Genomic DNA, 60,948 nt, shown 5'->3' on the forward strand with positions numbered 1-60,948 from the left:
GCGGGGAAGCGGGGCTGGGGAGGGTCGCGGCCGGGCAGGCGGGGGGCCGTGGCCGGGTGGCCAGGGAGAGTCGGGGCCGGGTGGCTGGGGGGTGCCGCAGCCAGGGCCGGTGCGGGACGCGGGGCCGGGGAGGGCTGGGAACGCGGGGGGGGGATGCGTGGCCAGGGGGGGTACTGCGGCCGGGGCCGGGGAGGGTTGGGGACGCGAGGCCGGGGGAGGCTGCGGCCGAATGGCTGGGGAGGGCCGGGGCCGGGAACGCGGGGCCGGGTAGGGTCGTGGCCGGGAATGCGGGGAGGGGGGGATGCGAGGCCGGGCAGGGTCGCGGCCGGGAGGGGGCGGGGGGGCGCTGCCGGGGAGGGTCGGGGACGCAGGGCCGGGCAGGTTCGCGTCCGGGAACGAGCAGCCGGGGACGGGGGGGGGGGGGGGACGCAGGGCCGGGGGGGTGCCACGGCCGGGGCCGGGTGGCTGGGGACGCGGAGCTGGGGAGGGTCGGAGCCGGGCCGCGGCTGGAGACCGGCCGGGGCACACGGCCCCTCCTAGTTTCCTACCTCAGCGTCGTCTTCCTGGGCCGGGGAAGCCTGCTTGCTTCTCAGCCCTCCCAGGCTTCCCGCGCGAACAGCTGATTCGCGGGAAGCAGGGAGGGAGGAGAAGCAAGGAGGAGCATTCATGGCAGGAGGTGGAGGCAGAGCTGAGGTGAGCTGGGGCCGGGCAGCAGGGAGCGCTTGTTAAATTTAAATACCCTTTTAGAACCAGTTTGTCCCACGGGGAACAACCGGTTCTAAAAGGGCTTCTAAATTTAGCAACCGGTTCGCGCGAACCGGTGTGAACCGGGTGCAGCTCACCAATGTGGGTAGCTATTCCACTGTGCAACTGGCTGCAGGGTGCTTTGGGAAGGGTTTGCAATGCCTCATGGGCTGGTACAGCATCACATGATGCAGGTTTCTCTATCCCATTGTTCCATTGCCAGCTGCTTTTCAACTGCAATGTGCGTGGTGGGGTAGAGAGCATGTGTGTGTGTGGGGAAGAGACAGTGTGTGCGTTGCGGAAGAGTGAGTGTGTCACACACTGTCTCTAAGTTCAGACAGCTGCTGGAAGCAACCAGTCCTGAGGCAGGGGACAGCCCCGACATCAGCCCCCCTTTTCTCACTGGCTCAGCTCAGCACAGCACTCTCTGTCACACACACACACACACACACACACACACACACACACACACACACACACACACACTCTGCTGCCTGCTTAGCTCTGTGTCAGGGGTGCTGGAACAGGGGGTTTAGAGGGCCATGGCCCCACCACTCTTTACTGGCTGTTAGGACAAATGATGGGGGGGGGAAGGGTGCAGTCTTGGGGAAGAGGCGTTCTGTGGGTGTGGCCTTGGGGGGAGAGGTGGTGTGAGTGGGGGTCCTTAGGGAAGGGGTGTCATGGGGGTGCCACAGTTCGGACAACGGTGCCCCTCCCCCACTGTAAGGAAGCTTCTGCCACCCTGCTCTGTGTTGGCAGAGTGGGAGAGAGCAGCATCCACGGCAGTGATTTGCTCCCCGGGGCTCCGGAGGCGATTTAAAGGGCCCGGGGCTCAGGCCGTTCCAGGGAGCCCTGAGCCCTTTAAATCACCAGCCTGGGGAAGCCGGGCTGGGCTGGCACAGCGTACCGGCTCTTGCCGGTACCCCATACCGGAACATACCGGCTTACTTTCACCTCCGGAAGGTCCTCACGTGGATCAATAACTGGTTAAAAGATAGGAAACAAAGGGTAGGACTAAATGGCCAGTTTTCAGGATGGAAGCACGTAACTAGTGGTGTCTGTACTGGGACCAGTATTAGTCAACATAGTCATAAATGATCTGCTAAACAGTGAGCTGACAAAATTTGCAAATGATCCAAAACTACCAGCTTGCTTCCTAGAACGAACGCTCCTTGAGTGGGGTGATCCACAGGGAGTAGCTCAAACCTCCAAAACATTAGCACAGCAAGGGAGGGGTGTGGCAGTGACATCACAAAGGCCTTTTGCAGGACCTCAGACTATTGGTCAAAGGTGGTGGGGAGGTGGTGACCTCACAGAGAGATGCTGACATCAGCCAGGCAGGACAGGAGTGAGGGGCCAGGGAAACCTCAGAGACCCCTGTGGCTTTGCTTCAGCAAGTCTCCTTCTCGAGGTCTCTCTTAGAGGACTGAGAGTATTCGGGTTCACGGACGTGAGCACCAGGAGGAACCTCTTTTGAGTTTTCTCCTTCCCTTTTAGTGATTTTACTAGAAAATAGCCGTCCCTGTTTAGAAGGTAAGAGCCTCCTCGAGGTTTGAAACCTGTTCGGTCTGATCCATCAGGTGACAGTTGAATTCTAAGCATGGAAAACATGAGCTTAAGGAGGCAGAATTTTATTTCACACTTGGGATTTTGTCCCATAGAATCACTGGGGACATTAGGGTTTGTCCTTTTTGTTTCACCTTTTCCTCCATCCTTCCCTTCCCTCCTTTCTCTTCATCTCTTGCTTCTTTTGTCCTTTCACCTGTTCCCCTCCCAACAGCAGGAGCGGTGTGTGTGTGTGTGTTGCAGGGGAGTGCTCTGCAGCTCCCACTGTGGGAGGTCCACCCAAAAATGTGGGGCTGAAATAGTGCTTGGGCAGTGATCCCCACCAGTGACCTGGGCCATCCTTTGGGCTCTCTGGTGAGAACCCTCAGCCTCCCTTCCTCAGTCTCTACCCTGATTGGCTGAGCAGGGGGTGATTGACAGGGAGGAGACTCAGGTCCTTGTTGTTCTCTTTTAAGACCAAGTAAATAAGTCAGAACCAGTTCTATGTTTGATGAATTTTGCTGCTTCTCTGCATTAATTGTCTCTGAGCAGTTCATGATTCTCTCTAACCTTGCAGTTCTCCTCAAATACTTGCTGAATAATTACTGTGCATTGTTGTTGGTCTGGAACTCATGTGAGAGCACTTTATTCAGGTCATTCAATGTTTGAAATTCAAGATCTGATGGTTAGTTTGAAAATCAGGGTTCTTGGGTCCTACTCCCAACTCTGCCACTGGCTGGCTGTGTGACCTAAGACAAGTCAATTCTCAGCCTTAGCTTCTCCCTCTTTCAAGTAGGGATAATAATGATCTGCTCCTACCTACCTCACAGTGGGTGGAGGACGGGGATCCATTGGAGAGTGTCACTAGGAGTAATGCATAATATGAGGTGTCCTATCATGTTTACTCCGATCAGATTATGACATAATAGAATAGCTGAAATAGTCTATTTTATTTGTATTTTTTATTTTGAAATTGTTATGAGCAGCAACTACTTAGCTCAGACTGAAGCATCTCATATAATGTTTGTGATCTAAGTGTCTCCTCTTTGTGTGTGACGAGACAATTTAACACACTGTGACAAACAGAAGATGCTTTTGTTTGGCAACAAAATATTTTTGCAAAGAACTTTCATCCCACTTGTTTTGATTTCGAGAAACAAACTGGTTTAGTCTGAAGAGGATTTTTCCGACATTGAGCAGGCGCAGTGTGTCCCGTGACACCCGCCTGCTATACGGCGGCCCCTGCTGAGGGCGTCCTTGCTGCAGCTGCAGCTGGTTCTGCTGGTGCCCTGTGGTTGCCCTCGTTCATCCAGGAACAAGCCTCAGGTGAGCTGAAAAGAATCCTGTCCAGCCGAGTCTGGCAGCCGCCATCATGTAGCCAGAAGTCCCCACACCTGTCGGGGAAACAAACCAGCCACCAGAAAGTGGTCCATTGTCTCACGCGGTGCCAGAGCCTGACACAGCGCCTGTGGGCAACCTTTGCTCTGCACACGCCGACCGGTTCCCATGAAAGATGTGTCACTGCACGTCTCGGTACTTAAAAGGTACCTGTGCCACTAGCAGATACTTTAAGGTTCCCGGCAGTGAGTTCTGGGGACAGTTGCTCACTTTCAGTGAATGTAACTGTACGTAACTGTATGTGCAGCTCTGTGCAGTCACATTTGATAGAAGTTTGGTAATTAAATTATACAAGAGGGTCAGGTAAAGTGGCTACTACCACCACTATGTTTTGTCCCAAGAAGCCTTTACAGCCATTCTGAGGGGAAATGGGCCCTTTGCCCACAGAAATGGTCTATAGGGGACGGCTACAGGCAGCAGGCGGGGAGATAATCTCATCAAAATGATTTGACTCCTGGGTAATGTAAGCAAAATCACTAAAGGAATGTCCGGGGTTTCTATTGGCACTTAACTTGCCTGCCCCTGGCTGGCTCTGGTTGTACAAGATGGACGTGTAATCGGGGGTCAGTTGTGTAAAAAAGAGTAATCGCAGTGTAAGGGATGTTAGGCAAAAGAGAACTTTGTGTGTGATGATGTAAGGTTTTAAGGACCTAAACTGACACTCGTGGTTTGTAAAACTCTTGTTTTGTAGGTTTAAGATGAATTGGTTTGGTTCTGCTTTGCTGGGTTTTTTTAATAATGCCACTGAAAATCCATTTGAATCATTCAAAGTGGCAAAACTGCCAGACACCTTTTGCCAGACACAGGTAACTAGTGTGGTTTGGGTTTGGTATTTAGCATGTAACTCTTAAGGTACCTCACTACTCTATAAAATTCAAGACCAAAGTTATGGCTGTAGTAAGGGGCAGCCAGAACCAGAAGGATGGAGAAAGAAACATTGGTTGGACAGACGGACGGATGGACAAACCGAATAATTAAGCATTTGTTTTTAAAAAAAGTCTTAAAAACATTAAAAGGAAAAAAGGGGCAAAATGTTTTCCAGTTTACCAAAAAACCTCAGCCTAGCTCTGCCCTTGGGGTTTGGGGGTGACAATTGCGGGCTTTGCCTGGGGCGCCAGGTGCTGGCAGCTAGTCCAGGGCTGCCCCTGCCCAGAGGCCTTTATTCCTCCAGCCTGCGAGGACAGAGTGGGTGTCAGGAAGTTGCCCCTTCAATCCCACACACAAAAGGCCCTTCTGAGGAAAGGCAAAATCCTGAAGAGAAAAAGTAACATCAAGGAGGACTCCAGAGACAGAGATTTTGAAGACCTTGGGGAATAGTTAAGAGCTTGACCAAAGACTTGAACCCTGGACCATCAGATTAAAAGTCTGACGCTTGGCCCACTGAGCTAGCCAGTCTCCTACAGAGAAAGTGAGCAAGTTCATGCAGAGGAGAAATTACTGAAGAAAAAGAGCCCAGCAAACACTAGAAGAAACCTGCTGGTCTCTCTCTCTCTCTCTTCCCAGCCCTAGCCCTGGCCTGCTCCTCCCGCCAGCGCCCTGAGGCATTTTGCCAGCACCATGGCCCAGTCAGCTCCACCCTCCCCAAACGCTGGAAGACCCAGCTCAGGAACCTGGCCGCTCTTACAGCCGCCTCTTCTGCTCTGACCAAGAGGGAGGGGGATTGAGTCTCCCTCCCTCAGGCCTGTGCTTCAGCATTTCTGGGGAAAGACCAGTGCCGCCAAAGTGAATTTGGGCCAGTAGGTCAACCAAGAGGGCGGCCTCCCATGCCTGGCTGCAGAACTCAGAGTAAAGCCAGCTCCCATCCTTCCCTATAGGGCTCCAGACAAGGCCAGCCTGCTGGATCCGGCGTCCCCTCTGGTGCGCAAGTCACAACAGCCAGCAGGAAAAAGACCGGCTCCCGCATCATTTGAAAGAGCAAGACAAAGCCTTGAAACTCCACCTATGTTTAGGTATGAAGCAACAGGTCCCAAATTTCCACTGAGATCTGAGCCCAGCTTGCACTAGTCAGTGTTCTGACAGCTGAACTGGCCTGCACAGCAGCTTAAAAGCCAGCTGCTAAAACTAGGACTCAAACTCTGGACCCCCCAGTTAAAAGCCTCATGTTCTTCTCACCAGCAGCTTCCTCTTGCAGGACTCTCTTTCCTCCTCCATCAGCTATAATACTGATCTACCACATCTGTGGGGCCTGCGCTGAGTCCCCACATCCCCCTACTTTGTCTTTGTTCCCTGCAGGCTGCAAAAATGTCAGGGGAGGCCACCCCCTCCCTTCACTCGGTGCTCCCACTCATATCGGCGAGCTGGAGCCTCATCTCCTGGAACTCAGCCAGCTGTCACTTGATCCAGTCGTACAGTGACATGCTGACTGGCTCCCCTCCCTGGATGCTCTTGTGGAAATCCCACAGGCGATGCTGCAGGACTTGGCACCATTGGTTTCTTTAATGTTGTGGTGTTTGCCTGATCACTGAAACAAAGCCGCCAACTCCTCCCTCACTGACTCCCACCAATCCCCCTGGTTGCCATAGAACCCTCTGATGCTTTCCCATTCTGCCAACACTGACAGGCCTCACCCCCCTGCTCCTTTATCTTGCAAGCTCTGGATGTTCAGCTTCCAATATCCTCTGCCATGGGTCAGGGAATTGCCCACATTGAGCACATGGTGAGAGCTGCGTGATCCGAACAGTCCATTGGCACCACCCTGCACTGGGCTGTCGACGTGCTCTCCTTCACGGAAATCAGGTCAGTGCGACTCCTGGCCTGTCCCTGCAGAAAGGTGTATCCCCTCTGCGGCTGCTGTGAGCTCGGGTCAGAGGAATAGGAGGTTACTGCCCACCCTCCACTGGTTCCATTACGGAGAAACACGTCCTCTAAGCTGACCTCACTACAGACCTGCGCCAGGTAGTGCTCATTGTAAAAACGTTTCCTCTGACGGTAGAGAAAACGGGACCAGCGGTTCTCAGGCTGGCTGACACAATTAAAATCCGCCCCAACACCAAACACTGTGTGGTCCAGAGGAAGGAAGCCAGTTCCTACCATAGATCTTTCCTTTCACACCTTAACATTAAGTGCCTCCTCTTGGGCCCCTGAATCCCTGCCACATTCCAGGTGCCAGATGCCACTTCTCCAGCACTGTCGTCACTCAGCTTTGCAGAGGAGCTTTCCTCCCAAGTCCCTGCCCCCTCTGGCACCATCTCTGAGGGCCGTCCTGCCTCACTCTGTTCCCGCCATTTTGGGTCAACGAATAAGTCATGTGGGAAAGACAGCTCCCATCTCTTGTGCTGTACAATACAGCACCATGGTGCTTAACAGCACAGGTCAGGTGGACAAACTAGGGGAAGAAGCCCATGCTCTCTTTTGTCCTGCTGGGGAGCTCAAAATCAGGTACTTGCCTCAGATAAAGGTGCTGCTGCCTTCCTAGAAAACAAGCCACCCCTGCACAAAAAAGGGATGAAAGGGCCTGCCAAAGCCTGGGATTGAAGCAGGGAATCAGCACCACAAAAGTCAGGAATCAGCTCAGGGTACGGTATAGCATACACACGCAGTGGTTAGACAAGCAACAGCAAGGAACTGGACTGGTATGGAGTGAAAGTTCTGTGGAAAGGAACCAAAAAGAGCACCGGGGCTGTGGTACAGCACTTGCATACACTTTCTTTGGCCTGTTTTGCTGGAAGAGTTAGCAGGGCAATATGGTTAGTCACAGGTCAGTGGGTGGGTTGATGCAAATTCTGGACTCTGGGACCAGAGCTGGGCTGGGGGAAAAAGGGTCACGACTTTGGCAGCACATGCACCACCACCACCCTTTGCTACCTCACTCCATAAGCCCACACACAGAGCAACCTTTTACCTCTCAGAACCAAAATAGACAGTGAAAGAGATGGAATAGCATAAGCTTAGAACAAACAACTGCATCACCAACAACAACTCTAAGAGATTCAAAAATACCTTTATCTTTACACACCAGGGAGAGCAGAAAGAATAGCCACAAACACACTAACATCCATTTTTGCCTGCCCCCAGGTTTTGGTGTTTGGAACCCATACCCCTTAATGGTGAGGACTTTTCAGGCCAGGGTGAAGCTTTCAGGCCTCAAATGCCAGGTATAGTTACTCTGTCCTTGATCCAAAATAAATGGGAAAATACACTGGATTACTCCTGCCCCAATAACAAAGAGACTGGGGATCTCACAGCAGCTGAAGTGACTGTTTGGACAAGCTCTCCCATCATGCAATCCGGGGTGGGTGTGACCATGCAAATGACATCACCCCAAAAGGCCTTGACAACACATCACCAACAGATGGCAGGGGAGAGTTCATACTGACCCTGCTTCAATTAGTTTGTGGCAAAGATTAAAAAACACTGAACGTTAAAACTCACCAAACGCCCGTCAATTCATCCTCATCGTCGTATCCGCTCGTTATACTCCACACCTGAACGTAGCCCTCACATGGACAACATACCCTCCTAACTCAGTGTCTGTACGTTAACCTTTTGCCCCCCAGTCGGGGCCATTGCAGATTATGTATTCCTTACGCCACCCGATCTTAAACCGAACTTCTCACCCCTTGAGTAATCTGTACGTTGTTCACTGATCACCAGAAACTTCTACGCCTAAATGCTGTACCGTACACTTTTTTTTTCTTTGAACATCATCTTAATAAAATGTTGACATTTGTTTGAGATCCCGGCTCCTGTTCCTTTGCAAGGCGTGTGCGTTTGCTCTGTATTTCAGTCTGCTAATACTGCGGGGTGGGGGTGGGGGTGGGGGGCGATTGAGCCAGAGGCGCTTGCCTGCTGCAGACACGGATCCAAGGCTGAACCTCGTCCCCCACAAACTTGAAAGCTTAACTGAAAACTGTTTAAGAAGTGCTCCCGTCTCCCGCACTCAGCTACCCAGCTCCCAATGGTGTCCAAACCCCAAATAGATCCCTTTTACCCTGTAGAAGCTAGCTGTAAAATCCTGTGACCAGGGCAGCTGCCTAGCAGCCTGCGCATCTGCCTGCCAGCACGAGAGCGCGTAAGGCACTAATCCGGATAGTGGCGGCTAGGTGGCAGGGGGAGGGTGCAAAGAAACAGCAGAGTGGCGCAGCGGGAGCGTGCTGGGCCCATAACCCAAAGGTCGATGGATCGAAACCATCCTCTGCTACGCGTGCGCTTGTTTCTTTTCCCTCTGGGCCTTCAAGCGAGCCGGTGACCAGCAGAGCACCAAGAGCCTAGGCCATGAGGCAAGAGGTGGCTGAGGCGAAGCGGCGGCCTGCCAGGGAGCTCCCCGGCACCTCTGGCTGCCTGGGCTGAAGGCAAGAGGCAGGCCTGGGCATGGCGAGGGCCTCCTGTCCTGGAATGAGGTTGCAGTGCTTCCTGGTCCCCTTTTCCCACCACCCCGGCAGGCGGTTGCTGCGGGAGAACACGAGGGAGGCTCTGGGGGCGCTAGGCAGCACTGTGTGTGTGGCTGTCAGGGGAAAGAGCCGAGGATCCCGACTCGACCTGCCATTGACTCTCGTGGCTCTGCGCGGCCGTTAGCCGGGGCGGGCCAGGCTGCGGACGTGACTCAGGCTTGGGCAGCATGGCCGCGCTTTCCTGACGAGGCATGAGGCGGGCCAAGAGCTTTGCACAGCGTACAGGGAAGTGGGAGGGAGGCGTCTTTGAGCCGGCCTGTCTCCTCCGCTTCTCCCTTGCCGCTTGGGCGGAAGCGGGAAGGGAGCGAAATGTTCCCGGCTGAAAGTTTTTGTGCTCGGCCTTGAGGATTAAGCCGGAGCCTCCGGCACGGCTGCTGGCAGATGGGTTTCTGAATGGCATCCAGCCCGCTCTTTGGACCACCAGCTGAAAGCACTGAGGCCAAGAGGCAGCAAAATGGGCCCTATGAGGCTCCCCCACAGGCCTCGGGGAAGCAGCACAGGGTTAGCATGGACCCTGGGTGGGCTCAAACCACCATCCTTTCGGTTAACAGCAGAACGCGCTGACCCATTGCGCCACAGAGACACAGAGGGACCAGGGTGTATTGAGCACAAAAGCCGGGAATCAGCTCAGGGTACGGTATAGCACATGTATGCAGTGGTTAGACAAGCAACAGCAAGAAACTGGACTGGTATGGAGCGAAAGTTCTGTGGGAAGGAACCGAAAAGAGCAACGGGGCTGTGGTACAGCGCTCGCATACACGTTCTTTGACCTGTTTTGCTGGAAGAGTTAGCAGAGCGAGATTGTTAATCACAGGACAGTGGGTGGGTTTATGCAAATTCTGGACTCTGGGACAGGGGGGGGGCAGATGCACCACCTCTGCAACTGACGTTTGTTACCTCACTCCATAACAACACACCTTTTACCTCTCAGGACTAAAATACACCGTGAAAGAAATCTAACGGCATAAGCTTAGGGTAAGCAACTGCAGCACTAAACAACAATTTTAAGAGATTCGAAACCACCTCTGTCTTTCCACACCAGGAACAGCAGAAAGAACATCAACACCACCTGCAAAGCACCAACAAACATCCATTCCTACCTCCCACCATGAGTGGCCGTTAGGAACCCATACCCCTTAATGGTGAGTACTTTTAAGGAGAGGGTGATGCTCTCAGGCCTCAAATGCCAGGTACAGTTACTCTGTCCTTGATCCAAAATCAACAGGAAAATACACTGGATTACTCCTGACCCAATAACAAAGAGACTGGGGATATCGCAGCAGCTGAAATGACCGTTTGGACAAGCACTCCCATCATGCAATCCGGGGTGGGTGTAACCATGCAAATGACATCAGCCCCAAAAGGCCTTGACACGGGCTGGGAGAGTAGTCACCCTGACTTTTGGGAGCGTAGGCGGTTGCCCCGGCAGCGCCTCTGCCGCGTGTTCTACATACTCTGCTTTCTTTTCAATTCGTATAAATCTTTCGCCTTTTACTAAAGATTGCCGTGGAGAGGCATGTTTATGAGTTTGTACCCAATTTTTTAAGGCTTTGCTTTGGCAAGGCTGTTGCCTGCTGTGAGAAAAACAGAAGAGTGCTCCCTGAGCTGGTGTCACTGGCTGAAGCTTTTCTATAGTATGAAAAAAGTATAGTATGGGGCACCTGGCATTGGCCGCTGTCAGCAGACAGGATACTGGGCTAGGTCTTTAACTTGGACGGGTAGCTGAGAAGACGGTAAATCAGACAGAACCCGTTCAACAAACCTCTTCATTTCCTTGTTATTGCCTGACTCCTTTAATTCTTTTCCTTTTCCTTATTTCCCAGCAGACCGACTAGCCACCAGATTTGGGTGCTAGCAGAGGGACCTGATGAGCTCCTTCTTTTCGGCAGCGTTGAACATGCCAGGGCACAGTCAGATTCTGGATGCTCATCTGAATGTAATGCCTAGCGCTCACCTTTATTTCTGTTTCTTAGCTCTTTTGGGCCATCCATCTTTGGTCTGACCCGTAGGATCCCTGCATTAGGAGAGATGGCTAATTAATGAGCCCATAAACCTTGGAAATCAAATGAAACCTGAAGTCCGTAGAAGACCTCGAAAGGCCCTTGGGGAGTGGAGTGCGAGCTGAGGAAGAGTTCCCTGCACAGCTTACCTCTCCATTCTCGTTTTCCTGCCCTGAGCGCAAAAGCCAGGAAGCAGCTCCGGGTAGGGAGGGGATACCATATGTGTGCAGTGGTTAGACAGGAAACAGCGAGGAACTGGACTCGTATGGAGTGAAACTGTAAGCATCTTCTGTATGCCTGATGACTGCAGGTTTGAGAGAGTTATGTGGGAAGTGGAGGCTTTCGGTGGGCTTTCAGAGGAAATGTAATGGAAAGGCAGCCAAAAGTGGAATCCCAGGTTTTTAAACAATCCTCCACTAACAAACCAAACAGCTCAAGTCTAGTTACTCATTGAAAATTAGAATAAAGTTACAGCAAGATTTCATCATAAATGAAGTCAAACCCTAAAGATTTCAGAACACAACTGCTATAAGGAGCCACGAGGGAAGCAATACAAAGTCAACCTTGCCTCAGAGAAAGGCAGTTAAACAATTTCTCTTTTTTAAAGCAGCATAATCTCCCCAAACGGAAGGGCACTGTTCCCGGAGAAGGGTCCTGGAGAGGGTTTTCCTCGTTGGTGCCGGCCATCCACCTCCCCGAAAGGCGGGAGCTAGGTCGACGGAAGAATTCTTCCGACCAAGGCGCGGACTGATGTAGCCGCGCCGATTTACGTTCCCCGTGCAGCCCAGGCCCGAGGGTCGGTGCGTGCTGAACAGTTAAGTCAAAACAGCTCCGTCCGTCAGAGGTGTGCAAAAGGGAAAACCCGCTCCTGGGCGACGCGGCCACGCCGCCCTAACCCCCAGCGTAGCTAAAGGGCATTCGGGCAGGCGGTGGGTGGGCCTCAAGCGACGGAAAGCCCTCCTCCAGCACGGGGTTGTGACAGCCTAGTCTCCGTAGCACAGAGACAGGAACAGACAGCGAAAGCCAAAGCGGCCCCAGGGCAGGGGGCGAGGCTGCCTGTTGGACGAGGAGACCAGGTGGGACAGGCGTTTTGGACAGGCTGTCCTCCCGTCAAAGGAGGAAGAGTCCAAGAAGAAGGGCCGGGCAAGAAGCTACAAGCAGGGAAAGAAGCAGAGCAGGCAGGCAGCTCCCCTTAGAGCCAAGGAAGGCACCGGTCTAAGCCCCCCGAAAGCAGACTAGAGAGCAGATCAGCTGCAAAAGACCAGGGAAAGCCAAGAACACAGAGAGAGCCTTATGAGACCCAAGTAAAGTTTCAGAGCTGAGCTTTGCTTACAAAGAGGAACGGGTGACAAAGATACTTACAAGTACAGGGCCTGTGGAAAAGAGCACTCCCAAAGGCCCAGACTGACAACTGCTTTCCTAAGAATCTGTTTTGCAGCACACTAAGCCTAAACAGCCCACTGTCTGTTTTTTGTTGTTCAAACCAATCACCAGGGGAGAGTGCGAACGCAGTCCCCCACTATCAAAAATTATGCAGTTGAGTTTCCCACATTTGGGGAAATCGCAGGGGTCAGCACACCCACAGTGCAATGGATGAGCCTCACTCCGGGAAAACCACCTTCATGATCATGGTATCTCCCCTGCCAGGTAAGTATGAATTCCTGCTGCCCGGCCGCCGCCCACCCTCGCTCGCCCTGCACTTATAACACACGGGGCGGACCGCCGCGCCCCCACCGCCGGCCTCGCCCACACCGGCCCCCACTGCCGACAGCTGCCCCGATGCGGCCCCCGGAGACCGTCCCTTCCCCACCCCGAGTTCCCGGTGCCAAAGTCGGGCCCTGCCTGGCAGCCTGCGTCCGCTCCCACGATGCTCTGCTCGCACACAGATCTGCATACCTGCTCACGCAGCTCCGCCCCTCCGCTCACGCCCCTCCCCCTGCCCGCCCGGGCCGCCGCTCTTGCGTGCTCAGCTCTTTGAGCTCAGATGGGGTGTAGTGCTCAGATCGAGTGCGACAGACCTTAACTTTGCCATGTGAGGGTCATTCTATCCCCATTACCTGGCTTGCTTATTTATACCTATGACTGTCTTTAACTGTTGTATGCGTGATGTACCCTCACTGCTTGCTGACTGTATCTTGAACTCACCCACAGTATACCCCACATTGGGGACACTGCACACTGTATAAGTTATGTGCTGTCCAATACCAAAGTACTAGCATCCCCCTATACTCTGTATGTCACCCCTGATGACCAGTAACTGATGTTACAAACTCTCTGTAAGTTGTATCTATTCTTAAACATTTTCTAATAAACATTTAAAACTAAAATCGCCCTATACTCTGTATGTCACCCCCGATGACCAATATCTGATGTTTCAACTCTCTGTATCGTTCATTTTCAAATATTTTCTAATAAACTTTTAAATCTTGGTCTATCCAAGGCCGTGATCAAGTGTCTTGATGTTTTTGGTCTTTTGGCCTCGAGATGAAAACCTTGTCTGTGTCTTGGGAACCTTGAGGTAAAAAATTGTCTAAGTTGTAGCGGGTCCCGTCCCGGGAAGCCAGGCCATCAGAGAGACGACGTGGCCCACCTGCTGCTGGAGAAAGAGTGCAGCTTGCATTTCGCTTCTCTCTCGCTCTCTCTCCCCACCGGAAGTTGGTCCAATACAAGAATGACCTCCCCTGCCTTGTCTCACGTCAGTTTCTCCTCGGGGCAGAAGGTCGGGCGTTGTCAGCCACTCTCCAGAAACTGGACTGCCACTCGATCCCTTTTGTTACTTGCCAAGTGAGGCTGAGTGCACTGGCAACTGGCAGGCAGCTCCACATGGAGCTTCCCACCTAGACATCCCTGGACGAGGTGAGGTGGTGCATTGGCAAAGGGGGCGGTTTGAGCAGGGTGGGGTGTGTGTGTGTGTGTGTGTGTGTGTGTGTGTGTGTGTGTGATTTTGGGAAGTGATGTCACAAACTGCTGGGGCTGGTTTCCTATTGGTGTGACCGATTTTTGCAAAGCTTCCCCCCCCCCCAATCTTCTTTTGGCACTAGGGCTTTCTGCGCTGCTGTTGACAAGGGCAGTGGCACAAGGGGCTCAGGGTGGAGAATCAGGGAGCCGGCGGGGTGGCGGAGAAAGGGTGCACGGGGGTGTGTGTGTCACAAGGATAAGAATCACATTTAGCCCTTGCACGGCAATGGTGGTGCACTCATGCACTGCCACAGCTTCTAGTACCATGATTATTTATCTGTACAACAGCAGCACCTACAGACACCGGGGCAGAATCAAGGCCCCCTTTGGGCCAGGCGCTGCCCAGACACAGCGAGAGACAGGCCATGCCCCAGAGAGTTTACAGGCTCCACACCCAAAAAGTGGGAGGAGAAACAGAGGCCCAGTGTCACACAGCAGCAGTGAGAGTAAAACCCAGGACTCCTGGCTCCTCCTGCTCTAACCACTAGACCCCACTCTGCTCCCAGAGTTGGGGACAGAACCCAGGAGTCCTGGCTTCCCAAAAGGGCAGGAGTGGGGTCTAGTGGTTAGAGAAAAGGAAGATGGGTGTCAGGACTCCTAGGTTCCAGTCCCAGCGCTGGGGCTAGAGTGGAGTCTCGTACGTTAGCACAGGTGGGGCTGGGAGCCAGGACTCCTGGGTTCTTCCCATCCCCCCCCCCCCCCCCGAACCACCTTGCACAGCAGGAGGGGGCTGGGCAGGAAGCGATGATGGGGTGAAAACTACCAAGAAATGCAAATCCTGGAAGGAGCCTGTGTCAGGAACTGGGTGGTACAGAAACCACGGCCCCCATCCCATCTCTAACCCCCCCTTGGCTGGCACTGAATCATGCCCCCTGTGCCCCCCCAAACCACCCCCTGTGAGCCCTGGGGGGAAGGGAATAGCCATGGTGCTGGGCCCCCCATCCAATTGACGTATTCATTGTCGCAGTGACTCAAGGTGTGTGCACAGAATAGGGATGGAGTGTGTGTGTGTGAGTGTATGGATGGATTTCTGCATGTGTTTGTGTGGTTTTCTGTGAGGCGTTGGGTGGGGGGGTGTTATTACAGCTGTGGGGGTTTTGTTTGTGTCTGTGCAAGAGTGTGTGTTCATGTGGCTGGATTTGTGATGTGTTTGCATCTGTTAGCAGTTGTGTTGATGTTGGCTGGATTTGTGTGGGTGTTTGTGTATATTAGCAAGTGTGTGTGCCTGCATTCATGCATGTGTTTGTGTATGTTTGCAATTGTGTGTGTGTGTGTGTGTGCTCTGCTGCCCTCTTTCGGCACAACAACTGTTTCTCTGTATGTCACAGCCCCCATACCGTCGACCCCGGTGGTGATTTCCCCATGTTACAAGGGCTGGCTGGCCTGACCCTTCTCCCCTCTGCAGAGTGTGGCGGGGGCTGCAGTTCACTCCCTGTGGGGCAGGAGTGCCAAGGTGCGGGGCACTGGGCTGCGATGCACCTGGAGAGCAGCTCAGGTGAGGTGGGGCAGGGCGTGTGGTGTCCGTTCTGTGTTGCCTGGTGCTGGGCCATTGCACAATCCCCAGCCACACCGCACAGTGCACCCCGAGAGGGGGCAGGGGGCCAAGCAGACGATCCAGCACGAGGGGGAGAGGATGTGTGGTTGTGGGGAGGAAAAGCCTTGGGCTGCTCTGGGGGAATGCAGAGCAGGGGTGACACCCCAGAAACATGCAGCAAAGGGATGGACAGGTGGGGTGGGTGGATAGAAGAGGCTGCGAGCCTAAAAACTAAAAGGGGAGTGTGGGGTCTAGTGGTCAGAACGGGGGAGGGGGGCTGGTGGTCAGAATTCCTGGGTTCTATCTCCAGCCCTGGGAGGGGAGTGGGAGCCAGTGGTTAGGGTGTGTGTCAGGGGAAGAGCCAGGACTCCTGGGTTCTCTCCCTGGCTCTGACTCTCTCTCGTGCAATCCCTCGGCAGTAACCCAACTCACCAGCGTGTGGGAGCGAGGGGCTGGGGCCGGGTTGTGACACAGCCCAGAGTCCGTACTGCCCCTTTGTTACCCAACCAGGGCAGGGTGGGGGATGGCCTGGGAGACCCGCTAAGAAAGGGGCTTCTGGTGGGTTTGTGTGTGGGTCACGCTGCCCCCTGCTGGATAGACCCCTCTAAGTAAGAACCAGTCTCAGCCCGGGTCAGACCCTGGGAGCCCAGCCCCCTCTGTCGCCATGGCCATGTCTATTGGTCTCCTGGAAAGGTCCATTCTCATGGGTAGCTGTCCAGTGGCAGTGAGTTCCACAGGCCTCGGCACACGCTGTGTGGGGCAGGAGGTCCTTGTGTTGGGAGCAGTGGGAGTGAACTGTGTGCGGTTGTGTCTCTGAGCACAATTGCGAATATTCTGGTGTGTGTGTGTGATTGTGAGTGTGGCTCGGGGTGTGATTGTTTCTCTCTTTCGGGGTTGGGCTAGCATGCCCCTCTGGGTGTGTTGTGTGTGAGTGTTCTTGGGATTGTGTGAGTCCCTTTCTGCGTCAATGTGTGTGTGTCACTTGCTGCAGGATACAAAATTATGCAAAGCCACCACACACACACACACACACACACACACACACACACACACACACACACACACACACACACAGAGTGTGGCTCAGCCCCACCAGCAGGGGGCAGCAGGGACACACACGTCTCTCCTGGGCCAGCTTGGACAATTTCCCATCACGACCCGGCACAGTGCTGGTGCCCCCACACGGGGGTGAGCAGTGACCGGGCGGGGCGGGGGGCAGATGCGCTGGATTCAGAAGGAAGCACTTGGGAAAATCAGTCAAGGCCCTTAGCAGAGCTGAGACACCGACCCAGTGACCCCTGCACCACCCTGGGAGGGGAGTGGGGTCTAGTGGTCAGAGCAGGAGGGGGCTGGGCACCAGGACCCCTGGGTTCTACCCCTGGTCCTGGGAGTGGAGGGGGTCTAGAGCAGGGGGACTGGGAGCTAGGACTCCTGGGTTCCATAGGGGAGACTGTTTTTTCTTGTGCTTCCCTCCCTAGAAATCCAAGCACAGCCCCCTAGTGGAGAGTGAGTGAGAGCGGGGGAAGTTGCTTTCCCACTTCAGAAACATGATTCAACCTCCCCTCCACCATGGGCTGTGACATCATGGACCTCCCCCTCCCCAAGGCAGACAGTAGAAGCCCCACCCCACCAGAGAAGGGGGGCGGGGGTCTAGTTGCACCCACAACAATCCCACTCATGGTTGCAAAGAAACCCCCACATCCCCACAAAGCACTGCTAGGACAGGATCTGCTGCTTTCTTTTCACCAGGAGCTGCTCCCCGCCAGGCACCACACCCCATTCACACGCCTTTGGTCAATATGTAGCTCAGTGGCAATCACTGCCCCGAAGTGACTCCGGTTCAGGCACCCACAGCACGAACTCCCCACACCGGATTCTGTCCACACGCAGAGAATTCTCTCCGCCGGGCTCCTTCGGTTCCTGTCGCTGCTCTCCGTCCTACCGCCAGACACTGCTCATCTGCATAGCCCCGCCCATGGACACGTGACACCTTCTGTCGTTTTGGTCTCCAGTGAATGAGTTACCTGTGGGGACTGATTACGTCACCGCACGTCACAGCCGCCGGGCGGGGATTGTCTGTGAGCCCCGCGCTGGGGGCGGGGCTTCAGGGAGAGACCCAGCCCCATAGACAGCCTGGGGCAGGGAGATATTGGGGGAAGGGATGAGGGGATGGGGGGAGAAGGGGGAAGGGAGAGACCCAGCCCCATAGACCTGCAGGGGCAGGGGATCTTGGGGTCAGGAGGGGAGAAGGGGGATTGGCAGAGACCCAGCCCAGGGTGCAGGAGAAATGGGGTGGGGTGGAGGGAGACATGTCGGGTGGGGGTGGGGTGTGTGAAATGTTGGTCCAGCGAATCTGAGTCACTCCCAGGACATGCTGTGCAGGGGGGAGCACAGGGGCAGGGAGAGAGCCCCAGCCCCAGCCCCACAGAGCCCCAGAGGGATATTGGGGGCAGCGGAGGGGATGGAGGGGGGAGACACCCAGCCCCATAGAGGCAGTGGGATATGGGGGGGGCAGGAGAGGGGATGGCAGAGAAGACACCCATCTCCATAGACCCCCCAGAGGCAGGAAATGAGGGGAGAAGGGGGGTGGGAGGGATCCAGCCCCATAGACCTGTAAGGGCAGGGAGATATTGGCGGCAGGAGGGGAGAAGGGGGGTTGGCAGAGACCCAGCCCAGGGTGCAGTGGAAATGGGGTGGTTTGGAGGGAACTGGGGAAGAGAAGGGACACAGGGCAGGACACATGTTGGGACAGGGAAACTGACTCACTCCGAATACATGCAGGGCGGGGGCAGATCATGCTGGTCCCAAGGTAATTTCGGGGGGTTCTGCTGCCCCACTCAGCCGGGGGGCTCCCCTCTGGGCTGAGGAGCCCTGGGGTGGGGCGGGTGCAGGGGCTGGGTGTGTGTGTCAGGCTGGGGGAGCTGCCTGGGCAGAGGGGCTGGAACTGGGGGGGCTGCAGGCACCAGCACACCCAGCGCGTGGTTGGAGTGTCTGCTGGTCGCCGCGAGGGCAGCAGGAACCCAAACCCCTCCCCCACTCCCCTCCCAGAGCTGGGGGGAGAACCCAGGAGTCCTGGCTCCCAGCCCCGCCCCCGAGTGGGGAAAGACGAGGCCAAGGGAGAAGCAGGCGGGGCCGGGGCTCTCTGGGGGGCGGGGCGGGGATGAGGAGTTGCGTTGGGGGGGAGGTGTCAGGTTGACCCAGGGACCCGCGGTCACCTGGGCTGGAGAGGACGGAGGAGCCCCGGGGCAGGCTGGGAGTTGTAGTTCCTGGCTCGACCCAGAGCAGAAGTGACGGAAAATTTGCTCAGACAACGCCCCCTCCCGGTGCACACTGGGAAGCGTAGTTCTCTCTCTCTCTCTCTCTCGCTCGCTCTCGCTCTCTCTCTCACACGCGGCCTCTATTGGAGGAGGGGCCGTAACTCGTCACTTCGCCGCGTCCTTCCCCGCTCCCTGATTGGTGGAGAGAGCGCGGGACCGGGACTCAGTGCGTGGGGGGAGGCCCCGGTTCCCTCGCCCAGAGGCTTCGCTGCTCCCCCCCCGGGCGCGCGCTGCGGCCGTTGGGATTCGAATGCCGCGTGGGAGCTGGGCCGGGGGGGGCACAGGGCAGAGGCAGCGCGGAGTGAAAGGGCTTCACCCGCCCCCCAGCCTGGCAGCCCCACAAGCCTTCAGCCCTCCCCCAACCTGCCCCCGCAGTGTCCCCCCCCCCGCTGTGACCCTCCCGCCAGCCCCGCCCCTGGCGTCCCCTCCCCAACCCTGTCTGCTCTGCCCGGCCTTTCCCTTCGCACCCCCCGTCCTCATCGCCCCACCCCCGACCTCCTCCTCCCCCTCATCGCCCCGCCCCTAATTGATTCCAGCCCATTTCCCCATGGCTGGGCCCCAATTTCCCATCCCCCCCACTCCCGCAGTCCATCCCCAGGGTGTGAGGTTCCTCATCTCCAATCTCTGCTACCCCCAAACCTGCCGGGTTCCCCTTTTCAGCCACTGTGGGGTCCTCCAACCCGCCCCCACCCATCCACTCTGGGCTCTCTAAATCCCACATTCCCACAATGCACCTTGGTATCCCCACCTTCCTCTATCCCTAATCCCCCTAGTCCCTTCCCGTGGGTCCCCCTGGACACCCCAACCCACAGTCCGGCCCCCACATACATCCCAGTCACTCATTCACACGCTGAGCTAGTTCTTCAGGGGCCCCCACAGCCCACCAAACTCTTCCATCCATGAGCCCCGTGGACCTGTGGCCGGGAAGTGGGGGAAGCTCCCACTCTGGCTGGGCTGGGTGTGGGTGTTAATCTTTTCCTGGCTTGTGGGTGCTGAGCTCACAAAGGTTTTTCCTCCCTCGGGGTGGGGTGGGGTTTTGGCCAAAGATGACGAGGTTTGGTAGCCCGGTGAATGCTGCGTGGTGTCTGGAATGGGGTGTGTGTGTTCCCATCATGCCCCTTCCCCTCTGCCTGCAGAGCTGAGGACAGACAGGTCTGAGGAGCAAAGCAGGAGCTCTGGGAAGGAGAAGAGCAATAGGAAGATGGAGTCTAAGACGAGGCCAGGTGACTTCTGTGGAGGGATACATGCTGGACAGCGCCAAGGATTGGGGAGACAACCAGGTGTGAGCCCCGGGCTCAGATTTCTGATTGTAGCTGTGATGGCAGAATGGGAGGAGGGTTGAAGCCGGAGCCCTGGGGTGCGGGAGTAGCGAGAAGAGGAGCCTCGCCACCATTGCTTTTTCTTTTCCTCTTGTGTTGTGTTTCATACCAAGGAGTCACGGGGACGGAGTCCAGCCCCGAGGTGAGATGGAAAGTGAGCGAGAGCAGTGACAGGGTGAATCCTGTTGATGCCAGGCAAGACCTGCCCAGCTGGGATGAGAGTAGCTGTCTCTGTCGGTGAGAGAAGTATCTGGTTTGGGGAGGGCTCTGGTCACAGCCCCCCTGGCTCCAGGCAGGGACGTCCCGTTACCTGGGTGTGGGTTTCTGGACTAGCTGTGGCTTCAAGGGAGATGATGCTGCCATTTGCGGGGGCTGATCATCTCTCTGGCCAGGAGTGGTGTGTGCTCCCTAGCAGAAAGTTGGATCCATGAGGGTGACTCCCTGTTCTGAGTTTCTTTCTTCCTCCGAGGTTTCTCTCTCTGTGTTGGTCAACTTACACTCAAACTCTCTCTCTCTCCTTTCATGGACACCTGTCATGTTCAGTTGCCTTCATCCTCTTCCTCTGCTCCTCCTCCCTCAGTCTCCTATGGGCTCAGCTGGGTCCATCTGCCCACGGGCAAGGTCTCTGCCATACTGGGAAGGATGTGTCCTGCCTGCCAGGATAAGGGGGTTGCTCCTCCCACCCCCTATCTTCAGGGAGACCTCATTGCTGTCACTGGGTCACAGCGTGAGTGGCCAGTCATGGCTTTGGGGCTGTGGGGGCTGAGACAGAGGGGTGGGCTTGCAGTCATGGCTTTGGGCACAGGAGAAGTGGAGCTGGGATTAGAGATGCCCAAAACCCCCCTTATCACCCGCTAGCTCCATTACTGCATCACCCAAAAGCCTCACTCAGGGTCCACTATGCCTCCTTGTGCTGGGCACTGCAGGGACAATCAGAGGGACAGCAGGATGCATGAGGAAATAGATGAGTGTGTGAGGCAGATGGGTGAAGGGGGTGTGTGGCATACACTGGGGACGGATGGGAGGTTGAGGGTTGGACGGACAGCAGGACAGATGGAGAGCTGCAGGGACGGATGGTGACATCACAGGCTGGACTTGTGATGGGTTCAGCTCATGGCTGCTGGCCCTGTCATCTCCTGCCCGCATCTGCCCGTCTGACTCTGCCCCTGTCTCTCGCAGGCAGCACTCAGCAGAGTCTGGCCCTGTCGTTACACTGGTGCCTACATGCAGTGCACACCTGTGTGTTATGTGCTCCTGGAGAGCTCAGGCAGGGACAAGCGTGCGGCTCACGGCTGCTGAACCAGCTACTCCAAAGCCTGCCACAGATCTCCCTCTCCTTGGGCAGCAAGACCCTGGCCGGGGGGTTCCCTGTCCCTCCTCGCTGCCTGCTCAGCACAGAGACCGAGGTCACCTGCCTCTGCCCAGCCTCTAGCTGGAGCTGCTCCCGCCCCGAATTGCTGGTATCCAGCCTGGCCGGAGTTGGTGCGATGTCCTAGCGGAGTCCGTTCTTTCTCCCCTGTAGATGACGATTTTCCCCACTGCAGTTAGTTGCTCTTTCTCTGCTTCCCCATAGCCCCTCCCCAGTGATAGTGACCCCTGCTGGCCAGGCACGGGAGTGTCCTGTAGGTGCCTTCTTGTAGGAGCAGTGACTCCTGGTGGCGAGGGGCAGCAATGCCTGGCATGTATCCCCCTAGCATTGCTGCAGCGACCCCCTGGTGGCCACTGAAGGCAGTTGCCTATGTGACCCCACCACTGCCATTGCGCCTGTGAGCGCTGGTGGGTAGGTGAGGCAGGGCCCTGTATGTACATCAGCCATTGGGGCAGTGCCCTCTGCGTATCCCACTCTCATCTCGGTGACTCGTGTTGCCCAGGTGGGGCAGTCCCCTGTGTGTATTTAATCCCCCCAACCCCTGCATTGGGCCAGTGAGCACTGGTAGCCAGAGGAGTCAGTGCCTGAGGTGTGTTCTTCACCTCCCCCAAGGTGGCAGGGTGCCTGGGTGGCCGTGTCAGGCAGTGCCCTGGGTATCTTCCAACCCCTCTGTGGCAGTGAGCCCTGCTCCTGGTGTGTGTCACTCCCCCACTAGGGATGTGCACTGGTGGCCAAGTAGGGCAGTGCCCTGTGTGTAGCCCCCTCCCTCCCCCTCCCCCAGGGTGACCAGACAGAAAGTGTGAAGAATCGGGACGGGGTGGAGGGTAATAGGCACCTACATAAGAAAAAGCCCCGAATATTGGGACTGTCCCTATAAAATCGGGACATCTGGTCACCCTATCCCCTCTACCCCTGAGCCAGGTATGGCAGGCACTGATCCCTGGCATCTCCGTGGGGCAATACCCTCTGTATATCCCCCAATTGGGGCAGTGACCCCTGCTGGTCAGGTGGGGGCAGTGCCCTGTGTGTGTGTCTCCCCTATTTAGGTAGTGACCCCTGGTGGCTAAGTGAGGCAGTGGCCTTTGATTTCCTCTTCTCTCCCCAGCCCCCTCTCTCTCTGGGGTAGGGCACCCAGCTGGGGCACTACCCGATGTGTATCTCTACTAATTGGAGCAGTGACCTCCCTGTGGTGCCTTGGTGTGGCAGTGCCCTATTGGTATCTCCCTCCCCCTCTCCCCACACCATTGTGGTAGTGGCCATTTCAGGCAGTGGCCTGTTTATCATCCCCCCACACCACCACCATTGCAGCAGTGCCCCCTGGTGGCCACGTGCAGCAGTGCCCTGCATGTATCCCCCCCAACCATTGCTGCAGTGACCCCAGGTGCCCAGTTTGAGTAGTAGCCTGTGTGTACCTCACCTCTTGGGGCAGTAACTTGTGGGGCCACGTAGGGCAGTGGCCTGTATGTACCATCTCCTCTGGAGCAGTGACCACTGGTGTCTTGGTGCTAAGATGCAGCCACCTCTGGGTTACATGGTGGGGCTGTTTACAGGACAATGGGGACAGGCCCCCCTGTTCCAGGAAGTAGGGGAATGTCTGGTGTTTGGGGCAGAGCGTTCCACCTTCTATTGAACTGTGATGCTCTGAGCACCTTTCCCCTGCCGGAAGAAGACCCTGTGTGGCTCCAAAGCTGGTCCAGTAACAGGTATCACCTCACCTGCCTTGTCTCCTGGTATTCTGGGCGGTGTCCAACTTCCCCTTCGCTGTTGGTCCTCAAACCTCCTCCAAGCAATCCCCCCCGCCCAGTCTCTTAAGCTGCCAAACCTCCCCTGGAGCCCAACCCTGGCGGGGGGGGGGGGGAGCAGCCCACCTGAAAACCCTGCAGCACCATGGGAGTGGTAGTGTCCACTGCCTCCATCTCCCACCAGCAAGGACGGGCCTCACAGCACCATGGGAGTGGTCGTGTCTCCTGCTTCCATTTCCTGACAGCTGCTGCCAGGCCCGGCCCAGACTTCCCGTTTCTGGTGCGAGTCCGGAAGCAGATGCTGCCATGAGGCGGTGCCGGGAAGGGTGGTGCTGGTGTCAGGAGAAAGCAGGAGGAGTAGGTGGGGTCTGTGCTCCTGCCGGGAGGTGCTGCCATTGCTGTGAAAAGGCCCCGCCCTTAGGGGAGATGTCATCTCCCTGCCCTGCCACGCTCTGCACCAGCCCCTGCTTGTCACGGGAGCAGGGCTGGCTCCAGGCACCAGTGTAGCAAGCAGGTGCTTGGAGCGGCCAGTTCAAAGGGGCGGCCCGTCCGGTATCGGGGCAGCACGTCTGGGTCTTGGGCGGAAATTCGGCGGCGGGTCCCTCATTCCCTGTCTTAGTCTTTGAGCTGCCGCCGAATTGCTGCCAAAGAGGAAGGGGGGGAGGACTCGCCGCTGAACTGCCGCGGAAGCAGCAGTGTGGTTGAGCTGCCGCCGCCGAGCCACAGCTTGTCCTTTTCCCCCCTCCTGCTTGGGGCGGCAGAAAAGCTGGAGCTGGCCCTGCACAGGAGGAGCAGGCTCCAGTCTGCGGAGCTGCAGCAGGGAACCCCGCAGCAGGGAACCCCGCAGCCCAACGCCTGTCAGGCCCCCCCGTTCTCCATGCCCCTAATCCCTGCTGCCCCCCCACCCATCAGTTATAGACCAGGAGGCAACTTAACTTCTGCTCCCTGTTCCCGGTGGGGCTCTAACAGAGCGCGAATCGGAGCCACTTCACTTCCATTCGCTGTTCCCTTTATAGACGCAGGGTCAGAGCTCTCACAGGCTGGGCAGCAAGGGGCTGGTGCCGTTTGTCTCACCCCAGTGGATATTGCAGCCCTTAGGAGAGAGGTTTGTTCTTTAAACATGGGGTCAATCTCCTGTGGGGTTGGGCCACGCCCCTAACTCTGTGCCCCCCTCTGCACCCCTAACCCTGTGCTCCCCCTGCACTCCCTCCAGCACCCCTAACCCCTACATCCCCAACCTCTGGCGCCCCTAACCCTGCACCCCCTCCAGCACCCTTACGTCCCTCACCCCTAACCCTGTGCCCCCCTCGAACCCTAAACCTGTGACCTCTGGCACCCCTACACCCCAACCCTGCACCTCACTCTGCCCCCCTCACCCTGCCCCCTAACCTCTGCACGCCTAACCCCTGTGCCCCCTCTCTGGCACCCAACCCCTGAACCCCTAACCCTGCAACCTCTCTGGTGCCCCCAAGCTCTGACCCCAAGCTCTGCACCCCTAACGCTGTGCCCCGCCTCTGCACCCCTAACCCCTGCCTCCTCCCGCACCCGTAATCCCTGCACTGTGCCCCCTTTTCCCCTAACCCCTGCACCCCCTTCTGTGCCCACTTGGGGAAACTGACCTGGATGCACGGAGTAGCTGGCATTGCTGCTCGCTCCCCCCGGCCCCCCTGAACACTGCTCCTCCGCACACCGCTAGGGGGCTGTGAGAGGGGGAGCAAGGAGCGACATCAGGGCTCCCTGCATCCAGGTCACCTTCCCCACCTGGGCTGCTGCTCTCTGTCCTCCCCTTATGCAGCCCAGGTGGGGAAGGTGACGTGGATGCAGGGAGCCCTGATGTCGCTCCTTGCTCCCCCCTCACAGCCCCCTAGGGGGGCACGGAGGAACATTGGGGGGAGCAGTATCCGCTCATCACCGCTCTCTCCCCCTTCTCTTCCCCTCCCTCCCCCCATGTTCCTATGCCAGGAGGGAGCAGGGAGAAATCTGGGCACCACCCCAAGCAGCCCTCCCCTGCCAGCCGGGAGCAGTTTCTGACTTTACACCAGCAGCACACACCTCTCTGCCACCGTACAGCACCGCCCTTGACCATGGTACCCCTGGGCAATTCCCTGGTGGCACCCACCCCTAAGGCTGGCCCTGGCTATGGGCTTCAGAGGGAGTGACCAGACCAGGCGGCCATGGAGAGCTCCAGCCCCTGTTCTCCCCTCCCAGCTTCTAGCAATCAGAGGCCAGGGACATGCTTCCATGCTGATGACAGGTACTGCTCGATAACGAGCCAAAGTACAGGGGCGGCTCCAGACCCCAGCACACCAAGCGCGTGCTTGGGGCGGCATGCCGCGGGGGGCGCTCTGCTGGTCCCGGGAGGGCGGCAGGCGGCTCCGGTGGACCTCCCGCAGACGTGCCTGCAGAGGGTCCGCTGCTCCCGCGGCTTTGCTGGAGCATCCGCAGGCACGTCTGCGGGAGGTCCACCGGAGCCGAGGGACAGGCGACCGGCAGAGCGCCCCCCGTGGCGTGCCACCATGCTTGGGGTTGCGAAATGGCTAGAGCCGCCCCTGCCAAAGTACATTCATATTCCTCATCTGAGTCAGATGCCACACACCGAAGATTGATTTTCCTGTCTAGTGGTTCAGGTTCTGTACTGTTCGCATCAGAGTGTTGCTCTTTGAGGGCTTCTGACAACATGTTTCACACCTCGTCCCTCTTGGATTTTGGAAGGCTCTTCAGATTCTTAAACCTTGGGTTGAGCGCTGTAGCTATCTCTAGAAATCTCACGTTATACTTTCTTTGTGTTTTGTCAAATTTGCATTGAAAGTGTTCTTAAAGTGAACAACATGTGCTGGGGCATCACCCAAGACTGCCATAAAACGAAATATATGGCAGAATGCGGATAAAATCATGGAGCAGGAGACATACAGTTCTTCATCAAGGTCTTCAGTCACAAATTAACGCATTATTTTTTTAATGAGCGTTATCAGCATGGAAGCATGTCCTCTGGAATGGTGGTTGAAGTATGAAGGCATATGGATGTTAGCATATCTGGCACATTAATACCTTGCAACGCTGGCTACAAAAGTGCCATGAGAGAGCCTGTTCTCACTTTTAGGTGATGTATATAAGACACGGGCAGCATTATCTCCAGTAAATGTAAACAAACTTGTTTGTCTTAGCGATTGGCTGAACAAGAAGTAGGACTGACTGGACTCTAAAGGTTTACATTGTTTTCTGTTTGAGTCCACTTATGCAACAAAAAAAAAATCTACATATGCAAGTTGCACTTTAATGATAAAGAGATTGCACTGCAGTACTTTATATTTTACAGTGTAAATATTTGTAATAAAACTATATATAGTGAGCACTGTACACTTCGTATTCTGTGTTGTAATTGAAATCAATATATTGAATATGTAGAAAAACAAAAATAAATTTAAATTGGTATTCTATTGTTTAACGATGTGATTAAAACAGATTAATCATGATTTTTTTAAAGTTAATTGTGTAAGTTAACTGCGATTAATTGACAGCCCTAGATTTGAATTTTTCTGTCACATGCAGGACAAACTGGAATATCTGTGTCTATTGGGTTTCCGGGAAACCCAAAGCCTGCCCCATGCTAACGCATCCCCCCCCCCCAGCCTAAGGGGAGGTTCCACAGGGCCTCAGAAACCCACTAATTGCGGGGGACAACTAATAAAAGAACAGGGACAGGAGTGCGGTCAAAGGGTCATAAGAAGGGAGCCTGACGGGGACACTGAGCAGAGAACCCCGGACAGCCCCCACTGCTCCTCGAAGGCGTCAAGGGAGCCAGCGGATGCCGCCCAGAGGAACTCTGCCCGGATACGTGAACGGACTAAGGATCGGAAACAAGCCCCACAGTCGCAGGAGCCTGGGGGGAATTGTGCTGTGAAATGATTTCCTGTTCTGACATGTCCCCAATTGCCCTTTTTGCCCTAACAGGCTGCAGCGCAACATCCATGTTTTGCTCCAGCTCATTCCGTCCTCCCAGGGGCCGGGGAAGGGAAATGGCTGCAGTGGAGCCAGTTGAGGGAGGGATTATCAGGGAGTTGCTGGCGGGTTCCCTTGGCGGGGAGAAAGGGCAGTAAATACATAGGGGGTGGGAACTTCCAGGGAGGTTGGTCTGGGTGGGAGAGGGCAGGAAATCCCCAGGGTGGGGGACAGGGAGTGACAAACCTGCTGGGATTTGTTTACTGTGAGGCTCCAGCATTTCTCAAATGTGGCCACCAGGGGCTTTTATTGCGGCCACAGCCTCCTGGGCTGTAATTGAGGGGGAGTCGGGGACAGCAAAGCAGCGGCTCATCCCCCGGGATGCCTGCAGGGGCTGGTCCCTACCCCCTTCCGGAGTCATAAACACTGCAGGAGCAGGCAACCGGTGGGAGTTCCCCACCTTCCCACGTGCGGTGGGGCTCAGGCTTCAGGCTTCTGCTCTGGGATGGTGGGCGACAGGCTCAGTCAAGATACATGGAACGTAGGCTGGGTGGGGAGAAGTCTGTGTAACTCATCCTGTTATTGATATACATGTGACCTCGAATATTACCAATGTGTGTCTCTCCCCCCCCCCCCCACAAACACACACAAAACCCTCCCAACTAACCATCTCCCAAACAGACCCTCAGTCCAGAAAGCATTCATCCCTCATATTGTTGAAAAGACTCACAGCAAACAGAAGAATCCCAGCTTTTAAAACAATCCTCTAGCAAGACAAAGAAACTCACATCTGTAGACTCAGAAAACAGTCCCAAAAATTTTTTAACAATATGTTGTTATGAAGAAACCAAAGTGATAAAAAGACCTGATTTTTCAACTACTTTAAAAAAATCTTCTCAAATCAGCATCTTTAGAGTGAAACTTGTTCTGCTTTTTAACCAGACAATTCTCCCCAGAAGGAGAGGCACTGGTCCTGGAGACACTGCAATACCAGGTCAATGCATGGGGTGGACAGAGCAAGCTCCCAGTCCATCCCCTTGTTTCAAAAATCAATTTAATATACAGTCCTCAAATAAAGGACCTATCAGATATTAAACTGATAAGAACAGATACAACTTTAGATAATGCTTTCACGCTTGATCTTAGCCATGAGGCCGAGAAGCAATGCTGAGAATCTCGGATGCTAGGCAGCCACTCTTCCCCCACTGCTTTCTACTTCAGCATGAGAAGCTCCCAGACACGCACCAAACACCATTCACGAGGCTTTGATAACTAGGTAACTCGAAGTGATGACCACTTCCCCGAAATGACTCCACTGGAAGAATTCAAAGCAAGAGCCCTTAACACACAATTCTGTTCGAAGACAGAGACGTCTTTAAGCCTCCTTCCTCTCGCTGGCTTCCCTGTGCATGCCTAATTTGCATAAACCCACCCACTCACCTGTGACTAACAATCTCTCACTGTTAACTCTTACAGCAAAACAGGCCAAAGAAAGCCTATGCAAGCGCTATACCTCAGCCCCACTGCTCTTTTCTGCTCCTTCTCAAACGTACAGTCATCAGGCACACATAAGATAGTTTTGCTCCATACCAGTCCAGTTTCTTGTCTAACCACTGCACACACATGGTATAACCCTACCCTGAGCTGATTCCCGACTTTTGCGCTCAATACAGGAAAACAAGAATTGAGAGAGAAGCTGTGCAGGGAAGTCTTCCTCAACTTGCACTCCACTCTCCAAGGGCCTTTTGGGCTCTTCTATGGACTTCAGGTTCCATTTGATTGCCAAGGTTTATGGTCTTATTAATTAGCCATCTCCTAATGCAAGGATGCTACATGTCAGCCTAAAGATCGATTTTCCAAAAGAGCTGAGAAACAGAACTAAAGCTGAGCACGAGGTGTTACATTTACATGAGCATCCAGAATCTGACTATGCCCTGGCAAGTTCAATGCTTCCGAAAGAAATCAGAAAATAAGGAGCCCGTCAGGTCCCCCTGGCCCTGTTAGCACCCAGATCTAGTCAATCTGCAGGGAAATAAGGAAAAGGCGATGAATAAAGAAGTCAGGAAATAACAAGCAAATGAAGAACGGATTTCTCTCCAATTTACCATCTTCTCAGCTACCAATCAAAGTTAAAGACCTAAAGTCAACCTATCGGCATAAGCAGGGCCGCCCAGAGGATTCCAGGGGCCCGGGGTCTTTGGCGGCGGGGGGCCCTGCTTCGGCGGTAAGTCGGCGGCGGGGGGGTCCTTCCGTTCTGGGACCCGCCGCCAAAGTGCCCCAAAGACCCACGGCGGGGACCCCCCCTCCGCCGAATTACCGCCAAAGCGGGACCTGCCACCGAAGTGCAGCCCCCACCGCGGGTCTTCGGGGCACTTCGGCGGCGGGTCCTGGAACGGAAGGGCCCCCCCGCCGCCGAATTACCGCCGAACACCCGGCTGCACTCCGGCTGCCGGTCCCGCTTCGGCGGTAATTCTATCCCGGAGAGGAAGGACCCCCCGCCAGCGAAGACCGGGAGTGAAGAAGCTCTGGGGGCCCGGGGCCAGCGAGAGTTTTCCGGGGCCCCCGGAGTGGGTGAAGGACCCTGCTCCAGGGGCCCCAAAAAACTCTCGTGGGGGCCCCTGTTGGGCCCGGGGTAAATTGCCCCACTTGCCCCCCCCCGGGCGGCCCTGGGCATAAGTACAGATGGTTGAATGGAAGTTAAAAGGAGCTGCTGTGGCAAGTGTTAGGAGCCTGCAAACAACATGCAGATGATTTAAAAACGCTGCAATTAGAGGCTGCGACAAAGTTCCTCCTCTACCTTGGTGGGTCCTGCGCTTATTGGCAGATTTGCTCACCTCAATGATCTTCCCCTCTGGTAGAACCCACAGTCTGGGTCAACTCCTCCTGGGTCTGATCTGGAGTTGGGAGGAACCCAGGCCTGCCCTCTACTCCGGGTTCCAGCCCAGGGCCCTGTGGATTGCAGCTATCTATAGCGCCTCCTGTAACAGCTGCATGACAGCTACAACTCCCTGGGCTACTTCCCCATGGCCTCCTCCAAACACCTTCTTTATCCTCACCACAGGACCTTCCTCCTGGTGTCTGATAACGCTTGTACTGCTTAGTCCCCAGCAGCTACACCCTCTCACTCTCCCTCTCAGCTCCTTGTGCCTCTTGCTCCCAGCTCCTCACACGCACACCACAAACTGAAATGAGCTTCTTTTTAAACCCAGGTGCCCTGATTAGCTCTGCCTTGATTGGCTGTAGGTGTTGTAATCAGCCTGTCAGGGGTGCAGAAAGCCTGTGAACTGTACCCAGGTGTGTTCACAAGCAATGTGAAAATGTCCAATTCCCGCTCACACTGCACAGGGGCAGCACAGCTCCGGGGTTCTCTGGAATCACACAATAATGCTGGTTTTGTTCCCACAGCACCTGGAGCTTTTCACAGTGAGACATGGGGGTGCTGCAGCCCCCGCCGCACCCCTCGTTCCCGCACCTCTGCTTCTCTGCAGGGAACTTGTTATGCCACGAGGGGGGGCAGGGAGACTGTGCAGGAGACCCAGGCCCACGCGCTGAGCACTGCAGCTCCAGTGCTGTGTTCGGGATTCATTTCTGCTCTCTGACAAAACTGCCCCAGGCTCCTCTGTCCCACTAATATTCGCCCAGGCTCCCCGGCGCTGTTAGTATCTGTCCAGAGCTCTCGCCAGCCCTGCCCCAGGAGAGCTGGGCACTCGCCCTGCTCTAGGAGAGCCAGGCAGGCCCTGAGCGGGGCGGCAAAGGGCACTAGACGGTGACCCTAGGCCAGTGGTGCCAGAACAATCTGTATAGTGGGGGGTGCTGAGCCACTGAACCAACTGTAACCCCTGGGTGTGATGGAAACCACGTCAAGCCAGGGGCTGCTGCAGCCCCCCCAGTTCCAGCCCCTCTGCCCAGGCCGCTCCCCCAGCCTGACACACACACACAGCCCCTGCACCCGCCCCACCCCAGGTCTCCTCAGCCCAGAGGGGAGCCCCCCGGCTGAGTGGGGAATCAGAACCCCCCAAAATTACCCTGGGACCAGCATGATCTGCCTCCGCCCTGCCCTGCTCTGCATGTATTCGGAGTGCGTCAGTTTCCCTGTCCGACCATGTGTCCTGCCATGTGTCTCTTCTCCTCCCCAGTTCCCTCCAAATCACCCCATTTCCCCTGCACCCCGGGCTGGGTCTCTGCCAACCCCCCTTCTCCCCTCCTGCCCCCAATATCTCCCTGCCCCTACAGGTCTATAGGGCTGGATCCCTCCCTCCCCCCTTCTCCCTTCATTTTCTGCATCTGGGGGTCTATGGAGATGGGTGTCTCCTCTGCCATCTCCTCTCCTGCCCCCCCATATCCCGCTGCCTCTAGGGGTCTATGGGGCTGGGTCTCTCCTCCCTCCATCCCCTCCCCTGCCCCCAATATCCCTCTGGGGCTCTGTGGGGCTGGGGCTGGGTCTCTCTCCCTGCCTCTGTGCTCCCCCCTGCACAGCATGTCCTGGGAGTGACTCAGAGTCCCTGGACCAACATTTCACACACCCCACCCCCACCCCACATGTCTCCCTCAACCCCACCCCATTTCTCCTGCACGCCAGGCTGGGTCTCTGCCAACCCCCTCTCCTCTCCTCCTGACCCCAATATTCCCTGCCCCTACAGGTCTATGGGGGTGGATCTCTCCCTCTCCCCTTCTCCCCCCATCCCTTCCCCCAATATCTCCCTACCCCCGTCTGTCTATGGGGCTGGGGCTGTCCCTGAAGCCCCGTCCCCAGCGCGGGGCTCACAGACAATCCCCGCCCGGCGGCTGTGTGCTGGGGCTGTGACATGCTGTGATGTGCTCACTCCCCGGAGCTGCATATTGACCAAAGGCGTGTGAATGGGGTGTGGTGCCTGGCGGGGAGCAGCTCCTGGTGATAAGATAGCAGTGGGAGCAGCAGATCCTGTCCTAGCAGTGGTTTGTGGTGGTGGGGGGGTTCTTTGCAACCATGAGTGGGTGTCTTGTGGGTGCAACTAGACCCCCCCTTCTCTGGTGGGGCGGAGCTTCTACTGTCTGCCTTGGGGGGAGGGAGGTTCCATGATGTCACAGCCCATGGTGGGGGGAGTTGAATTGGGTTTCTGAAGTGGGAGAGCAACTTCCCCCGCTCCCACTCACTCTTCACTAGGGGGCTGGGCTGGGATCTCTAGGGAGGGAAGCGCAGGGAAAAACAGTCTCCCCTATGGAACCCAGGAGTCCTGGCTCCCAGTCCCCCTGCTCTAGACCCCCTCCACTCCCTGGGCCAGGGGTAGAACCCAGGGGTCCTGGTGCCCAGCCCCCTCCCTGCTCTGACCACTCGACCTCACTCCCCTCCCAGGGTGGTGCAGGGCTCACTGGGTCTGTGTCCCAGCTCTGCTAAGGGCCTTGACTGATTTTCCCAAAGTGCTTCCTTCTGAATCCAGCACATCTGCCTCCCCCCACCCAGGTTGCTGCCCACCGCCGTGTGGGGGCACCAGCACTGTGCCGGGTCGTGATGGGAAATTGTCCAAGCTGGTCCAGGGGAGACGTGTGTGTCCCTGCTGCCCCCTGCTGGTGGGGCTGAGCCCCGCTCTGGGTGGGGGGTGTGTGTGTGTGTGTGACACTGTTTGTATCAGTGTGTTGCTGGGCTAACCAGTAGGAAATGGCTTTGCAGGATTTTGTATTCTGCAGCAAGTGACTGACTGTGACTGACACACACACACACACACAAAGGGACTCACACAATCCCAAGAACACTCACACACAACACACCCAGAGGGACATGCTAGCCCAACCCCCAAAGAAACAATCACCCCCCCTAACCACAGTCACAATCACCCCCCCACACACACCATAATATTCACAATCGTGCTCAGAGACACAACTGCACGCAGGTCACTCCCACTGCTCCAAACACAAGGACCTCCTGCCCCACACAGCATGTGCCAAGGCCTGTGGAATTCACTGCCACTGGACAGCTACCAATGAGAATGATCCCCTCGTGCTGGATCATCTGTTTGGCCCCCTGCCCCCTCTCGGGGCTCGCTGTGCGGCGTGGCTGGGGATTGTGCAATGGCCCAGCACCAGGCAACGCAGAACGCAGACCACATGCCCTGCCCACCTCACCTGAGCTGCTCTCCAGGTGCATCGGAGCCCAGCCCCCTGCACCTGGGCTCTCCTGCCCCACAGAAGATGAACTGCAGCCCCCACCACACTCCGAAGAGGGGAGAAGGGTCAGGCCAGCCAGCCCTTGTAACATGGGGAAATCAGCATTGGGGTCGACGGTATGAGGGCTGTGACATACAGAGAAACAGTTGTCACGTTAGCAGAGGGCAGCAGAGCATGCACACACACACAATTGCAAACATATGCATGAATCCAGCCACACACACACACAATTGCTAATATACACAAACACCCGCACAAATCCAGCCAACACCAACACAAGCCTGGGAGCCAGGGGAGCAGAGCAGGCTGGGGCCGGGTCACTCCACTTCCTGCAGGAAGTGACTCCGGTGCAGGCACCCACAGCACGAACTCCCCACACCGGATTCTGTCCACACGCAGAGAATTCTCTCCATCGGGCTCCTTCGGTTCCTCTCGCTGCTCTCCGTCCTGCCGCCAGACACTGCTCATCTGCATAGCCCCGCCCATGGACACGCGACACCTTCTGTCGTTTTGGTCTCCAGTGAATGAGTTGCCCGCGGGGAGTGAGCACGTCACCTCACGTCACAGCCGCTGGGCGGGGATTGTCTGTGAACTCCGTGCTGGGGGCGGGGCTTCAGGGAGAGACCCAGCCCCACAGACAGCCTGGGGCAGGGAGCTATTGGGGGATACATGCGGAGCAGAGCAGGGCGGAGGCAGATCATGCTGGTCCCAGGGTAATTTCGGGGGGTTCTGATTCCCCACTCAGCCGGGGGGCTCCCCTCTGGGCTGAGGAGCCCTGGGGTGGGCGGGTGCAGGGGCTGGGTGTGTGTGTCAGGCTGGGGGAGCTGCCTGGGCAGAGGGGCTGGAACCGGGGGCGGCTCCCGGCACCAGCACACCCAGCGCCTGGTTGGGTGAGAAGCTGCAGGGGGGGGGGCTCTGCTGGTCGCTGTGAGGGCAGCAGGCACCCCTGCCCCTCCCCCACTCTACCCCCTCACCCCACTCCCCTCCCAGAGCTGGGGGGAGAACCCTAACCCAAGCCCTGCCCCTCCCCCCTATTTCCACATGGCTCCATCCAACAGACCCCCCCCCCGAGTGGGGAGAGACGAGGCCAAGGGAGAAGCAGGCGGGGGGGGGGCGCTGAGGGCGCGGCGCTGCGGGGGGGGCCGGGCCAAGACCCCGGGACACGCACCTTCCTGTCAGGAGCCCGAGGGGGGCGGGGCGTGGATGACGAGTTGCATTGGGGGTGGGGAGGTGTCAGGTTGACCCAGGGACCCGCCCTTACCCGGGCTGGGGAGGACGGAGGCGCCCCGGGGCAGGCTGGGAGTTGTAGTTCCTGGCTCGTCTCAGAGCGGAAGTGAGGGACACGTTGCTCAGACAACGCGCCCCCTCCCGGTGCACACTGGGAAGCGTAGTTCTCTCTCTCTCACACGCGGCCTCTATTGGAGGAGGGGCCGTAACTCGTCACTTCGCCGCGCCCCTCCCCGCTCCCTGATTGGCGGACAGAGCGCGGGACAGAGACTCGGCGCGTGGGGGGAGGCCCCAGTTCCCCCCCCCCACCCCCCCGGGCGCGCGCTGCGGCCGTTGGGATTCGAATCCCGCTCGCGGCCAGGGGCTGCGCGGCTCAGTCCCCGCGGGCGGCACCAGTGGGACCCGCCCCGGCGCTGCTGGGGGGTCGCGGGGGGGAGGGCGCGGCTCGGGGACAGCCAGCGGGGCGGGGCCGGTCCGAGGGGCGCTGGGGCGGGACGGTGAGTGGCGGCTCCGCACGGGGGGGCCGGGGGCTCAGACCCCCAGTGCCAGGCCCAGCCCCTGCCGCGCCCCTGCCCCGGGAGCAGCCCCGGGCCCATGGGATCCGGGCCGGGGGGGGGCACAGGGCAGAGGCAGCGCGGAGTGAAAGGGCTTCACCCCCCCCAGCTGGGCCTGGGGGGCAGCAGCGGGGGGGTGGGGGGCTGAGCTGCCCGGGAGCAGCCCCACACGCGGCAGCCTGGGGCCGCGGGGCCGGGCGATGTCCCATCCCGGGTGCGCAGGGACCCAGGGGCGGCCCCAGCCTGTGAGTTGTCGGCAGTTCAGGGGCTGCAGCCTCGTCACCCACCCGGGCACTGTCTGAACTTCAGAGCAGCCGGGGATCTACCTCCCCCCTTCCCTGCGGCCCCGCCCCGCTCACCCCATCCCCCTTCCTCTGTCGCTCCCCCCCACCCTCACTTTCCCCAGGCTCTGGGCTGGATTAACATGGGGGCGAATCAAATCAGGCCATGTCCCTGTGGGGAGGGGGTTTCACTTGTTTCTAAAGGGCGGGGGGAGCCCTCAGTCTCTGTCTGATTGTGTCTCTCTCGCGCCTCAGGATATTGGGGTTGAGTTTCCTGGGTCAGACACTGCTGATTCAGAAAGGGATTAGGCATTTATATGGATAATATCATCTTAACTTCGCTGGTATACAAAATGTAGAAGGGATATAAATCCTCGTGCTTCAGGATATAAGCCTACCACTAACTGATGGGGGTCAGGAAGAAACTTCTCCTATGGGCAGGTTAATCCATAATTGTTTTTCTATGGGGTTTCTCAGACTTTCCTCTGACACAGCTGGGCCTGTGACTTGCCCTGAAAAATAGATAATTGGTGGGCCTTTATATTAGGGGGCTGATCATTTTTTGTTTTACAGTAGTGTTTAGCTGTCCCAACCAAAATTCAGGGTCCCATTACAAAAACATAGTAAGAGATTGTCCTGTGCCTCAATTACAAGCTAAAGAAATAGACAAGATAGGTAAACAGTAGCATAAAGAAGTATTAACCTCCATTTATAGATGGGGAACTGAGGCAGAGATGAAGGACCAGATTTTCAAAGGTATTTAGGTGCTTAAGATGCAAACAGATGCTTAAAGGTGCTTTTGAAAATCCCACCAGCAGGTTAGGTGCATAACACCCACCGATTTCAATAGGAGTTAGGTGCCAAACCTAACTTAAGCACTACTGGTCTATTTCCTGTTCCAATTTTCACCAAAACCAATATGGTTCTGCTCACTGATGCCTAGAATATTCCTGGAATTTCAGAATTGATTGGATGTGGTGTTCACAAGTTCATGTTACAGAGAAATGCCATCAGGTAGAGTGAAGAACTCACATTACTCAGTAAACAAGTTTTCAAATATTTTCCTCACACAGATCATTTCTTCAGATAAAGAATATTTCTTCTCCCAACCTGCCCTGCCTCACACCTACAGTACCCCGCAGCAACAAGAGAGCTCACTGACGTGAAAAGGTAATTTTAGGACAGGATTAAGGGCATGGGTGCAAACCAAGTGGTTTAAAAGTGATGGGTGCAGTCAGTCATTACATGGTGATGTACACAGTCTGTGACATCACACTCCATTGCCAAGGACACAATTGTGACATCTCGTGCAGAGAAGTGTAAACAAGAAGTGGGCCGCATTATCTCCTGCAAATATAAACAACTTGTTTGTCTGAGTGATTGGCTGAATAAGATATTATATTATGCCCATAACATCGCAGGCCATAGATGGTCAAAACACCTGGCTTTATGGTCACCATTGTGGTGATGGCACTTTCACATCACTGGTACCTGATGGCCATAGATGGTCAAACCTTGTGGGATTTTTCCTTATATGGACACTCAGAGCCACAAGTAACAGGTGACCCATCTCAGGTGAGTAATAAAGAGATTGTGTGACACACCAGCCAGCCTCTGCCTATAAAGGCTGGAGCTGCCAGTTTGGCTCACAAGCCCCAGAGATCCCAACAAGAACAGGCTGGCTGCCTCTTGTAGGTAAGACTTGAAAGCCAGACGCCTAGCGTGATGGAAACAAATAGAAGGCGCAGAAGCTGTGACAGGTTAGATCACAGGGACCTCTGAAAGGGAAGGATGGAACTAGGGTGACCAGATAACAAGTGTGAAAAATCGGGACAGTGGTGGGGGGTAATAGGAGCCTATATAAGAAAAAGCCCCAAATATCAGGACTGTCCCTATAAAATGGGGACATCTGGTCACCCTAGATGGAACATTTTTACAGTTCTTGGCAATAACAACACAGTTACAAAAATTACCATTAGCAATAACAACAAATTCATTGCAGGTGTCCACCTACAATCATTTTTGTCGTCATGCCACACCTTTGGCTCAATACCATTGGGGTTTGGGCCTTTTAGGGTTAACCTGTGGCTTCCCTTTGCAAACTTAAGTTCTCTCTTTCCTCCTTGTTCTGAAGGATCAAACCCTGATTTTTCTTGCTTAACAGAATTCACTGGCTGATGGGGTGGGCTCTCTTTGCTAACACCTATTAGCAAGTCTTTCCTCTCCCTGCCAGCCAAGTAATTTGCATCAACACAGAAGCACAGACTGCTCACTTAAAGAATCAGAATGGAGACATTCCTGTTCCAACCCCATTGTCTTCCCAACCAGCTGGCCAAACACAGCCACTTGGTTATAGAGCTGCTCAAGTTTCTTAACAGCTCTTACTCCATCTGAGACCTTTTCAAAGCTATCCACACTGGAGCTTTCAAAAGGAAAGTCAGTGGATTTTTACATATCTTCCTAACCAGTCTTTAAAGGGTTAAGTCAGTCTGTGAGTTAATTAACTCTTTCTGGCCCTGTGGCCTTCCAATGAGATATTATATTACACCCAAAACGTCACAGGCCATATATGGTCAAAACAGCCGTGGCCAGGCTGGGACCAGGCTAGGCTTGGGACGCTTAGCTGGGGCCAGGCCGGGGCTGGCGAAACCAGGCCGGAGGGAGCCGCTCAGCCAGGAACGAGCTGGAGGGAGCCGCTCGGCTGGGCTGGGCTGGGCCTTGCCGTGCCTCCCTGGAGCCCTCCTCACGCTCCTTTCCCCTGGTACAGCCTTTGTTCCAGCTCAGGTGGTAGCTAGTGGATTTCTCATGATGGCTGCCCCATTTGTTCTCTTCCACTCAGATACAGATAGAAAAGTGATACATTTATAGAAATAGGATGAACACACTCAGTAGATTATACGCTTTGTAATGATACCTTACAAGAGACCTTTTGCATGAAGCATAGTCCAGTCACTTTATATTCACACTCATTAGCATATTTTTATAAAATCATATAGAATGGAACATGACAACAGCGAAGACGACGACAGCAGAGACACCTCCGAAGAAATGCGCTAGAGCCCTTGGGCCGTCACGCTTCAGGAATGTGCGTGAGGTACTAGGATACCTGGAGATGGGGGGTGTCCTGCTGGCCGTAGGTCAGTGTTGTGAACCTCCAGTTGCTAGGCTGAGTTTATCCATCCCCTGGCAATAAAACATTGTCTTGTTTTCACAGCCACTTTCGATCTCCTGGCTTCTGCCCCCTACCCAGCTGGCAGGGCATTGTGCAGCACCCTTTCCAGCCCACCTGGGTGCAGGAGACCAAGGAAGAGAGCATCTGCCATCCAGCTCCATCCCATCTAGAGCAAGTGAGTGGAGGTCTCCAGAGCCATCGCCAGTGTGGTGGGAATGGCCCAGCAATAGGGCTCCCAGCGCTTCCCTTGCAGGAGATTGTTCCCAACGTCGAGAGTCTTTGGGGAGGGCAGAACCTGCCAGGTGCTGAACACCCACAACCGCAAGCAGTGAAATCAGTGGGAACTGAGGGCGACTCCTCCCTCCTAGGATTGGCACCTTGTGAACGAACTTTCATTGAGGACTGTCCGGGTTCCGCTCTTTCTCTGGCCTGGGAGGGAGCGGGGTCTACTGGGGTGGAGGGAGCTGCTTGTCCAAACTAACGGAGAGCCCCACTGCTCTGGGAACATTGGGAGCAGCCTGTGCTGTGAGCTGCTGCCAGTGCGTGTGGACGGCAGCCCCCCTGCCCTGGGGTGGGGTGTGTGGTGAGGAGGAATTGCCTCAGCAGAGGGGACGTGGACAGGGGAGCAGGCAGGCCCGTTAATGAGAGGCTGCCTTGAGCCCAGACTCATGGCTGTTCCCCATTCAGTTCCAGGATGGAGCGGCTGAAGCGGATGCTGAGGAGGAAGCCTGGGCAGGTGGCTCTGGAGCCAGTAGGGAGCAGCGTCCGTCTTGCCCAGGAGGAGAGTGGCCCCTCTGTCCCCGCGGGCGGGGAAGAGACCAGTGGGCAGGCAAAGCGGAGGAGCTCTCTGACCTTCTGGAGGAAGAGAAAACCACCAGCTCCCTTAGCAGGCCCTGAGGCACCTTCTGGTCCCAAATGGAGGTGGCCCTGAGTGATGCTATGTAGGGACCCAGGAGAGGGCGTGAGCCAGGCAAGGTGGCTCTGCGGCTTCCTTTCCAGGAAGCAGAGGAGGCAGGAGCCCAGCCCCAGGGCCCAGCAGGAGCCATCCACCCGCCTGGCCACCAAGGAGCCTCCAGCCAGCCCAGAGCAGGAGCTGGGCGGCTCCGGCATGGGGACCAGCAGGTTCACCTACTCCCGAGGGGCCAGCAGCTCCTCTGTGGGTTCTGACAGCCCTGAGGTTGAAGGCTCCCTCTGTGCAGGTGAGGGGAGACCCTGGGGACAGGGGGAAGGATGGGGGCAGTGGGGGACTAGGAACACCCTGTGCCCATTGGGTCACCAAGGCGCCAGGACTGAGCCATGGGAGCCCCACTAACACCTGTGGGGGTGACACTGCCACACCTTGCGGCAGGGGATGCTGGGCAGAGTCGGGGGAGCTCCAGCCTTCCCTGATGATGTTGGGGAGGGGGGCTGATGGCCACGGGGCCCTGAGGCTGATGGCTCTGAGGGTGTCTCTGGGAGGGGCAGGGTGGGGCCCTCTATGCTATGGGGTTCCTTGTTGGGGATGGGGGACATTGAGCCATTTCTCTACACTGCATCCCCCCAGTGGCAGCAGGGATTGTCCTTTCTCCTTCTCTCCCTGATGCAGAGACCCCCAGTGCCCAGCAGCAGTGGGCTGAGGAGGAGGAAGAGGAAGAAGAGAAGGAGGAGGAGGATGTGTCCCCTGAACAGGACACCATCAGGGTCATCCAGCAGCACCTCCAGGGCAGAGCTGAGATACAAAAATCCCCCAGCTGCGCTGCCCCCGAGTCTGTCCTGCCTCTTGTTCCATCCCCACCCACGCAGGGGGGTCTTGTCCCAGAGAATCCATCACCCCCAATGGGGGGAACTTCTCCCCTGTTTCCTGGCACCCCAAAGTGGGGGCATTTGTCTCACGCAGGCCAAGGTGTCCGCTCCCTGCAGACACTGTCCCAGTTACAACCCCAGTCTGTTCAGGGTGACACTGGTTTCGGAAGCGGGGCGGTTTTCCCTGTCCAACTCCATGGGGTTCCTGAGCCATGGAGCTGGTGTAGGTGGGTTGGGGAGGTCCCCACCTAACCGTCTCAGTCTCTCTCTCCCCCTCCCCCCACTCCTAGTTGGTGGAGGACAGGGCCCAACAGCTCGGCTTCCTCCATGTTGTCCCACGTCTGAGCTGCTTGGCACAGCAGCAGGAGCTGGACTCTCTGGAGCCCCAGGTCTCCAAAGCAGCCCTCGTGGAGAGCATTGTGGTGAGTGGGACCCCGTGTCTGGCCCCTGGGGCAAGGGACCCAGAAATGGGAGGAAGAGTTGGTGGGGCCAGAGGGGGAAGCAGAGGACAGTGATTCCTGGGGCTGAGGGCTGGGGAGCAGGGAAGGGAGAGCTTCTGACACCGATGGGGAGCTGGCAGTGGGGGAGTTGTAAGGCCGTGTCTGCATCAGTCTACGAGCATTGGTATTTTCTTGAAATTTGTCAGACCAACCTAACTAACACCTAACCCACATTTGAACCTCTTTTTACGCTCTTGCTCATTCTCAAGGTCTGCTTTGCCTCCAGACAGATCCGTTGTCTTTCAGAACAACCTTGCTCTTTCTGTCTGTTTCACTCACTGAGGTGTCGGAGTAAACACTCCCCTTCACTCTATTCTCAGACAAACACTAGCATTAACTGTTTGCTACTGATTTGTGGAGTGGAAGATGCCATTTCTGGGGGATTGTTCCCAAGCTGCAGTACTTTGTGTTCAAACATCTCCCAGCTTCCTTGGTGAAAAATAACACCAGGTTTCTTTGCAATATACATAAATGAAGGAGTTTTTCACCCAGATAGGACTTGAACCCACAATCTCTGGCTTAAGAAGCCAATGCCTTAACCATTAGGCCACTGGGGCTCAGAAGAGCAATAGAAAGAGGGATGGAAATTCCCTCTCATAATTGCACATTCCTCATATTCATTCAGAAGCCAAAAACCCCATTTAATGGCCTTACAGAAACGTCTGCATCCCCTGGCAGCGAGGCAACTGGGCAGGTCGCTGACAGAGCTGAGCACCACCTTTCTGCCAGCCATCTTTAGAGAAGAACCTGATGTTTTGCTCTCACAGGTCAGTGCCTGCATTGAAATACCAAGAGGGATCTAAGGGCTGGTGTATGCTGGGCACTGAACTGGCAGAGCGACGTCTCTCAGGGTGTGACCCCCCCCAAACCCATATAGTTAAGGTGACCTAAGCCCTGGTTAGATAGTGCTAAAGAAAAGGAAGAATTGTTCTGTCAATGCAGCTATTACAGGGACGGGAAAACCCCTCCAGTCACTGTCTACTCCAAAGTGCTATAGCAGTATTTTAAGTCTTGACAGAGTGAAAGTAGATCTGGCTCCAGTTTGCACTCTGGATGCTCAGGCACTAAGACTACAATAATAACAACAGCACAGTGCTTGCGTAGTTGGCAAGATTTGAACCTACACGGGGAGACCCCAATGGATTTCTAATCCATCACCTTAACCACTCAGTCACAACTACTTGCTGTACATTTGTGTCATTACATGATAATTCTGTTCTCACTGAATTGTCGCTTCAAATTGTTTGCCCAGACCAGCTTCCCCAGCACACTCACGGCTGCGCATCAGTGTAAGTGTGTCCTTGGGTGAACAGCAAGAATTCCTGCCCATTTCCCTTCCGGCTGGAGCAGGATGAGAGTGTGTTTGTGTTAATGACATTGCTGTAGATTGTTGTTCATTCCCCACTCTGGCAATTCAGACAGTTCCTTTCCCATTCAAATCTCCAGCACATCATTCCAATAGCAGGTGGCAGGATTTCTCTGGGGCACTGAAATTTTTTCAGGGGGCTGGTGCATGAACTCAGCCTTGCATTCCACCCTTGATGTTTCATGGACTAACAACAGCAGCAGAAAGAAAGAAAGAGCGGAGCCAATATCTCCCTGGCAGGGATGCAGGTGCCACGTCCCCTCTGTCTGACCATCGCTTTGCAAGAGAGTAGGGTTCACTGGAATCGAATGCCCTGGCTCAGACCAGAGACACAGGGAGGTTTTGCTGTTCACGGATCTGTGCAAAGGAAATTGTGTCTCTGTGTGATATTGAGGCAGGAAATGAAACACCCAATGCCCTAAGGAATGTGGGTGAAGGGCTCGGGCTGAGCAATGATTAAACAGGGGGTTGTTTCAATTTATTGGCCTGATTAAAACGATGGCTAAAAGCCCCCTGTAACAGGGGCTGCGGGACAGGACAGGCAGTTCTGCGTGGAGTGTTCAGAGCTGCCCCCTATCTGCCCTTTCTCTGCACCGCCTCTGCTCCCAGAATGCACCAGGCCCTGGACTGAACTCTTCCCCCGTGGGCCGAGCTGGTTTTGTTTGCTGTGATCAAGAAAAAGATATTCTAGCACTAGAAAAGGTTCAGAAAAGGACAACTAAAATGATTAGGGGTTTGGAGAGGGTCCCATATGAGGAAAGATTAAAGAGGCTAGGACTCTTCAGCTTGGAAAAGAGAAGACTAAGGGGGGATATGATAGAGGTATATAAAATCATGAGTGATGTTGAGAAAGTGGATAAGGAAAAGTTATTTACTTATTCCCATAATACAAGAACTAGTGGTCACCAAATGAAATTAATAGGCAGCAGGTTTAAAACAAATAAAAGGAAGTTCTTCTTCACGCAGCGCACAGTCAACTTGTGGAACTCCTTACCTGAGGAGGTTGTGAAGGCTAGGACTATAACAATGTTTAAAAGGGGACTGGATAAATTCATGGTAGCTAAGTCCATAAATGGCTATTAGCCAGGATGGGTAAGAATGGTGTCCCTAGCCTCTGTTCGTCAGAGGATGGAGATGGATGGCAGGAGAGAGATCACTTGATCATTACCTGTTAGGTTCACTCCCTCTGGGGCACCTGGCATTGGCCACTGTCGGTAGAGAGATACTGGGCTAGATGGACCTTTGGTCTGACCCAGTACGGCCTTTCTTATGTTCTTATGATCCTGTTGGCTTGGCAGGGGGGGAAGTGACAGTCCCACCCCAGAGCCAACGCCCCCCTGTCACCCAGCCCCCTGACCCCCAGCAGTGCAGGTCAGCCAGGAGCTGGTCCCTGCCCGGCACTCAGGGGCGTCTCCCCTGCAGCTGGGGGCTGCTCCCCAGCGTGGTCTGTGGGAGCTCGCGCACTAACGGGGCAGCGGCAGCAGCCACGTGGTGGGTTGGGCTGGTGACCCGGGTCCATCTCCTGGGGTCGGCTGGGTTCATGCTCAGGTGACAGGCCCCAGCCACCGGCCGAGCCCCACGGCCACGCTGCTGCTGTTACCGCACTAGCCCCTCACGCCCTCATTCCCTCACTGAAGCCAGGAGAAGGTTTGCAGGGAGGAGGTGGGGGGGGTTTGACCCCAATATCCCAGAGCTGATTCTCCCCACAAAGGGGTGTGTGCATGTGGTGGGTGCCGTGTGCAACGCCCTGTGCCCATGAGGAGGGGACCGGAGCTCTGCCAGCAGGAAGATTTATCCTGCAGGAGCCCTGCCCCCCTCCCCCAGGGGTTCCCCTGGAGCAGAGAAGCTTTGAATCCTCGCTGGAGACTAGAGACGCCCGAGCAGCACAAGCTGCCTGGCAGAGGTTCTGGATCAGGGCCTCACGGGCACATTGGGTTCATTCCCTCAGGGCTGCCCTGCCCAGTGCCAGGGCTGCTCTCACTCCCCAGCACAGAGGGGGCTGCAGGCTCTTTACCAAGCTGGGTCCCAGCTCAAGGCAGATTTAACACTAGCAGGGGGCCAGGTATGTGCTGGTGCCGCTCAGGGAGGGAATCTGGGCCAAAGACTGATTAGAAATTGGGTAACGCTAAAGTGGGACTAGAAAGACCCTTGCAGGGACGTGGGGGGTAGGTAGCCCCCATTGTGTACCGTGCCCTCGCCGAGAAGTCTCTGGGAGAGTGGATTCTTCCTAATGGGCCACCAGCACGTCTCGTTGGTCCTGATGTCGGCTGCTCCTTTGGTGATACTGACAAGCTAGTTGTGGGCCTTCCCCACTCACCCCATAGCTCCGGGATGCACAGACAGCAATACTGGTGTGGAAGAAACAAACGCCACTCTCAGGTTTCAAGATCCTTAAGATCAGTGACTTGCCCATGCAAATGTCAGGGAGTAGAACTCAGTGGTAGAGTGTTTGACTGCAAATCAAGTAGTCCTTGGTTCAAACCCAAGTATCCCCTTGAAAGCCTGGTCCTTCAACAAAAACAATTATTTCCATTTTCATTATGTTCAGGAGCTCCACTGACTAGGGATGCCTGAAATGAATGGAAACACTCAACATTTTCCTGTGCAAATGCATAAAAATCTAGCAAACATGTCCCTCCACTGAAATCAGTTCCAATCCTCTAAGTGTCTAGTTTATGTTTTCATCAATGAAACAAAGGCACATGAAGACACATTTGCAGGTCCTTGGCCTCCATGGGCTACAATGTGCAGAAGAACAAGAACCACATCCACGTGGGAGGCGTGGACTAGTCTGTGTTACATTTGGTAAGTAAGTTGCCATTGGGACTGAAAACTCTATTGGGACTGAAAACTCTACTGGGGGTGGACAGGAGCCTGTTGCAAAACTAAAATAACCAAGATTTACCAAACTCCCTGTTACACATTCAATCCTCTCTTTTTTCTATTCTATTAAACTGGGAGCAAGTTACCAGTGACCCAGAGCTGTGGCGGAAGGAGGGTGCAAGTTGGGGGAGGAGCCCAGGGCTGGGGCAGCAGGGTGGGTGTGGGTGGGGGAGCACTGGTAGGGGGAAAGCGGAGAGTCGAGAGCTGGGGCAGCACAGGGTGTGTGTGGGGGAGAGCCCAGGGCTGGCTTGGCAGGGTGGTGAGGGTCAGGGGGTAGAGCCCAGGGCTCAGGCTGCAAGGGGATGCGGGGGGCAGACAAAATTTTTTTTGCTTGGGGAGGCAAAAAACCTAGAGCCGGCACTGCCTCCACCTACCGGTGGGTAGGTGGAGGCAGGGGTGGAGGTAGGTAGGAGCCAGGGGTGGCTCTAGGAATTTCGCCGCCCCAAGCATGGCAGCACTCCGCGGGGGGCACTCTGGCGGTCGCCGGTCCCACAGCTCTGGTGGACCTCCTGCAGACGTGCCTGCGGGAGGTCCACTGGAGCCGCCTGCCGCCCTCCCACCAACCAGTGGAGCGCCCCCTGCGGCATCCCGCCCAAAGCATGTGCTTGGCATGTTGGGGCCTGGAGCCGGCCCTGGTAGGAGCGGATCATTAGTATCCCTACTTGAAAGAGGGAGAAGCTAAGGCTGAGAAAGGAGAATTGACTTGTCTTAGGTCACACAGCCAGTCAGTGGCAGAGTTGGGAATAGGACCCAAGAGCCCTGATATTCAAACTAACCATCAGATCTTGAATTTCAGACGTTGAATGACCTGAATAAAGTGCTCTCAGATGAGCTCCAGACCAACAACAGTGCACAGTAATTATTCAGCAAGTATTTGAGGAGAACTGCAATGTTAGAGAGAATCATGAACTGCTCAGAGACCATTAATACAGCGAAGCAGCAAAATTCATCAAACATAGAACTGGTTCTGACTTATTTCCTTGGTCTTAAAAGAGAACAACAAGGACCTGAGTCTCCTCCCTGTCAATAACCCCCTGCTCAGCCAATCAGGGTAGAGACAGGACGGGAGGCTGAGGGTTCTCACCAGAGAGCCCAGAGGATGGCCCAGGTCACCGGTGGGGATCACTGCCCGAGCACTGACCTCAGAGCATTCAGCATGCCCTTCCACACCATGCACTTTCCGCAGTGAGTCCGCCCAGGCGGGGTCCTGGGGCAGCCAGAGGTCCCTGCACCCCAACTCCGCAGTCAGATGCGACTCTCAGCCAGACTGTAAAACAGAAGGTTTATTAGATGATGGGAACACAGTTTAAACAGAGCTTGTTGGTACAGAAAACAGAACCCCTCGGTCAGGTCCATCTTGCGGGGTGGGGAGCCCAGAACCAAGTTCTGAGTCTCTCCCCATTTCCCCAGCCAGCTCCAAACTGACACTCCCTCCTCTGGCCTCTGTGTCTCTTCCAGACAAGGAGGCCACCTGATCTCTTTGTCCCCAACACCTTCAGTTGGCATCTTGCAGGGGAAACTGAGGCACCCACACAGTATTCAGAGAAAATAATAAGAACATTCCCACTTCATCACAACAGGTACAACAAAATATAATACTGTATATTGAAGTAGGCAAGTGCTGCTTCTGACTTTCCACTTTTAATTGACCCTTGTAATCTTGTGGCGCTGACGCGTTGTAGCTTCATTTTATATCGGCTTACAGGGTGGGAGTGGGGGGGCACCACCATTTTGGGCCCCACCAAAAATTATACAAACCTGCCGCCTATGCCACTATTAACCAGGAGGGACAGGGGCACCAGACACCCCCAGTAGCGTGGAGAACACCCACATCCACCGGATCCCTCATGGGGGAGGGGATTGTAATGGGGCCCAGCGCACCCACGCACCAGGGATTGTTAAGGGTTGATGGGACAGGGACACCCACACACACTGAGATCACGGCCTTGGAGGAACGCAAACCCTCCACAGAAGGACCTGGTCTGTTCTATGATAGCAGCCCAGCCTGGGTGAGTCAAAGTCTCTTTTTATACAGGCCCACCCCAGAGATCCTGACTAGGGGAGAGAGACACCAACCCACCAGAGATCCTTAATGGTCTAGGGTGCACCCACACACCAGGGATTCTTATGGGTGGGAGGAATGGAGACAGCCAGACACACTGAGATCACTTCCTCCCAGGAGCCTGGGCCAGACAGGGAGACACAGTCCCCCTTTACAGATCTGCCAGACAACCTGCCTCCCACCCCCTCCACACAATGTTCTTATCTGGAGGTGAAGCCAGGGAAACCACATGGAGGATTCTTATCTGGGGAACTGGGGGGACCCACTTACCACCAGAGATTCTTAAGGGCAGGAGGAACAGGGACTCCCACCTCTGCAGCATGGGGGTGGGTCGCCTGCTGGGATCATCTGGGCATATTTCACCTCGTCAGCTCCCTGCCATTGCCTTGGGGGCCCCTTGTTCGCTGCCTCTGGTACCCAGTTTAGCCTCCTTCCTGAGGGCTGAAACGCTTTGATCTATCTACGGTCTGTGGGATCAATGTGTGTCATGGTGTAATTCTGTGTTATTCGGGGGTCAGACTAGCTGAGCTAATGGCCCCTTCTGCCCTTAAACGCCATGAAAACATTTCCCTGGTTTCTCCTTGCGCCTGACAGACACCACGGTGAGGGGCCCAATAGACGATCCTGGACACAGCGCTCTGGCTCTTACGTTACTTGGGGACGTCAGCGCTTTCCTAGCAAAGCTGCTGCTAAAGAGCTGGATTTGGGGAACAGTTCGGCTCCGGTTCAGAGATCTGCCTGTGGGGTGTGAACCTGCCACGAGGAGCGGGAAACGCAACCAGCAACGGGAGGCGTTGGCTGAGCTCCGGGCTGCCCCCGTGTGGCCAAAGTTTAGAACTGAGCAGCGGAGTTTGAAGCTGGCGCTGGGAGGGACCTGAACACGCGGGGCACAAAGGCTCCTGCGTGTAATGCTTGTCGGGTGGGCAGCTGAGCGTAGCTGATTGCTGGGGTTCAGGGCTGCACCCCGGGGTGCTGAGCAGGTGTCTGTGCTCAGGTTGGCCTTGCTATGATGGTTTCTGGGAAGTTTGGTGTTACCAGTCCCCCTAGAGAGAGGGGAACCAGGCCAGAAAGGAGGCTTTCAAAACTCTGGTACCAATTGGCAGTGGGACTGCACCTGTGAAGAGCCGCTGCAGCCCCGCCAGGGAGAGCCGGTCTCTCTTTATGCAGCCCCCTCCATTCCTCAGAACAAGGGTTGTGCTCAAAGATCTGTGCCCTGTGTTTTTACCTCTGTGTGAAGCGTGCAGTGCAAATAACCCTCAGCGCATCAGCTCAGTTCCAGGCTCCACTTCCACCCGCTCAGGCAAGATGGTGCAGAGGAGCCCCTGGGTGGCTGTGGGCCTGGGGAGGATGGCTTTTGATTTTTCGGCCTGACCGCTACGGGCAGCAAGGCCAAAAGTCAGATGGCCGGCTCTCCCGTCCACCACGCTCATCAGGAGCCCTTAGTCGACAGGCTCGGAGAATGCGGGCATCGCCCCCCACTACCTCTCGCATGCAAAGCGAGCGCTCTGCTGCTTGAGCTAATTCCCCGCAGCTGGTCTGACTCTCAGGCACCGGGCAAAAAAAGGCAAGTGCTCTGTGGCCTTAAGCAGAACACAGCCTGAAATGGGGGGGAGGGGGGCGTGCTACCCAGAGCTGGGGAAGGGGGTCCGAGTCCCAGCCACGCTCCTCGGCACAAACACCAATGCTCCCTCCCTGGAGTGTGTCTGGGCTGAGAGTTAGCCCCTGAAACAAGCACCAAACTTCAGAAGACAACGCAGGGATAGATCACTTGACGATTGCCTGCTCTGGCCATTGCCTCTGAAGCGCCTGGCATCGGTTACTGTCAGAAGACGGGATAGTGGCCTAGCTGGACCATCGGTCTCACCCAGGAGGGCCGTTCCTATCTTCACCACTTTCCTCTAACCCAAGCAAAGCTAGGAGCAGGCCCAGCTCAGCAACTCTAGCAGGCTGCCTGGCCCCTGGCCCAGCATACAGCAAAACGACCCTGCCTCCGCCAGGATAGAGAGCCACCGACTCCCTCTTCCAGACCAACGCAGCCCTTCCCCGCTTTGGCTGTCTCCAAGCTGTCTGCGTGCTCTGCTCTGCCCCCCGGCTGCCATGCTGCCTGAGATCAGGAGGCTGCGAGGTCTCACGGTCTCAGCGGAACTGGTATCGCGTGCCACCCCGCCCATCTCCTCATTCCCTTCATGGACCCCTGGGATGTGAGTAATTCTGTATTTGAGTGGCTCTCCCTCCCGGCCAATGAGCTTGGCGTAGACTAGCAGGGAGGGAGGAGGAAAGGGATTGTGCTCCAGTGAGAGCTCAGAAAGAAAGGTGCAGGTCCCCCACTAGAGCCCAGCCCAGCAGAGCAAAGCAGAGCAGAGCAGGCTGGAGAATGTGTGTCTGGGTCTGACTACTTCTCCCCTGCTCTTCCATTTGAGCTAACTTCCCCCAGCTGTCACCAGCCTCCCAGTCAGCGCAAGGGGGAGAAGGGCCGGGGAGGAAGAGCTTTGTGCTCCGCAAGGGCTGGCTTTTTGGGAGGCCAAGCGGGGAGAGGAATGGAGGCCACTGGAGGAGCTGAGCCGGCTGACTGTCCGTGGCTTCTAAAAGAAGGGCAAGAGAAGATCCCGGGGCTGCCTTGCCCCTGGAGAATGCGGGCATTGATCCCGCTGTCTCTCGCATGCAAAGCGAGCGCTCTACCACTTGAGCTAATTCTCCTACCTTGGCAGGTGGTGTCTCGATCCATCCATTCGACAATGGAAGCCACATCGTTCCCCGCGCCAGCCAGTGACTCCTTCCAAAAGGGTCAGGCAAGAGCAGGCATCCTGTAGGCCAGCTAGCTCAGTTGGTTAGCGTGTGGTGCTAATAATGACAAGGTCATGGGTTCAAACCCCATGCTGGCCACTCTGGGTGCAGGAGGTAGAGGGTGGCTCCTGCTCTTTTGGCTGACTGCTAGGGGTGGCAGAGGCCAAAACCAGGTGGGCTGGGAGCGGGCAAGAGCCTTGCTGGGCGCAGGCGCGGCGCAGGACCAAGCTCCTGACACCTCCTTGGGCTCCCCTCCCTGGGCTCCTCGCTCCACCTGCTGCCTGAAAGGAACTTGGAGATGGGTGAGCCCGGCCGGCTGCCTTCCAGGCTCATAGGAGGCCAGGCTTGAGCTGCCCGCCCGCGAAGCCAAAATCACAGGCCTGCCGGCTCGCCCCCATTGTCCACAGAGGGTTGACCTGATGGCCCGAATTCTTGCTGGCTGCCAGCTCCACCCAAATGTACCCGACGCCTGATCACGCTCCCCAGCCCAAGCCACAGAGGAAGGCTTAATCCTCGGCAACCCAACCTAGGGGAGAGGCTTCACACTCCGCCGGCGCAGGGTGACCTTTGGGACTTCCCTGGACACCATCCTCCCACCGCCCACAGCCAGACCCCCCAAGCCCACCCCTCCGACAGGAAGGAGCAGGAGGACCACTCCGCCCAGGGGCACCACCACTCGAAGTCAGCTTCACTTGCTTTCTCTTCTACCCCTTTCCTCCCAAGTTATGCGCGCCTCACGGGAGCCGGCCCTGGGAAGACGCAGGCACCGCACTCTGACTGGCGCAAGCCAAACGCCCACACCGGGAGTTTAGCACGGGCTCTTGAGGCACTGGAGGAACCCCATGCAGACGCACTGACGGAGCTAAGCTTTACGGCCAAGGGCCCTACCTGTGCAGAAAGCCAACTTGCTTGTGAAAAAGACTCCTCTTTCGGCTCCCCTTCCAAACTTCCAAATGCCTCCCAATGGGAAAACACACCCACTGAAACACCCAGACGGTCCTAACGCTGGGGCCAGGCGAAAAAGAAAAGCAAGGAAAAGATTTCTAAATGGCCACCCTGCCAGAGTCGTACAGCTCCGCACGTGAAACCCGTGGGAGGGAAATTACACAGAAAAGGGGACTGGAAAGCTGCCCAAATTGAGATGCTGTGGAAAGGTTCGGCCCTACTCTTGCATGAGCTGGGGTTGTTGATATCCTTGCTGGTGTGGAAAGGCAGAGGTGGTTTTGAAGTTCTTCAAATTGTTGTTAGTGTTGCAATTCCTCACCCTAAGCTTTTGCCATTAGATCTTTTTCATGGTTTATTTTGTTTCTGAGGGCTTGGCTACATTTGCAAGTTGCAGCGCTGGTGGAGGCTTTCCAGCGCTGCAATTATTCTTTGTCCACACTTGCAAGGCACATCCAGCGCTGCAACTCCCTGGCTGCAGTGCTGGCTGTGCACCCGTTGGGGTATAAGGAATGCAGCGCTGGTGATCCAGCGCTGCTCATCAGGTGTGGACACACACCAGTGCTTTAATTGTCCTCCAGGGAATAAGGAGATATCCCAGAATTCCTGTTCAGCCACTCTGCTCATCAGTTTGCACTCTACTGCTCTGGCCTCAGGTGACCCGCCCTTTAAGTGCCCTGGGAATTTTAAAAATCCCCTTCCTGTTTGCTGCAGCCAGGTGTGGAGTGCAATCAGTTAATCTTTCCAGGTGACCATGCCTCCACGCGGCAAACGAGCCCCAGCATGGAGCAATGGTGAGTTGCTGGACCTCATTAGTGTTTGGGGGGAGGAAGCTGTGCAGTCCCAGCTTCGCTCCAACTGTAGGAATTATGATATCTTTGAGCAGGTATCAAGGTCCATGCTGGATAGGGGCCATGATCGGGACGCGCTGCAATGCAGGGTTAAAGTAAAGGAGCTGCGGAGTGCCTATTACAAAGCCCGCGAGGGGAACCGCCGATCCGGAGCTGCCCCCACGACCTGCCATTTTTACAGGGAGATGGACGCGATACTTGGGGGTGACCCCACTGCCAATCCGAGGACCATGATGGACACTTCTGAGCAGGGTGGGGGACAGGAGCAGAAGGAGGAGGAGGAGGCGGGGGGGGGGGTGGAAACCGCAAGTGAAGCTACTGGGATGGGGGAAGACACCCCAGAGTCCCAGGAGGCATGCAGCCAGGAGCTCTTCTCAAGCCAGGAGGATGGAAGCCAATCGCAGCAGCCAGCAGTTGCTGAAGGACAAACAGAGGAGCGAGTTACCGGTAAGCGTCTTTTATTTTCAGGGTGGAAATGTTTCGGGAGAGGAGGGGGGGGTAGGGCTGCATACATGCATGCCTAGATGTGGAATAGCCCCTTGATGTGGTCTATCACGTCGCGGTAATCGGCTGCAGTAATCTCCTCAAAAGTTTCAGCCAGAGCATGGGCAATGTGCCTGCGCAGGTTTATAGAGAGAGCCACGGTGGTCCTTGTCCCAGTCAGGCTAACGCGTCCGCGCCACTGTGCCGCGAGGGGTGGGGGGACCATTGCTGCACACAGGCAAGCTGCATAGGGGCCAGGGCGGAATCCGCATTGCTGTAGAAGACCTTCCCGCTCTTCCCTAGTGACCCGCAGCAGGGAGATATCTTCCAGGAGTAACTCCTGTGGAAAATGTTGGGAGACTGTTTAGTGCAGATCCCCCATGCAGCTGTTTGCTGTCCCCAACGCACAGAAACCCCTGCACAGCCCTGAAGCAATCTCAGTACCCCTTACTCACCATTTCCTGTCTCCTGTTGTGTTATGTGTGATCTTATTTGGTATGGGAAAAGAATGCTAAAGTGAACACTGAAAACTCCTTCAGTGTGTGGGAATTACTGTTTGGATGAGATAATTAACAATGCTACCCTGTTAAATGTTGCCATTTTTGCCTTCAAGAAGTGACCTTGACTGCTGGACTGCCCAGATCTACCACAGCACAGAGACTACAGAATCTGAGGAAAAAGCCTCGAAAAACCAGGGAAGACATGCTGAAAACAGTTATTGATCACTCTGCTCGAGAGAGTAAACAGCTGCAGGAGTGGAGAGAAAGGGAAAGCAGGATCCGCCAGAGGGACAGCAGGATCCGCCAGAGACGTTGGCGGAGAAACGCTGTGGCAAAGAGGAAAAGCACAGACCAGCTGCTAGGCATCCTGGTGTGCCAAGCGGACTCTCTCCAGGCACTCGTAGCCATGCAGGCAGAGCAGTCCCGTGCTGCCCCACAGCCCCCCCGTCCCAAATTTTATTCTTTTCTGCCCCAATGTTAGCTCCAAACCCCCTTCCACAGCATCCAGGTTCTTACCACCACCAGCTGCCTCCAACACCTGTATGTTCACCAACCAGCCCTGAGAACTACGACCCTTACCCTCTGCACTCAACCCCCATCACCATGCAGTATATGCACCCTGAAGTGCAGCAGCCATTGCACAGCACTGCAGACAGGACATATGCAAACTTGTGACTGTACAGTTCACCAACCCACCCCCCTGCCCTAGGTTCCTGAAATGTTGTGTGTCTGTCAATGAAGTATTTTTCTTTTCAATAAAATAAATCTTGGCTTCGAAAACAGTCTTTATTATTGCAGATAGTGAAAGATACCTTATCCCAGTAAAGAAACAGTCACTGGAAATCATGTTAGGGATAATAGAATCCTAACAGTGTAACCACTGCACTTCACTCCCATGCAAGGCAGCAAACATTACTGTTGGCTTTCAGCCTCAAATTCTTCCCTCAAGGCATCCCTAATCCTTGTAGCCCTGTGCTGGGCCTCTCTAATAGCCCTGCTCTCTGGCTGTGCAAATTCAGCCTCCAGGACTTGAACCTCAGTGGTCCATGCCTGACTGAATGTTTCACCCTTCCCTTCACAAATATTATGGAGGGTATAGCATGCGGATATAACCGCGGGGATGCTGCTTTCCCCCAAGTTTAGCTTCCCATACACGGACCGCCAGCGGGCTTTTAAACGCCCAAAAACACACTCCACAGTCATTCAGCACCGGCTCAGCCTGTAGTTGAACCGGTCCTTGCTCCTGTCAAGCTTCCCTGTATAGGGTTTCACGAGCCAAGGCAGTAACGGGTAAGCGGGGTCTCCAAGGATCACAATGGGCATTTCAACGTCCCTTACTGTGATCTTCCTGTCTGGGAAATAAGTCCCTGCCTGCATCTTCCTGAACAGGCCACTGTTCCGAAAGATGCGTGCATCATGCACCTTTCCAGGCCAGCCTGTGTAAATGTCAATGAAATGCCCACGGTGATCCACAAGCGCCTGGAGAACCATAGAGAAATACCCCTTCTGATTAACGTACTCCGATGCTAGTTCGGGGGGGTGCCAGAATAGGAATATGCGTCCCATCTATCGCCCCTCCACAGTTAGGGAAACCCATTTGTGCAAAGCCATCCACAATGTCCTGCACGTTCCCCAGAGTCACGGTCCTTCTTAGCAGGATGCGATTAATTGCCCTGCAAACTTGCATCAACACGATTCCAACGGTCGACTTTCCCACTCCAAACTGGTTCCCAACCGACCGGTAGCTGTCTGGAGTTGACAGCTTCCAGATTGCAATAGCCACCCGCTTTTCCACCATCAGGGCAGCTCTCAATCTTGTGTCCTTGCGCCGCAGGGTGGGGGTGAGCTCAGCGCACAGTCCCATGAAAGTGGCTTTTCTCATACGAAAGTTCTGCAGCCACTGCTCATCATCCCAGACTTCCATGACGATGTGATCCCACCACTCAGTGCTTGTTTCCCGAGCCCAAAAGCGGCGTTCAATGGTGCTGAGCATTTCCGTGAATGCCACAAGCAATGTAGTGTCACACGTGGCAGGCGACTCGATATCGATATCATCGTCGGACTCCTTACTGTCACTTTGGAGCTGAAGGAATAGCTCAACTGCCAAACGTGTTGCTCTGGCGACACTCATCAGCACAGTCCTCAGCAGCTCGGGCTCCATTTCCCACAGAAATCGCGATTCACAGACAGAGAGTAAAAAATAGAAAGAGACTCACAATGGCGCCAAACGTGGCCGGAAAAACTGTAAATGCTGGGATGTGAAGTGATGCACCACGGGGCGTTGGGACAGGAAGCGGAATGACCCGCACCCTTCCGTCCCCTTCCCACAACCCACAACGCCAAAATGGGACGAGGTGCTCTGTGGGATAGTTGCCCACAATGCACCTCTCAGTACAGCGCTGCAAATGCTGCAAGTGTGGCCACATTGCAGCGCTGGTAGCTGTCAGTGTGGCCACACACCAGCGCTGTCTCTACACGGCTGCACGACCAGCGCTGTAACTCCCAGCGCTGCAATTTTCAAGTGTAGCCAAGCCCTGAGAGGTAAAAGGCTGCTCTGTGTGTGGTGTTATGGAGTGAGATAGCAAACGTTAGTTGCAGAGGTGGTGCATGTGCTGCAAAAGTCATGCACTGCCCCCTGCCCTGCCCCGGTCTTAGAGTCCATAATTTGCATAAACCCACCCACTGACCTGTGACTAACAATCTTGCTCTGCTAACTCTTCCAGCAAAACTTTTCTGCCAGGTTCTCATTCAGCAGTATATTCCCACGATATTCAACTTTTAAGTGAGATCAGAGATGACCTGTTTAAGTGTAACTAAAATTTCTACTTATGCCTCAAAGATTCTAAGGGTGTAGTATAACACATTATTTGTAACAGGATAATAAATAATTCTATTTTTAAATTAAAGAGAGAGGAAAACCAAAAAAACTGTATTTACAGATTTCAAAAAAAATCCCATGGTAAACTCAAAAAATGACTTTCAATCTCTCTTAATTTGCTATTGTTTCGAACCCATGTCCCTTGTCTATCGATTTTTATGTAGTTTCGGGTGAGTCCCGAAATCATGAGCTGCTAAGTACTGCTAAGTACTACTGTCCTTGATTCATACCTCTGTGCATTACCCAGATTGGTGGGAAACACACTCTGTGCATTACCGTGACTGGTCCGTGGGTGTCACTGCTCCTAGAAGGCAGACACACGCTGTGCATTACGCCACCTGGCCACTGGGTGTCATTGCTGTATTAAGGGAAACATCTTCTGTGCATTACTCTGTATGACCAAGAGGTGTCACTGCTGCTCCAAGGGAAACATGCTCTGTGTGTTACCCTGATTAGCCACTGGGTGTCACTGCTGCGCCAAGGGAAACACTTCCTGTGCATTACTTTGACTGCCCACTGGGTGTCACTGCTGCGCCAAGGGAGACATAAGAACGGCCAGACTGGGTCAGACGCAAAGTCCATATAGAGCAGTATCCTCCTGTCTTCTGACAGAGGACAGTGCCAGGGGCCCCAGAGGGAATGCACAGAGCAGGGAATCATCAAGTGATCCATCCCCTGCCGCCCATTCCCAGCTTCTGGCAAACAGAGGCTACAGGCACCATCCCTGTCCACCCTGGCTAATAGCCCTTGATGGACCTGTCCTCTGTTCATTTATCTAGTTATTTTTTTTTAAACCCTGTTATAGTCTTGGCCTTCACAACATCCTCTGGCAAGGAGTTCCACAGGTTGAACTCAAGCGCCTCTGGAGGGACGCAGCTTCCCAGGCACGCAGATCCTTCCCTTCAACGCACACTGGACGGACATTCCAAACAGAGCCCTTTCCAGGAGGGAATGCGCTGCTTTTGGACCCTGGCGCCCAGCAAGAAGTCCTGGGACTCTTTTTCTGACGGATGGACCCCACCGACTTGCCTTTACCAAGCAGAAACTAAGGACCGGCTGATGGCTCTCTTTGCACATGGACGCCATCAGACTGAGCCACGAGGCGTGCTGCAGGATAGCCCCTCCCCACCAAAAATTAATGCTGTGACCCGGATTCGAACCGAGGTTGCTGCAGCCATGGCGCAGAGTACTAACCACTATACGATCACAGCCAGGCGCTGGGGGCGCAGGCAGCAGCCCCGCGCAAAATGCTCAGCTCTGCGCTCTTGGGGCGGCCACCTACCTTGCCGGAGGCCACAGGTATTTCTCAAGTCTCCCCATTACAGTCACAGGTAAAATGCTGAGCAAAGGAAAAAAGACAGGAAGCCAATCCCATGCCTGTCCCTTTTTCTGTCTTCCTCCACCCCTGGACCAAGTCCCTCCCCGTTTGTCTGGGCCATTGTACTATACTATACTCCCCACTATACTCAAGAGGATAGGGGACCTGGCCAACCTCGCGGGGGGGCGGGGGACAGACCATGGGACGAGGTGTCCGGAAAAGGTTCCTGTGGGAGAAGGGGTTCCTGTACCGAGAATGGGCTCCCCCAGGGAAAATGGAGTCGGGGGGATCAGGAGGCAGCTGGTGGTACCCCAGAAGTATCGCCACCAGCTGCTGTGCCAGGCCCATGACATTCCCCCCTCAGGGCACCAGGGAGCCTGGCGTACCCAGCAGAAGCTGCTACGGAGCTTTTACTGGCCTGGGGTCTTTACCCACGTCCGGCAGGACTTCTGCTCCTGTGACTTCTGCCAGAGGGGGAGGAAGGATTTGGACTACACCCTTAGCAAGTTTGCAGATGACACTAAACTGGGAGGAGTGGTTGATACGCTGGAGGGTAGGGATAGGATACAGAGGAACCTAGACAAATTAGAGGATTGGGCCAAAAGAAATATGATGAGGTTCAACAAGGACAAGTGCAGAGTCCTGCACTTAGGACGGAAGAATCCCATGCACTGCTACAGACTAGGGACCGAATGGCTGGGCAGCAGTTCTGCAGAAAAGGACCTAGGGGTTACGGTGGACGAAAAGCTGAATATGAGTCAACAGTGTGCCCTTGTTGCCAAGAAGGCTAATGGCATTTTGGGTTGTATAAGTAGGGGCATTTCCTGCAGATCGAGGGAAGTGATCATTCCCCTCTATTCAGCACTGGTGAGGCCTCATCTGGAGTACTGTGTCCAGTTTTGGGCCCCACACTACAAGAAGGATGTGGATAAATTGGAGAGAGTCCAGCGGAGGGCAACAAAAATGATTAGGGGGCTGGAACACATGACTTATGAGGAGAGGCTGAGGGAACTGGGATTGTTTAGCCTGCAGAAGAGAAGAATGAGGGGGGATTTGATAGCTGCTTTCAACTACCTGAAAGGGGGTTCCAAACAGGATGGATCTAGACTGTCCTCAGTGGTAGAAGATGACGGAACAAGGAGTAGTGGTCTCAAGTTGCAGAGGGGGAGGTTTAGGTTGGATATTAGGAAAAACTTTTTCACTAGTAGGGTGGTAAAAACTGGAATGGGTTACCTAGGGAGGTGGTGGAATCTCCTTCCTTAGAGGTTTTTAAGGTCAGGCTTGACAAAGCCCTGGCTGGGATGATTTAGTTGTGTTTGGTCCTGCTTTGAGCAGGGGGTTGGACTAGATACCTCCTGAGGTCCCTTCCAACCCTGAGATTCTATGATTCTATGAAGGCCCGGGACAGGGGGAAGATGGCTGTAAGACCCTTGCCCCGCCCCGAGGAGCCTGTCCAGAGGGGGGCCAGGGTCAAAAGGGGGGCTCTGAACCGAGAGAGCCCGAATCACAGCCCCCCAGACTGGAACATGGGGAGAAGGCCCCAGCCCAGCGGGCACCCCAGGGGTACTGGGGTGGGGAAGGGGCACGGGCGGCATAAGGCTTCCCCCCTGCAACCTGCAAGTGCCCTCGAGTCCCCCCGACCTACAGGGGGCAGGAAACTGGAATGACCTGGGGTAACTCTTCCCCCAGAACGGGGGGGAATCTGGGGCAGCCATGGGAATGTAGGTGGGTTCAAACTTCCCCAGGTCACTGGCTGGAGTGACCCCGCTCAGTTCGGTCTCGAAGGGGGGAGAGGTGTTACGAAGTGGGACTGTTCGTACTGGGGGCTGGGAATGCTGGGTGCAGGCCTCTAAGAATCTAGCAAAGCAGAAGGCCGGTGCAACCGAATGCCTGACACTCTGTCTCCTAGCAACTGATGGCCCGAGCACCTCCCCTGCAAAGGTGCATCTAAAGGTGTTGGAGACAAAGGGGTCAGGTGACCTCCTGGCCCGGGAAAGAAGCTGGGCAGAGAGGAGGGGCCGGAGGGGGTTGGGCAGACTGGAGCTGGCTAGGGAAAAGAGGGGAGGCAGAGAGAGAGGGCTCTGATCCCCAAGGGGGGTTGTGGCGCTCCGGGGCCCCAAGATGGACCTAACAGGGGGGATCCTGTTATCTGTGCCTGCAAGACCTGTGTTGGACTGTGTTCCTGTCATCTAAATAAACCTTCTGCTTTACTGGCTGGCTGAGAGTCCTTGTGAATCGGCAGGGAGCCCAGGGGTGCTGGGCCTGACTCCCCTACACTCCGTGACAGACACCCTCCCCCTTCCACACTTCAGACTCACCTCATCACAAACTCACCCACGGCCCCTTTGGCTTCTCAAGCACCTCTGGAGGGACGCAGCTTCCCAGGCACGCAGATCCTTCCCTTCAACGTGCACTGGACGGACATTCCAAACACAGCCCTTTCCAGGAGGGAATGCGCTGCTTTTGGACTCTGGCGCCCAGCAAGAAGGCCTGGGAGTTTTTTTCTGACGGATGGACCCCACTGACTTGCCTTTACCAAGCAGAAACTAAGGACCGGCTGACATAGGCGGCAGGTTTGTATAATTTTTGATGGGGCCCAAAATGGTGGTGCCCCCCCACTCCCGCCCTGTAAGACGATATAAAATGAAGCTACAACGCGTCAGCGCCACAAGATTACAAGGGTCAATTAAAAGTGGAAAGTCAGAAGCAGCACTTGCCTACTTCAATATACGGTATTATATTTTGTTGAAGTGGGAATGTTCTTCATATTTTCTCTGAATACTGTGTGGGTGCCTCAGTTTCCCCTGCAAGATGCTACTTGAAGGTGTTGGGGACAAAGAGATCAGGTGGCCTCCTTGTCCGGAAGAGACACAGAGGCCAGAGGAGGGAGTGTCAGTTTGGAACTGGCTGTGGAAATGGGGAGAGACCCAGAACTTGGTTCTGGGCTGCCCACCCCACAAGATGGACCTGACAGAGGGGTTCTGTTTTCTGTACCAACAAGCTCTGTTTAAACTGTGTTCCCGTCATCTAATAAACCTTCTGTTTTACAGTCTGGCTGAGAGTCACATCTGACTGCGGAGTTGGGGTGCAGGGACCTCTGGCTACCCCAGGACCCCACCTGGGCGGACTCACTGCGGAAAGTGCATGGTGTGGAAGGGCATGCTGAATGCTCTGAGGTCAGACCCAGGAAGGTGTAAGCTTCTTGCCCTGGAGACAGTCTGCTCAGAGAGGAGGCTCCCCCAGAGTCCTGACTGGCTTTGAAGGAGTGGTTCCAGAGCATCCCAGCATCCCCTTCCACCCCATGCACTTCCCAGAAGTCCGCACAGGCACTAACACGTAAAAAAAAATGCCAGCCAACATATCCAATTACTAATCAGGTAGTTCTATAACAGGCTATAACAGGCTGCCCTGGACCCCATCACCCCCTAAAGCACAAGGTAGGGGTAGGCACCACTATGTTGTGCAACAAACACTTGACAAAATTATTGGACTTAGTGATGGACAATGCGGGCAGGTGGGTATTATGTCATTCAATCATTCAACCCATAAAATTGCACACATTTTGCATCAGTGAAATTAAATATCCAGAGAATTACTGGGCCTGTGATGATGATGACCAGGGCTTGCTCTCCTGTGGCTCCCCCTCCCTGTGCTGTGGAGGCACAGCCAGGCAGGTCTGCATCTGCAGGCAGGCACCCTGCCTCATGTGCAGCTCCCGTGGGCCCTGATAGCCACTAGACTGGGAGCCTCCCGGCCAATGGAATGGGCTGGGCTGTGGGGCGGAAGGCAAAGGGGGAGATTGTAGGGAGCTTTGGAGGAGGGGAGGCAGTTGGGGAGGGGAGTGGGCTGGCACAAAGGGGAGGGCTCTCTGGAGAGGAGTGACAGGGACACAGGGGTCATTGGGAGTCTCTCAAGGGGGCAGAGGGTTGTGTGGGTCTCTGTGGGGCAGGGGGCTGTGATGGGTGGAGC

At 55.5% G+C, this 60,948-nt stretch overlaps 1 long non-coding RNA gene, 4 other non-coding genes and 1 pseudogene across 7 annotated transcripts; 3 read left to right on the top strand and 3 right to left on the bottom strand.

Moving 5' to 3' along the window:
• Window positions 1–10,527: 10,527 nt before the first annotated feature.
• Window positions 10,528–10,643, top strand: LOC123358706. The gene has a single exon (XR_006575773.1). It is a non-coding gene; the product is annotated as a U5 spliceosomal RNA (small nuclear RNA).
• Window positions 10,644–12,568: 1,925 nt separating this feature from the next.
• On the bottom strand, window positions 12,569–12,732 carry LOC123358707. The gene has a single exon (XR_006575774.1). It is a non-coding gene; the product is annotated as a U1 spliceosomal RNA (small nuclear RNA).
• Window positions 12,733–28,212: 15,480 nt separating this feature from the next.
• On the bottom strand, window positions 28,213–28,421 carry LOC123358693 (annotated as a pseudogene).
• Window positions 28,422–34,061: 5,640 nt separating this feature from the next.
• LOC123358688 lies at window positions 34,062–41,621 on the top strand. 3 transcript variants are annotated; one of them, XR_006575760.1, is made up of 7 exons: window positions 34,062–34,109; window positions 36,532–36,628; window positions 38,455–38,595; window positions 38,673–38,805; window positions 39,318–39,829; window positions 40,216–40,834; window positions 41,569–41,621. It is a non-coding gene; the product is annotated as an uncharacterized LOC123358688 (long non-coding RNA). The 3 variants fall into 3 exon arrangements; XR_006575761.1 differs by having other exon boundaries at window positions 38,455–38,552; XR_006575762.1 differs by lacking the exon at window positions 34,062–34,109 and adding an exon at window positions 35,702–35,899.
• Window positions 41,622–49,847: 8,226 nt separating this feature from the next.
• Window positions 49,848–49,920, bottom strand: TRNAA-UGC. Its single transcript has one exon. It is a non-coding gene; the product is annotated as a tRNA-Ala (tRNA).
• A 112-nt stretch (window positions 49,921–50,032) lies between these two features.
• On the top strand, window positions 50,033–50,106 carry TRNAI-AAU. The gene has a single exon. It is a non-coding gene; the product is annotated as a tRNA-Ile (tRNA).
• Window positions 50,107–60,948: the final 10,842 nt, after the last annotated feature.

The sequence above is a fragment of the Mauremys mutica genome, unplaced genomic scaffold (assembly GCF_020497125.1).
Source record: "Mauremys mutica isolate MM-2020 ecotype Southern unplaced genomic scaffold, ASM2049712v1 Super-Scaffold_100095, whole genome shotgun sequence".
Classification (NCBI taxonomy): Eukaryota; Metazoa; Chordata; order Testudines; family Geoemydidae; genus Mauremys; species Mauremys mutica.